Source organism: Tenrec ecaudatus, chromosome 2 (assembly GCF_050624435.1).
Source record: "Tenrec ecaudatus isolate mTenEca1 chromosome 2, mTenEca1.hap1, whole genome shotgun sequence".
Classification (NCBI taxonomy): Eukaryota; Metazoa; Chordata; class Mammalia; order Afrosoricida; family Tenrecidae; genus Tenrec; species Tenrec ecaudatus.
Genome location: NC_134531.1, coordinates 98334422 through 98406510, shown reverse-complemented (window position 1 = coordinate 98406510; position 72089 = coordinate 98334422). Strand labels below are relative to the sequence as shown.

The following is a 72089-nucleotide window of genomic DNA, read 5'->3' as shown; positions in this document are numbered from 1 at the left end:
AGTAGGGGCTCTCCCAATAAAATCCAGTTTAGTGCTCACTTGAAGGGAGGCTTGTAGAATAAGCTGCTAACCTGAGTTTAGTATCCCCAGGCTAATTCTGCCTACTCTTCTGAATTGAGTGCCATCCTGCTGTGCTGAGCAAAGAGAGGGTTTTGCAGGCAATCCTCATACTTGCGCTAATTAAGACCATTACCCAAACCAGTTCTTGTCTCATTTCTCCAAGTCCTAAGGTATGGATTTTACACATTTTATGCAATAAATACACAGGGATAAAATGCAGTGCTTAAACAAAAAGGCTCTCTCTTTTTAAAAGAGAACAATAAAACAAGATGCTCTATTGTAGTTAAACATTTCCTGGCCAGCATTTTCTTTTGACTTGACGCTTCCAAGCTTGTAAGGATACAATCACAGTTTTGCACCAGCCTAAAAAGAATAGAACAGAAAAGGAATGGAAACCGAACCAAGATCCCCTCTTAGCTCATCCACACTGCTCCCATGCCCAGGTCTCCAGCACCATTGTTTCGAAACCACCAGCCACCAGTGACTGTGCTGTAGGAGAAGATGCTTGTTTTCATACAGATTTCCATGTCAATGCCAATGGCTGTATTCATTGTGTTCATCCACACAGCCTTATACTTCCTCTAAGCATTTCGTAATACTTAACCAGACGCTATTACTACTACTGGACAGAATGAATGAATACTACTCATTTCTAGGTGCTGCTTGTGGTGAAATAGATTACTTCCATTTTATAGGCTGACTAATTGGTTCTGGTTTTTCTGAGGTTCTTTAGGTTTTAAAGCTGAAATTTCCATCGGATAAAACCTCCTTCAGTTCCAAGGCATCTAGGATGCTCGGTCACCTTAGTGATGAATGCCTTTCATTCTAGTATCTAACACTTTTCACTGGGAAACAGTTTAAGTATATTGCTGTTGTTAATTGTGGTTGAATTAGTTCCACATCTCTACAAGCTTTAATAGATAGGAGTCCTTTATTGAGGCTGCTGAGTCAGTTCATCTTGTTCAAGTCCACTCTCTACTTTAGCAAACATTTTCTTGAGATTTGTCTTCCCAATGGTGTCCAAAATAAGTAAGATTACAGCCAATGAAACTCTAATTTATAAATTATCAAGGGTTCATGAGGGAGTGGGGAGTGGGGAAAGAGGAGGAAAAATGAGAGCTGATGCCAGGGGCTTAAGTGGAGAGCAAAAGTTTTTGAGAATGATGAGGGCAATGAATGTACAAATGTGCTTTACACAATTGATGTAGGTATGGATTATGATAAGAGTTGTATGAGCCCCTAATAAAATGATTAAAAAGAAAATAAACTGGAAACCACGGTGGGGGGGTGGGTAGGGGCGGGGGAACAAAAAACCCTCTATGGAGCAGTTCTATTTTGTATCATGTAGGGTCCCGATGAGTTGGAATTGACTCTGGGGCAATGAGTTTGATTTTTGGTTTGGTAAATTAAACTAAAAGAGCTATATGTGTTAAGTGATTTATTAATTAAAAATTGCTATCTGTGGCTAGTGGCTAAAACCCATGAACTGATTAAAGCTATTTTAATATTGATTATAAAAATCATACTACTAATTGTCTCATTGGCCAGAAGTACACCTGTCAACTTGTCAGCTACTACATGACCAGATGTCAAGGGAAAGAGAGAGTCATGAAAAAGAAATTGTGCTGGAAAAAGACATTCCCATCTCCTATATGCCTCCTGGAGACACATTTTAAAAAGGATGATTATTAGAACAAACTAAATGGCTAGTTATCCATTTAAGATTTTTTCCAGGCTTCTAATTTTGCCATATATCTGTAGTCTTGAAAATAATGCTCCCAGGGAAGCCATATTCTGATGTCAACCCTTTGGGAGCAGGTGTGGGTCCTTTCTTGGGCAGCTGGTGAACCTTTGCTCTTGGCCATTACCAGAGCTTGGTCTCGCTCCAGAGCCCAGCTGAATTTACCTCGCTGGCCAAATCTCCCTTTGCTGCAGAAAAAAATATTCTCAAAAGCCCCAGTGTGAGTTGTCATGGACTTTTAGCTCATCTGTGAGTCACATGCAGCCATCAATCCCTCTTCTCTCATTTCAGTTATCCACCCAGCAGTAATGATGTCGGTGAGAGTTGCCACATACAATAGAAGCTATTTCTTTAAATCCGAATTTATGGTAAACAGACTATTTTTCATTAGAATTGTTGCGTGCTAAATATTGCATGAAACATGTCTATCCTAAAAATATATTATATACTAAAATATATTAGTTTTGTCTGAAATGGAATTTTAACCAGTTATCCTGCTAAATTTGGCAAATATGAGGGCTTCTCTTTCAAACCTAAAGTGTGAGGAAATTGCTGATGCAATAGAAACTTTGGGGGGAAACACCGCAAATCATTTGAATTCCGCGGTTTAACTGGAGTGAATGAGACCTTGATAAGAGTCTGATTGTACCATTTGGGTGTAATCTCTGACAGAGCCATGAGGCTAGTACTAATGATTTAGTGACTGGCTTTGGCTGAATGTTCCACGGAGCGTCACTTAATCACCACAGAACAATTTCAACTGCAGAAGCAGGTCAATGACTAACTCAGCGTCAAGGCCTCTATTTTGTTCCTTATGGAAGTATGCAATGCAGAACTACATGAAGTGGTTTCTGTTCTAGACATTGTTTAGATGCAAGGATAGGACACGCTATTATTGATCATTTCCAGTGGAACTGTCTCTGTAGCTTACTAAGGCCATAGAACATATTGTGTTGTATTTCAAAGCGCAGAAACAGACATTTTCTGATGGTTCATATATAGTGCTCAGTTCAGGCTAGGAGAAAGGCGAAGAGAATCCAGGCTTCATATAATAACATCATTTCATATTAAACAATCAGTGACATAGACAACAATGCCATTGTCTAATGACAAAGGGGACAGAATCAGCACATCATAGACATGACTTTGTAACTACCTAGCAGCTTCTTCCTTCACTGGAGATAACTTTAAATTTCAGAAAAGCCATAGCGCTGAGTACTGAACAGAGCTCTCTTTTTAGCTGGCTGAATTTGTTTCATCTACCTCCTCCTTTTTTTCTAGGATTAGTGGCTTTAAAATGGAAGTGGTGGATTCATTTCAGTTATTAGGCTGATGCAAGCATTGTAATTCTCTCTTTTGCATTCTTAAATGTGTTGGTTGCACTCTGGGAATTTTATGGTTCTTTCAAAAATACCGAAAGTGCTTTGCTCCACTCTTCTGCTGTAATTACTTGTACCATTTAATTCCCAACTCTATTATATTTGAACTTTTATAGGGAAATCAAAGAGATACAAAAGGCATTCCAAGTGATAAACTTCTCTTCCTCCCCTCCCACCCCCCACAATACAAATAAAGCTAGTTTGAAAGTAATTGGGAAATAAAATTGTTTTAACACAGTCCTTACTCTGCAGCTGGAAGGCTTTTGTTTTTCTATAAGGACACACTCTATAGTGACCACAACAAATGATTGGGTGAGGTGGTGACACAGTAATAATTGACAGCCTCTGGTGCCAAAGCCATTTGCTTGCATTATTAATGTTTCAAAACTGACAGGAATTTCATGAGAGCAAATCAGGCAAGTCCAGGGGGTGTCATTTACATGATGCAATCACACATCTGATTGACTGAAGGTCTCATCTGCCAGAGCTGAAGCTTTAAAAACCCAAGGGAAGAGTTTATTTCAAGACAGTCACAAGCCCATCAATGCTTGATTAGTCCTTCACCAGCTTGATTCCATTTATTGTCAAAAGCAGGTTGACACAAAGAGGAACATTCTTCTACTTTTGTTTGCTTTAAAATAGCTCAGTAGCAGATATTGCCATTGGCCCACCTCATTAGACTTTGAAATGAATTTTCCCTTAAAATGAAATTACCCAAGGAAAAAAATCATTGAGACTGACTGAATTAAAATGTGCAGTCATGTTAGATGTGGCTGGTATAGTCTGGCAAACCTTCTAGGAGAGGTTTTTCAACTGTTTTGGGACCCAGATGGCCCTGATTTCTCTCCCTGTCCTTTATTAACTAGATATTCTTCCTGTGTTGTGCCCTTCTGGCGAGGCTGATGGAGATGGGATATGAAACTTCATCACAGAACAGTGAATGAGCAAAATGAAGACAATTTGATAGTCTTCTTTACAACTGATGCGTAGATCTTCCGCCCAGTTTCAAATTGATTTAGGGGGAATGTTTGTGGAGTCTATGATCCTTAAAATTGAACTTTAGTCTACAAATTTTAATTTTTTTTAATTTTAGGGGAACAATTTATTTCTAATATTCTTGTTGGGTTTAGTGTTCCTTTTTTGGTCTTAAACATTAGAACATACTTTGAGATTAAATGAAAATACTCTTAAGATTTATATTTTATAGGACATAGTGCATTATAAAGTTTGTTCACGGAAACTCTGTGAAATAATAAAGAAAGTGAATTGTTCAGAGAATCACAGCCATTGCTCACCAGTAAATTGCTCAAGCTATTTTCATACCAACTTATAGGACCATTTTCTTCCATTGGCCAGCCAACCCCCAAACAACTGCTGAGCGAGAATCCTGATGCATGTCCACTCTGCAGGGCAGAGTGTAATGGCTTCGTAGCGTTCTGGAAACGCTTTATTGGCATATACTTCACACATCATATGAATTTATTTGCTCGATCGTCTTAAGAGTTGCGCATTTAGGAACTAGGGGAAAGTTGTATGTTTCATCCTTGCTACATCGCACCATGACTAGCTTATCTCCTCCCGGAGACCCTTCTGTAAGGGGATGTCTACTGGTCTACAAATGAGTTTGGGGTCTCCACTCCGCACTCCCACCTCATCGACTATGGTAAGATATTTTTGTTCTGAGATCTGATCCCTTTGACACCATGTGATCGCACAGGCTGGTGTGCTTCTTCCAGGTGGGCTTTGTTGCTTCTGAGCTAGATGGCCGTTCGTTTACCTTCAAGTCTTTAAGACCCCAGATGCTATATCTATTTATAACTGGGCACCATCAGCTTTCTTCGCCACATTTGCTTATGCACCCATTTGTCTACAGCGATCCTATCATGAAGGTGAACACACAATGATATGATTTTTTGTTCTTTGATTCCTGATAACTGATCCCTTCGGCACCTTGTGATCACACACGCTGGTGTGCTTTTGCCATGTGGGCTTTGTTGCTTCTGAGCTAGATGGCCACTTGTTTACCTTCATGTCTTTAAGACCCCAAAGAATAATAAAAAAGAAATGGGTAGCAGGGGCATAGGGCACTATATCTCCACAGGGAAAGACAGACCAGACTTCAACCCAGTGGTCCAAGATGTGAATGCAACATGCTGGCATGTAGTTGGGAACCAGTGGAGGGGTCTGACGGGCCGACCCCAATCCCAACTACTAAGTGGACACCTGCCCCTCCCCCCAGAAGAATTTATTTCAAAGGACGACGTTGAATTTGCAACTCCAGGAGAGGGACATATCTGATCAGAACACACGAGAGCAGATGAAGGGGGAGGAGGAGAGAGTAGAGCACATCCTGGCCCACCAGCCCTGAGGACAATGACCCCAATTAGAGAAGCCAGTCCACAGATAGGACGACATGGCCAGCCTCACTATGAGACAGGACTTCCCTCACTGGCCCATAGTCCTACAGGAGACGACACTGGATAAACAGTGTGGGAATTGCACCCGACCTCAACCGCCACACTGAGGCAAAATACTAATGGCGTGCAACAGAAGAGCAAGGGAAAGGAGCTATGAGGTCCCCAGGGAATGCTGAAGGTGGACTTTGGGGCCAGGGCCTGGTGCCCCAACAGACTGGACTGGAAAACACTCCTAAAGGCCAACAAACAGTCCTTGAACTAACTAAAAGCTTTTCTTTCTTGTTGTGTGTGTGTGTGTGTGTGTTGTTTTTTTTGGGAATTGGTTTGTTGTTATTGTTTTGTTGTATCTTGTTGCTTGGTTTTGCTGTTTTGTTTGTGTGCATGTCATTATCTCTGCAGGTCTGTCTAAATAAGATAGGCTGGATAAACAATCTGGAGGAGAAAACAACGGGACCGACAGTCCTGGGGTGATATGAGAGAGGGGGAGGTGGTGGGAAAGGTAGTGGTGTTAACAAACCCAGGGACAACAGAACAACAAGTGATCCAAATTGGTGGTGTGGAGGGTGTAGGAGGCTTGATAATGCGTGATCAAGGGTAATGTAACCAAGAGGAATTACTGAAACCCAAATGAAGACTGAGCACGATAGTGTGATAAGAAGAAAGTCAAAGGAAATAGAGGAAAGAGCTAGGAGGCAAAGGGAATCTATAGAGGTCTAAATAAAGGCATGTACGTATGCAAATATATTTATATATGATGATGGGGAAATAGATCTATGTGCATATATTTAAAGGTTTAGTATTAAGGTAGCAGAAGGACATTGGGCCTCCACTCAAGTACTTCCTCAATGCAAGAATACTTTCTTCTATTAAATTGGTATTCTATGATGTTCACCTTCCCAACACAAGTGCTGAAGACAAAGTAGGTGAACAAGCAAATGGGGTGAATAAAACTGATGGTGCCTGGCTCTCAAAAGATATAGCTTCTCTGTTCCTTCTACTTAATCTTTCTTGTCTATGGTTAGAAATTTCTTCTCTAGGATGCTGTACACAAACGTATTTCTTTTTATATGTAAACTTAGGTGTTAAAGACAATTGTGCTAACTGTAGATAGCAAAGGGGGCATTTAGCTTTCTTTAAACTGATTATCTTCTCATTGGTACCTAGCTTCTCCACAGGGCCCTGTACTTGTTTCTCCAACTTGCTAGAGAAATTGTTTCTCCTGTCACCTCCGACTACAGCCACCTTAAATTCTGTCATCTTAGTGCAAGAGGGAAATAATCCCACAAATAATGGTGGGGTTCTTAGACTTTTTAGGATTACTTTGGTCTAAGCATATGTGAAAAGGTGTTTAAGGCACATGCTAAAGTGATGCAAATATCATGACTCAGTAAATGTACTGTATTCATCTCTAATGCCAGTGTTTACAGAGATGTCCTGGCCAGCTGGTAAAGCAGCTAAATCTCACTCAACACTTGACATTAAATTTAACCTCATCTTAAGGGGAAAAGCACTTAAAATCTACCATGTCATCCGATTTCACTCATCTTCCTATGAGAACCACAGTGGTGTTCTTGGATACATTCCTTCCTGGGGAGAGCTCACAGATAGAAAATATCGATCCCTTTTCCTCCTGCTCCACCTGAGCTTTTGAAATCTGGCTCCTTCTTGAAAACAAAGGGAGACACTGGGACTTCGAGGAGTCATTCTTGTAAACACCCTCCTTTTCTCCTCTACTCTCCAGTGTCCCTCCGACAAGCTCATTTCCCTGTCTTGTTCAGAGAAAAGTAAGAGATGACACTGTGGTCATGCTCAGGTTAAAGAAAGGAGCAGAGGAAATGGTGGGACTGCTTTTACCCAAAGGAGCCCTGGTGGAATTGTTGGGTAAGCACTGGATGGCTCTAACGCCAAGGTTGCCTGTTCCATTCACTGTAGGGAAGAGATGACTTTGACTGTTCCCATAAAGATTTGTAGTCCCAGAAAGCCTAACTAGGGTCACGATGAGGTGGGGATAATTGTGTGGCAGGGGCTGAGAGAAATTATAGCCAAATATCAGGCAGATGTTACTGTTCTTTTAAGCTGCAGGACATTTTGATTCATGAAAGATTTATCCAGGAAAACCTTTAATTGCGCTGTGTTTAGTAAATCAATCAGTGAGCCCTGTCTAAGAAATGTGTTAATAAAAGAGGACTCGGGAGATTGGACATGATCTCTGACACCAAATCATGTATAATGCAAAACTATAATAAATAAAAAACACCCAGTGGAGATACATGCATGTAGAAAACATATCTATAAAGCAGGTAGAAACTTTCCTGTTGAGGCAGAATGTTGATGTTAATAAGGAAAAGCTTGCAAGAATAGCTTTGATACAAGAATGAATATTAATGAGCTTAAAACGACAGGAGAGAGTTATGAATATTCAGAATTTATCCCTCTCTGAACTAAGCCCAACAGAAATAAACATTGCATCACTACCTTACATTTTTGTGTGTGTGTGAGTGACTGATGCATCAGAAAATTGAAAGATTTTTCAGTATAGAGAAAATGCACTTCTCCTCTAGAGGAATTGTAGTATATCCACTGCCACACAAGCTGATTCCGACACACAGCGATTCTATGTGGAATTTTGGAAAGGGTGAATTGCCATAGGCACAGGCTACTTTATCTTTCTCTCATGGCCTCTGGTGGGTTGGAATCACTGGCCTTGAGGTTGGCAGCTCAACCCTCATTCCGCAGCGCCACCACGGTGGCAAGAGAGCCTACTTTCATCCTTGCAATATTGTGCAGAGAAGAGAAGCAATACCCCCAAGCCTGTATTTTCCTCTTACTACTTGTCTGTATCTCATTCAGGGAAATGTGGAAAAAATGGTGTGGCTGGATTGCCAACTGAGGTACTGCTACACAGATATTTAACATAAATTCCTGTTAACAGAAATGAAGTCAATTGATTAAGAGAATTTTATCCCTTGGTGGAGGGGTCATTTTGCCATTAAAGGCAAAATTGAATTCCTTTTTATGCTTAGGAGTTCAAGTGTAGTTAAACCTCAGAAGAATATAATTGAAGATTATGTAGGAAGAATCCAGATGTCTTAAGGGCGATATGTTAATTGTGGTTACTATGGGTTTTGAGAAAATTTTTGTTCCTATGTTACAGGAGGTAGGACAGATTTAAAGTTTCAATTGAATATTATTTCAAGATATTAGCTTAAACCATGGGACAGGATTGATTTAGTAGTAGTAGTAATTAGATTTTTTGGTACCCTTTGTTAAATTCCATAGATTGATTTTGCTGTAAAATTTCTTAGATTTATGTTTATAATCATTTATTTCTAATGTCATCTTGTGTGAAGCAGCTAATGAATAAGTGTTATTGAGACAGCGTTCTCTCTTCACCTGGTACGTACGATGGTGTATTCACTAATGAATGTAGACAAACCATGCATTTTTTTCTCTTTAGATGAAATTCACATGGAGCTGTAAATCAGAATAATACAAACTATCATTTCAGATGAGTATTCTCAGACTGAGAAAGGCAAAACTTCTTCCCTAAAACCCACAGTCAATGCAGGTTAAGAGTTAGCTTAAAATGCACCAGCAAGGCCAATAAAAAGAGTTCATAGCTCAGGTTTGTCCCAATTCCCTCATTAATGGCCCTAATTGTTTGGGATTTTATTTTAAGGTCTGTGATTCACCTTGAGTTTATTCTTGTGCATGGAGTGAGATAAGGGTTTTGCTTGCTTCATTTTTCTGCAGGTAGATATCCATTTTTTTCCCAGCACAACTTGTTGCATAGGGCATCTGTTTCCCATTTGATATTTTTTGGCCCTTATCAAAGATCAGTTGCCTGTATGCTGATGTTTTTATTTCTGGGTCTTCAGCTCTTTTCCATTGGTCTGTATATCTGTCATTGTACCAGTACCACACTGTTTTGGCAACTGTGGTCATATAATACTTGCTAAAGTCAGGCAGAGCAAGCCCTCTCACTATGTCCTTCTTCTTGAGGAGTTCTCGGCTAATTCTGGGATTTTTCCCCCTCCATATAAAGTTGGTAATCAGTTTTTACAATTCTTTGAAGAAGGATAGTGGTATTCGTATAGGGATAGCTTTGAACTTATATAGTGCCTTGGCCAGAACTGACATCTTTACTATATTGAGTTCCCCAATCCATGAGCATGGGATGTTCTTCCATTTGTGGTCTTGTCTGATGTGTAGACAAGTCCGATAGACTTCTGTGTTTTGATCTTGTGTCCTGCCACTCTGCCATATTCCTCTATTGCTTCCAACACTCCACTTGTGGAACTTAGGGGATTTTCTATGTATAGAATCATATCGTCTGTGAATAATGATAATTTTGCCCCTTCCTTCCCCAGATGAATACTTTTGATGTATTTTCTTTGTCTTATGTTGTTAGCTAGGACCTCAAGTACAATATTAAATAGGAGGGGGGACAAGGAGCATTCCTCGTCTGGGGTCATAAAGGCTTAAAGATAAACAAACGGCCATCTAGCTCAGAAGCAATAAAGCCCACATGGAAGAAGCACACCAGCCTGTGTAACCATGAGGTGTCGAAGGAATCAGGTATCAGATATTAAAGAACAAAAAATACTATTATTGTAAATGAGGGTGAGTGCAGAGTGGAGACCTAAAGCCCATCTATGGGCAACAGGACACCTCCTTACTGAAGGGTTGCGGGGAGGAGATGAGCCAGGCAGGGTGCAGGGTAGCAACAATGAAACATACAACTTTCCTCTAGTCCTTACATGCTTCCTCCCCACACTATCATGATCCCAATTCTACCTTACAAATCTGTCTAGATCAGAGGATGTACATTGGTACAGATATGAACTAGAAACACAGGGAATCCAGGACAGAAGATCTATCCAGGACCAGTGGTGAGAGTGGCTATACCACCGGGAAGGTGGAGGGAAGGTGGGGTGGAAAGGGGGAACTAATTACAAGGATCTACATGTGACCTCCTCCCTGGGGAATGGACAACAGAAAAATGGGTGAAGGGAGACATCGGACAGTGTAAAATATGACAAAAATAATAATTTAAAAATAATCAAGGGTTCATGAGGGAGGGGGATGAGGGAGGGAGGGGGGAAAGGAGGAGCTGATATCAAAGGCTGAAGCAGAAACCAAATGTTTTGAGAATGATGATGGCAACAAATGTACAAATGTGCTTTACACAATGGATGTACGTATGGATTGTGATAAGAATTGTATGAGCCCCCAATAAAATGATTTTTAAAAAGAAAGGGTTCATAACATTCTTTTAGGATTATGCAAAGTTTTCCATAGCATTCCCCTACCTAATTTTCATGCACATTATTTCACTATCTACAGTAGTCTTGAGGAAGAAATTGTCATTACTGCTGTGTATTAAATAGGAAAATTGATGGGTTTTTGTATGAACTCACTAATAAAGCAACTTTCCTAAAACTAGTTTGCTGGAAGTTGGTTTTTCCCAGGCCAATTCACTACAGTACCAACTCTGTAACAACTAATTTGAATATCAGATGAATATAATAAGAATAATTAGTTTGTAGTCATTGACTACATTAAAGAATTTTCTTTAAAACATTATTTTAAATTAATAAATTTGATGAATAGGTCAATTGGCAAATTGGTCCTTTATTCAATTGCCTTTTCCCAACCTGACAAATTCCAAGATTCATTCATTCAATATTAAAAGAACACATTTGATGAGCACATACTATGTTCCAGGGTTTGCATGTTTAATAATGATGCAATCCTTTCTGTTAATGAAATTATAGCTTAGTGTAAGAGGGCCTCAAGAGCATCACAGAAGGAGCTACAAGAGTACTGCAGTGGCAACTCAGTGGAAGACCAAAGAGAAGCAGCCAGTTCTCCTTGGTTCACAGGAATTTTTGAAGAGGTATCAATCCTTGCGACTTGGAAGCTGAAAGTGATTGACCTTGTGAAGTGTGCAAATAAAGGTTATTTTAAATCAAGGAACCAAAATACACTTGGACAGCATTTTCCCTTAAAAAAACCCAAAATACTTTTTTATTCTAAACTAGATGAAGGTCTACAGAAGCCATCATAGTTCTGCTTTAAAGAATTTATATACATTCTGATTCAACTCATCTATCCATTGTACCAACAACTTATCGCCCTTTCTCCCTGTGCTTTCCTGTTCCCTCTTCTATTTGTTCCTAACTCTCTGAATATTTTGCTTGGGTAAATGATACCCCCTCACTTTGTAAAAACATCTTAAGTGTTTTATTATTCCCATGCAGAGGAGAGTTCAGTCCCAGGTCTGAAGGATACATAGGGCTATGGTTTTGAGGACCCTCCCTGTTTCTCCCCAATCAGGAAGCCAGCTATCTTGTATCTTTTATGATTTTAATTTCTGTTTCCATAATTTTCTCCCACTCTATTTAGGACCTTCTAAGGTAATCTTAGAGCTTTTATCTGAAGTTAGTGACCATTAATGGTGTGTTCACTCAGTGTCAAATAAAGACAAAATCAAGATGAATGTTTTAAAAGGTCGAATAGAATGGAACAAAAAATACCAGAAAGTACTGAATATGGGAAGATTATCGATTTGTGAGTTTGTATGTGTACATAAAATCCCTGATTTATAATGGGATCCCATTAGAGAAACTCTGTCGTAAGTCAGTTCTGATGTTTCATACCTACTTTTATTTTGTTAAAATTTTAATAGTCTGCTGTATGGCAGTGCTTTGAATAGTATATAATAACACTGAATATCTACGAGTGAGCATCTGCCAATGGTGACATTATCAAATTACACACTGCAACATTTTGTGCAGAACATGTTGCTAATGATGTACAAAAATGAAAAATAAGAGCTAATACCTTGCTTACCTCAAATCAGTTCAATGTCTTGTTTAATCTGTGGCTTTACCTACATTCTTTAAGACAAGAGATGGACATATATTTTGAGTACTGCATGAATTTGATCTGAAAATCTTCACATTGGCTTCTAAAGCAGTTGCAGTGGGAACTTTACAAAGAACTTTTACATGTGTTTCTAATTTGATACTTCTAATAAGCTTGAGGATAAGTAGTCAGGCATTATTCTAATTGGTAATGCCCAGCCCAGAGAAGAGACCTGTTCCAGGCTGCCTGGAGAGCACGTGATGGTCTGCTAACACTGGCAATTCTAATAACAACTAACATTACTTAGAAGCTCACTACATTGCCAGTAGTGTTGCATTATCACAGTTATGCCATTATAAACACTGTGCCTTGGGAATTTGAAGCTCTCCAAATTTGAGTTCCTTGCCTAAAAAATAGGATAATCGCAGTGCTTTATCTTTTACCTTGAAAGTTGAAGGAACTAAGGTTGGCAAAAACCAATACTTAGCACAGTTGCTTGGAACATGTGTAGCTGTCAATGAATGGTAGCAATGATCACTGTTATTCACACTGTTTGACTACAGCCACCATTTCTTAAGTATGGTAGGTCGTTTAACCTTGGCGAGCTTCACTGCCTCGTTAATAAAATAGAAAAACTATGTCTTAGAGAGTTCAAGGATCTAACCCAAAGCCACAGACACATCAGAAGTGGCATATTTAATACTTAACCTCTGTTCCTAGGACATGCACATAACCAGTAGATGGCAAGCTATGTTGTATCAAGCCCTATCCAATAAACTTTGTGTTTAGAATTCTTGTAGGGTCACTAACGATAGTTGTTTAGAATGTTATTAGCATTTATGTTTACTAGACTTTATTGTTTGACCACACTGACAAATTTCTTACCAATCTGGGCACATCATTTAATTTATAATCAATAATTAGAATTTAAAAGTGAAACTTTCCCCCTAATTTCTCTTAAGTAATTTCCTCAATGAATTAAACCAATGGTCACTGATGAGTTACTCTGACTGTGGGGATAGCTTTGAGTTCAGATTCAAATTCTGCTTATTTGTTTGAATTTGGGGGTAATAATTTTATGTGTGAGAAAGGTGATACAAAAGTGGAGACTTGTTTTCCAACCTCAGAAAACAAAGAAAAACAATCTAATAAAGAATAATTGCGTGCAATTGAGTATAAGTTAAAAAGCATTATTGCCAGGAGGTGTAGTACATACATGCACTGTTTATTCCAAATGAAACATGTTAAATTTGTATATGTGATCAACTCTTTGAAGTCTCCATGATACACTTTTGGGCCTAAAGCTTAGGCCAAAATGTCCCTCCATAATTGAAAATGCTAAACAATGTGAGATCTACCCTTCAGTAGCTAGCTACTGCATCAATTGTAACTCTGCCTTTTTCCTCTACCAGGCTGGACTTCATCAAGTTTCTTCCTTCTTCAAGGTTCATCTTTTCCCTTTCGTGACTCATCTTTCAGTTCCTCCTGATCTTGGTTAAAATGCTCGCCCAATTGAAAAACTGTTGTTTTATAATGGTTGCACAAAATGAAGAATAAAATTAATGGCACTGAATTATACATGCAGAAGTTGTTGAACTGAAGAATGTTATGTATATTTTTGCCACAATTAAAAAATTGTCAATATCAATAAGTACAGGAAGAAGAAAATGTTCTAAAATTGATTATGGTAATGATTATATAACTCTTCTTGATATGATCGACCCATTTAATTTTATGATATGTGGATGAAGTGCCAATAAAACTGTTAAAAATAAATTATGACACAAATGCCTAGAGAAAGTAAATAAAAACTGTAGCTTTGCATAGGGAAACTCCCATAACCGTGTCGCAAAGTTTTGATGATTTCAGGTGATTTCCATTTGATTTTGTTAAAGATTTGATATCAGCCCTGACCTGAAAATAATCTTTTCTTTGCAGTACAAAAAGTGTCTTTAAAAAAAAAAAGTATCTTTTTCTCTAAAGGTAAGATAACAAGACATGTGTTGCGAGAACAGCCATCTACTGCTCATAATTGCTATTAAGTGCCATTAAGTTGTTTCCAAGTCATAGGAACTTTAGACAAAACAGAATGAACCATCACTACTTAGTCCTCTACCATCTTCAAAATATTTTCTGTGTTTGAGTCCATTGCTGAAACCGCTGAGCCAGTCTACGTCACGGAGGCTATTCCTCGTTTTGTTGGCCCTCCATTTTGCCAAGCATGATGGTCTCCAGCGATCACATGTCCAAAGTGTGTGAGACGGAATCTCACCATCTCAATTCTAGGAAACATTCTGACTGTGTGTCTTCCAAGAGTGATTATTCATTCAGCCAGCTATCTACAGGAAATTTACTATTCTTTAGCAACATCGTACTTCAAAGCATCATGTCTTCCTTATTCATTGTCAAACTTCCACAAGCATAGGAAGCCATGGACATACCCTGCGTTGGGTCAAGCACACCTTGGGACTCAAAGTGACATTCTTCTGGATGAACGTTTTCGAAAGGTCTTTTATAACAGATGTGTCCAATGCAATATGTCACTTGATGTGCTGACGGCTGCACCCATGGGTGGTGATTGAGGATTTAAGTGGAATGAAATAATTAACACTGTCAGTTTTATTCTCTGTTTATCAGGATGTTGTCTGCTGGCCCATGTGTGAAGATCTTTGTTTACTCTCCACTGAGGTCGATCACACTGAAGATGTCTTTGATTTCATCACCGGGTATTTCAAGTTCTCATCATCTGCAGCAAGCAAGGTGGTGTCATCTGTATATCGCAGGCTACAAACCAGCTTTCCTCCAATCCGGATGCCACAGTTTTCTTCATATGCTCTATAGAGTCGCGCATAAGCCGAGTTTTTCAGCACGTTTTTAATGCAGTTTCTGTAGTAAAATTAGGCGCCTTGGCTGATATTCGGGCCGGCTTATGCTCCAGTATATAGGTACTCCTTTCTGATATGATTTCTCAGCATACCGATTGAATAACTATGACGAAAAACACAACCCGATGCACACCATTCCTGACTTTAAACCACTCAGTGTCCCCTTGTTCTGTTCATCCAACACCCTCTTTTTTTCTAGGTTTTGCATAAACACAATTAAGTATTCTGAATTCCCATTCTTTCCAATACTATCCATGATTTCTTATGATTAACACAGTGGAATACATTTGAATACTCAATAAAACATAGCTAAGCATCTTTCCTGATATCCTCTGTTTTTAATCAAGATCCTTATGCATTAGCATTGATGTTCCTTGTTCCATGTCCTCCATTGGATCTGGCTTGAATTTCTGGCAGGTCCCTGTTGATGTACTATTACTACAATTTTTGAATTGTCTTCAGCAAAATTCAATTTATGTGTTATATTAATGACATATTTTGATAATTTCCACATTTTGTTTGGTCAATATTCTGTAAAATTGGTTCAAACATAGCTCTCTTCCAGTTGAGCAGGTAACTGTCTGCCAAATATCTTGCCCAGGGAGATGAGTTGGAGGACATTATTAATATCATACTTCATGAAAGCAAAATGCCACTGAAAATACAAAAGGGAAACAAAAGTCCAACATGTATGTCAGAAAAGATTCTAAAAATCTCTCTGGATATCAAAATCCCAACTCATTGCCACTGAGTGACAGTGACCCTAGATGCCAGGGTAGAACTGCCCCTGTGGGTTTCTGAGACTGTAACTGTTTCGCGGAGGAGGGAGTCTCATCTTGCTTTCTTAGAGCAGCTGATGGTTTTTGAACTGCTGACCTTGCAGTTAGCAGTCAAACCCATAGCCTCTGCTCCAGCCGGGTTCCTCTCCAGGACACAGAGAAGCTCAAACACAGGAAGAAATGATGAAGCAAAAGAACAGAATAGAGAGTTTCAAAGGACAGCCTGAGAAGATAAAGTACACGATGGAAATGAAAAGTGCAAACACTTTGCATTAGAAAAGTAAAAGGCAGAACATGGTCAGCAGTTTTCAAGCTGAGAGAGCTGAAAAAAAAAAAAGAACGCAAGCCTCACTGTGCAACAAATGAGCCAAAGACTAAACAACGAAGGAAGCATCGGTAGATCATGGAAGACTTGGTTCATGCTCAGCCATTTTAGGAGGGACTTTGCTGATAGTATTGAAATAAATGCTTCAGGGGGCAGAATTGAGGTTCTGTAATTGTTAGGAGTAATTCATATTTGTATGTATGCATCAAATATTTTTGTTTTGTCCACTTATCAAATATAAGATGAAAATGGGGTTAGTGAATTTTTGGTCATACACATATAAGTTGTATCAAGTTAAGCACAAATATTATTATTTGTGTTAAGCAGAAATTTTATTATTTTCTTTGGTGATTACCCATGGTTAAGGAGTTGTATACAGGTGTCAAGTTGACAGGGGGTAGTTTATGATGGTTAGGGATTATATTAGCTAGCGACTCCTAGTAAGAGTAGGGGTGGAACTCAACCTATCAATTATATCACAGCTTCATGAACATCCTTGGTGTCATAACCTTTTTGCATAATAGAGAGACCAAGCAGGTGTGGTAGTTACAGAATCTGGTGTCAATTTGGGACTCGAGAAGATTAAGAGTGAAGAGGTGGAGTCTAGTCTGTCAATCAGGTCATGGCCAATGAGGTCTCGGCGTGGGCATGGCCTTTTCCTGAGGATTCTGGGAATTCCTGTTTTCCTCCTTGGAGGGTGGGAGACACTCTGAGGGCTCACTCACTCTACAACAAGACACATGGCACTGTGCTGATAGACCAAGCATCCTAGGAACTGGAGGAGCCACGTGGAGACCCCTGCCAGCGCTGAGATGCTTCTACCACCACTGGATCCACAAGTCTTTGCACACACTGGCCTGTGATGTTTCTGCATTCAGCATCATTGCATGTTTTGTGAGTCAGAAGAGGACTTTATAGATTGGTATCGGACATGTGGGCTACTATCGGACTTGATGGAGATTGGGCTGGGATGTTTTCTCAAGATTCAATTGCTCTTATGTATAAAACTCTTTCTTATTGACATAGTAGTGCCTATGAATTTGTTTCATGAATCTACCCAGACTAACACAGCAGGGTTGAATTCACTTTGTGCCTTAGCCTTATGCCTTAGCAGGATCTTGTTTCTGGTTATTCCATTTTCTCTTGTGCCACCTGCTGATCCTGGGAGCTGTCATCAGGTTACTGAGATGGATTCATTCAGCTGACTTTGGACCTCTGCGTTCATTATCCTGTGCCCCTGCTGCCTTGCTGTGTCATTCGGCTTCCCATTCATCAGCTTCTATGGGTCAGGAGAAGTCTGACATGGTCCGGACAGGGTTTGCCCATTTCTAAATTTTGTAAGCCAGTTCTTGATTCAAATCTCTTTCTCACACATACACACACACGCACACACATGAAATAAATGGTCCAAGTTGCCCTGAAGGCATTAGCAAAAAAACAAAAACAAACAAGGCATAATGATAAAATACCTAGTAAAATTCAGTGCTGGAGGCACTCATTTCTCAATGACCAGTAATTCTGGGAATGAGTAAAGAATATTAGTAAAGAAATACATTTTCCGAAGTATATAGACCTAGATGGAGAGTATATCAAGAAGTATTAGCTTCACAATATGATAGTTGTTGTTTAAGGATGGTGTGTTTGTCTGGATAAACTAGAGAAATAAATCCACGGACACACATATGTAAGAAATAAATTTATATACAAGAGCAATTGAGCACTGAGAAAACATCCCAGCCCACTCCAAATCAAGTCTATAAGTCTGATATTATCCCAGATGTCCTATATCAATCCATAAATTCCTCCTCAGACTCACAAAACACATGCAATGGTGCCAAATCTAGAAGATCACAGGCCAGTGGGTAGACAGTCTTTGGATCCAGTGTCATTGGAAACATCTCAGCATTGGCAAGGGTCTCTGCATGGCTCCCCAGGGCTGCATTAGTTGGGAGGGGGGTGTTCATGTGGCTTGTAAGCTGCTATGACTCCCAGGGTGTGAGTAGAGAGAAAGAAGTGTCTCCTGCCCCCAAGGAGGAAGAACCGGATTTTTCAGAATCCTTAGGGGAGGGCTATGTCCACACAGATGCCTCATTGGCTATGAACCAATTGACAGAGTAGATTCTACCTCTTTACTCTTAATCCTCCTATTGACAAATGATTATATATCTACCACAGATGGTTTCTCTGGTTTTGCAGCAGTACTTTTTAAACAATCATTTTATGGCTGGGTGAGGCTCGCCTTTCTAGTTCTCAGGTCTCTTGCTTTCTGGACCAGGGTGCAGCTGCCTTAGCCAGTTTCCAACTTCAGCTAGCAAGGCTCACTTCCTGTGAGACATCCCTGAGGTGAAGCCACATGGACTTACCCAGATGCAGTCCTCTGCTGAAGCAGCCATGGAGAAGCCTGCCAGTGTTGAGATACTTACATGCTGACTGATTTGGCTTTCCTCCTGCAGTCTGCATCATTGAGTGTGTTTTGTGAGATGGAGGAGGACTTTGTGGATTGGTGTCAGACATACGGGCTAATGTGGAACTTGTGGACTTGAACAGCACTGGGTTAGGATGCTTTCATAGTGTACACTTACCCTTTATATTAAATTCTCTCTTATACATATGAGTTTCTGTGGATTTCTTTCCCTAGTTTACTCAGACCAACATAAGCTCTTATCACAATACATATATACATCCATTCTATCAAGCACATGTGTACATTTGTTGCCATCATCATTTTCAAAACATTTTCTTTCTACTTTAGCCCTTGGTACCACCTCATTTTTACCTCTTCCCCCACATTCCCTCTCTCATGAACCTTTGATAATTTATAAATTATTAATATTATTTTCATGTCTGAAACTGACCACTGTCTTCCTTCACCCACTTTTCTGTTGTTCATTCCCCTGGGTGGGAGGTTATATGTCAATCATTGTGATTGGTTCCACCTTCTTTCCCCAACCTTCCCCCTTCCCTCCTGGTATCTCTACTCTCATTATTGGCCCTGAGGGGATTATCTTTCTTGTATTCCCTGTGTTTCAGACTCTTATCTGTACCACTGTGCATGCTCTGGTCAAGCTGGATTTGTAAGGTAGAATTGGGATCATGAGAGTGGGTGGTGGTGGTGGGGTAGAGGAAGCACTAAAGAACTAGGGGAAAAGTTGACCGTTTCATCTGTGCTATACTCCACCCTGACTGGCTCATCTCTTCCTTGTGACCTTTTATGAGAGGATGTCCATTGTCTACAGATGGGTTTGGGTCTCCACTCCGCACACCCCTCATTCACAGTGATATGATTTTTTGTTCTGGGTCTTTGATACCTGATACCAGATCATATCAACACTTTGTGATCACACAGGCTGGTGTGCTTCTTCCATGTGTATGGCTTTTATTGCTTCTCAGCTAGACTTTAAGACCCCAGACACTATATATTTTGATAGCCTGGCACCATCAGCTTTCTTCACCACATTAGCTTAAGAACCCATTTTGTCTTCAGCGATTGTGCATGGAGGGTGAGTATCACAGAATGCCAGGTTACCAGAACAAAGTGTTCTTTCATTGAAGGTGTACTTGAGTACAGGCTCAATGTCTATATGTTACCTTAATACTTAATATATAAATATATGCACATAGATCTATTTCCTTATCGTTATATATATAAATATATAGATGCCTGTATTTAGATCTTTATAAATGTTCTTTGCCTCCTAGTTCTTTTCTCTAATTCGTTTTACTTTCCTCTTGTCCCACTATCATGCTCAACCTTCATTCGGCTTTACTTTTTCACTTTTCTGTGAGTTCTACATAAACCACCTTGGCTGCTAACCAAAAGGTTGATGGTTCAATTCACAACTAAGAAAATTATATGGGCCAGTTCAACTCTATCATGTGAGGTAGTTATGAGACTGAATTGACTCAGTGGAACACAGCAAAAAATATTCATATATAATCTATGTCCATATTTTACTTCTAAGTAGCGATGACAAACATTTCTAGGGCAACAGGTTTTAAATATAGGTCAACTCATCCTTCACTGATACATAGCCCTATGAGGGACAACATTGGAAACACAGTGTGGGAATTGCGCCTGATCTGAACCCCCCACACTGAGGCAAAACACTAAGGGCATGCAACTGCAAGAGGAGCAGAAAAAGAAAGTGTGGAGGGAATACCAAAAATAGACTTTGGGGCTAGGGCATGGCACCCCATCAGACGTAACTGGAAAACACTCCTAAAGATCAACAGACAGACATTGAACTATTTACAGGTTTTCTTTTTTTGGTCATTGTTGGGGTTATTGTTGTTGTTTTCTTTGTTGCTTTGTTTTGCTTTGTCTTGTTTTTTGAGCATATTATCTCTGCAAACCTATCTATATAAGATACGCAGGACAAACAATCTGGAAGAGAAAACAACAGGAGGCATGGGAGAGGGAGAGGTGGAGGAAAGGAAGTGGGTGTTAACAAACCCAGGGACAAGGGAACAACAAGTGACCCAAAATCTATGGCAAGGAGGGTGTAGGAGGCCTGGTAGGGCTTGATCAAGGGCAATATAACCGAGAGGAATTACTGAAACCCTAATGAAGGCTGAACATGATAGTGGGACAAGAGGAAAGTAAAAGAAAATAGAGGAAAGAACTAGGAGGCAAAGAGCATTTGTAGAGGTCTAAATATAGGCATGTACATATGTAAATATATTTATATATGATGATGGAAAAAATGATCTATGTGCATATATTCATAAGTTTAGTATTAAGGTAGCAGATGGCCACTGGACCTCTACTCAAGTACTCCCTCAATGCAAGAACACTTTGCTCTATTAAACTGGCATTCCATGATGCTCACCTTTTCAACACGATCATTGAAGATAAAGCGGGTGAATAAGCAAATGTGGTGAAGAAAACTGATGGTGCCAGGCTATCAAAAGATATAGTGTCTTAAAGGCTTGAAGATAAACAAGCAGCCATGTAGCTGAGAAGCAACAAAGCTCACTTGGAAGAAGCCCACCAACCTGTGTAATCACAAAGTGTTGATGAGATCAGGTATCAGGCATCAAAAAACAAAAAAGTCATATCACTGTGATAGACGGGGAGTGGGGAGAGGAGACCAAAAGCCCATCTGTAGGCAACAGGATATCCCCTAACAGAAGGGTGGCAGGGAGGAGATGAGCCAGTCAGGGTGCAGTAGGCAATGATGAAACATACAAATTTCCTCTAGTTCTTTAATGCTTCCTCCCCATCCCCCACTCTCATGATCCCAATTCTACCTTACAAATCTGGCTAGATCAGAGGATGTTCACTAAAAACACAGGGAATCCAGGACAGATAAGAGCTGAAAACACAGGGAATCCAGGACAGATAAACTCCTCAGGACCAATAATGAGAGTAGTGATACTAGCAGGGGAAGAGGAAGGTCGGGAAGAAAGGGAGAACTGATGACAATGATCTACATATAACCTCCATCCTGGGGGACAGACAACAGAAAAGTGGGTGAAGGGGGATGTTGGACAGTGTAAGACATGAAAAAAATATAATAATTTATAAATTATCAAGGGTTCATGAGGGAGGGGAAATGAAGAGCTCAAGTAGAAACAAATGTTTTGAGAATGATGATGGCAAAAAATGTACAAATGTGCTTGATACAATGGATGTATGTATGGATTATGATAAGAGTTGTAAAAACCCCCAATAAAAATGTTAAAAATAAAAATAATAGTTCACCTTGCAAAAGTTGATTACAAACTACTTAGTGTGTTAGTCCAGTAGACTAGACAAATAAATCCAGGGAGACTCATATATGTGTAGAAAAAAAATTTATATCAACAAGTAATTTTATATTGAGGAAACATCCCAGCCTAGTCCAGATCAGTTCTGTACGTCTGATATTAGCCCATATGTCAGATACCTGTCTATATATTCACACTCATGCAGCCTTGTAATAATTTGAAATGCAGGAAGATCACAGGCCAGTGGGTGGAAAAGTCTAGTGGATCCAGTGGTGGTGGAAGCATCTGCGCTGGTGTGGGTCTCCATGTTGCTCCTCTAGCTCCCGGGCCCTGGCTGCCATCAGTGTATTTCCATGTGGCTTGTCAACAGGAATGTGTCGCAATGAGAGTGTGTGCCCCACTTCCAGGGAGGAAGACAGGAGTTCCCAGAATCCTCAGGAAAAGGCCTTGGCCCATGCCCATGCAGAGGCCTCATTGGCTATGGGCTGCTTGACAGGCTAGACTCAACCCCTTCCCCGGTTGACAGGAAATTATGTAATTGCCACACCTAGTTTCATCATTAAAACATTTATTACCCTGTTTCCTTGCTTATAAGATTTGGATAAAATTTTAATTAAGAACTGAACTTTATGTTTATGTTTGTATATACTTATGTGTGTGTTATCCCTATAGAGGAATTGAAGTTGACTGGATGGCATGTAACAGCAATGACAGGATATATTTTTAGTCTTACATACTTTAGACATCTTCTTAGGAGAGATCAATCTCTAAAAGGGGACATCATACTTGGTAAAACAGAAGGCCATTGAAACAGAGGAAGACCTATGAGGAAATGGATTCATACAGTGACTTCAACAATGGGTTCAAAGCTAACAGATGTGAGGAGCGCACAAGACTGGGGAGTGTTTCCTTCTGCTGTACATTGGGTTACTATAAGCTAAAAACCGACAAGATAGCATCTAACAGAGTAACTGGAAACCCTTATCATTGCATCTTCGTATAACACTGACTATTCAGTTTGGTAAGAGTTCAGTACGATATTAATCACGTGAAGTCATTGCTCCTCTATCCATCTGATGAATTAGTACTAGATCTTGAATTGTATAAAACTCAACCTCAGAATATAACTTATAGCAGTGTTTCTGACAAATAGACATATAATATGTTATCGTTAGGTGCCATCGAGCCAGTTGCTAGCCATAGCAACCTTATGCACAACAGAAGGAAACACTGCCCAGTGCTACACCGTCCTCACAATTCTTCCTAAGCTTGAGCCCATTGTTGCAGCCACTCTGTCAATCAATCAATTGGAGGCCCTTCCTCTTTCTCACTGCCCCTTTTCTTTAACAAGCATAATGTCCTTCTCCAGGGACTGGTCTCTCCTGACAACATGTCCGAAGTATGTAAGAAAAAGCCCTGGCATCCTAGCCTCTCATGAACGCTCTAGCCATATTTCTTCCCAGACTGATTTGTTTGTCCTTTTAATACTTTCAGCACTCTTCACCGGCATCACAATTCAAATGAAGCAATTCTTCTTCAGTCTTTTTTGTATATAAGGCAGTTGAATATACATACCATGGCTTGGTTTAGACACACCTTAATCCTCAAAGTAACATCCTTCCCTTTCAACGCTCTAAATAGGTCTTGTGCAGCAGATTAACCCAATGCAATGCATCTTCTGATCTCTTGACTGCTGATTCCATGAGCATTGATTGTGGAGTCAAGCAAGAAAAACTCCTTGACAACTTTGACCTTATACCCATCTGGTCCATTTGTGAAGATTTTAGTTTTCACATTGAATTGTAATCCAAATCGAAGGCTGCAATCTGTGACTTTCATCAGCAAGGGCTTCAAGTCCTAGTCCTCTACACTTTCATCAAGCAAGGAAGATCTGCTTATCACAGTCTGTTAATAAGTCTTTCTCCAATTCTGATTCCATGTTTTTCTTCATAGAAGACAGCTTCTCTGGTTATTTGTTCAGTGTACAGAGTGAATACATATGGTGAGAGGAGGTAATCCTGACACACACCTTTTCTGATCTGAAATCATACAGTAGTTCCTGTTCCATTTGCACAACCGCCTCCTGACCCATGTACAAGTTCTGCATGCGCACATTAAAGTGTTCTGGAATTCTCATTCTTCTCAGGGCTATTTATAGCTTCTAATGACCCATGCAGTCAAATGCCTTGGCATATAGTAAATATCTTTGGTAGTCTCTGCTTTCAACCAAGATCCATGAGATATCAACAATGATATCCCTTGTTCCATGTCTTCTTCTGAATCTGGCTTTAACTTCTGACAGTTCCCTGTCAATGTATTGCTGTATCCATTGTTGGATGATCTTAAGCAAGATTTTACTTCCATGTTATATTAATGATATTGTTCTATAATTTTACCATTGTGTTGTGTAACTTTTCTTTGGAATGGATACAAATAAAGAGCTCTTCCAGGCAGTTGGCCAAGTAGTTGTCTTCCAAATTTCCTGGCATAGATGAGTGCTTCCACTGTTTCATTAGCTTGTTGAAACATTTCAATTGGTATTCCATCAATTCCTAGAACCTTATTTGTAGTGAATGCTTTCTATTTGACTTTAACTCATTTCTTCAGCACCACTGGCTCTTGCTCATATGCTACTGAAATGGCAGAAATGACAGGTTCTTTTTGGTAGTCTGTGTTCTTTCCATCTTTTCTTGATTCTTACTGAATCATTCAATATTTTGTCCATAGACTCTGAATATTGTGACTAATGGCTTGATTTTTTTCTTTAGTTCTTTTAGTTTCAGATATGCTGAGCATGTTATTCACTTTCAGTTTTCTAATTCTAGGTCCTTGTGCCTTTCATGATAATATTTGGCTTTGTCTTCTTGACCTGCCCGTTGAAATTTTCTATTCAATTCTTTGACTTCATCCTTCCCTATATTTGCTTTAGCTACTCTATGATTAAGAACAAGTTTCATGTCTCTTCCGACATCTACTTCGATCTTTTTTTTTCTTTCCTGTGTGTGTGCACATAGGGTGTTTCATTCTCCACAGAGTGATACATGCTTAGGTGGGTTCGGCTTGAGCAGAGGTCCCCAAAGGTACAGAACTGAATAAAGCGAGTCTCTGAGAAGAAGCTTTGATTTGCCTTGATGTGGAAAGGGAGATGGAGCAGAAGGAGATGGACATCAGAACCAGTGATGTGTTTGTTCAGCCGTGACCTGGAAAGCAGGGCCCGAAAGGCAGCTCTCAGTGTCGTCGTCACTTCCAGGCTGGGGCCATCTGCCAGGCTTTGAGAGCCTTCTGTACCACATCTTCCTACTGAGCGTCTGAGATCTCGGGGCTCAGGAGGGAACCCGCCCTTTCCCTTCCGGCCCAGTACCTCTTTCCTGTCTTTTTCAAGATCTTTTGCTTTCTTCATGAACAATGGTCTTGATGTCCTCCCACAGCTCATCAGGCCCGTCATCAGTGTTATATACATTAAATCTGTTCTTGCGATTCTCAAAATTCAGGTGGGATAGACTCAGCGTCATAATTTGGTTCTGGCGCACTTGTTTTTGTCTTCTTCAGCTGTATCCGAACTTGCATATGAGCAATTGAGGGTCTGTTCCACAGTCAGCCCCTATCCTGGTTTCAGCTGCTGATATGAGTGTCTCCATTGTCTCATTCAACAGATATAGTCAATGTGATTTCTGTGTATTAAATCTGAAGAAGTCTTTGTCTAAAGTCACCTTTTTGTTATTGAAAAAAGTTATTGCTGTGACCAAGTCATGGGTCTTTCAAAATTATATACACAATCTTCAGCTTTGTTTCTATCACCAGGATCATATTTTAAAACTTTTTAAAATAAATCATTTTATTGGGGCTCATGCAACTCTTATTACAATCCATACATACATCAATTGAGTAAAGCACCCTTATACATTCGTTGTCTTCATCATTCTCAAAATTCACCTTTCACTTGGGTTCGTGGAATCAGCTCATTTTCCTTCCCCCCCTCCACACTACACCTCCCTCATGACTCTTAATAATTTATAAATTATTATTTTATCTTATCTTACACTGCCCGGCGTCTCCCCTCACCCACTTTCCTGTTGCCCATTCCCCAGAGAGGAGGTTACATGTAGATCCCTGAGATCGGTTCGCCCTTTCTACACCCTCTTCCCTCCCGGTGTCTCCACTCTTACCGCTGGTCCTGAGTGGTTCATCCACCCTAGATTCCCTGTGTTTCCAGATCCCTACTGTACCACTGTGCATCCTCTGGTATAACCAGGTCTGCAAGGTAGAATTGGGGTCATGATAATTGGGGGGAGGCAGTGTTCAAGAACTAGAGGAAGGTTTTGAGTTTCATTGTTGCTACACTGAACCCCGAGTGACCCATCTCCTCCCCACTACCCCTCTGCAAGGTATGTACAGCTGTCTACAGATGGGCATTGGGTCCCCATCACGCACTCCCCTCATTCATGGCGTTATGATTCCTCCCCCGCCCCGCCTTTGTTGTTTGAAACCTGGTCCTCTCGGCCCTTTATGATCACACATGTTGGTGTGCTGCTTCCATGTGGTCTTTGTTGCTTCTGGGCTAGATGGCCGATTGTTTACTTTCAAGCCTTTAAGTCCCCAGACGCTATATCTCTCAATAGCTGGGCACCATCAGCCTTCTTCACCACCCTTACTTATGCACACCTTCATCTTCAGCGTTTATGTGAGGGAGGTGATCACACAATGATGGTTTTTGTTCTTTGGTGTCTGCTACCTGGTCCCTTCAAGAGGACCATATTTTAAAACTTCTTTTCTCTTTGTTTCAAACGTGTGTATTCTAATTACCAATAATTATTAATGCATATTGAGTGTATACTTGATTAATTTCTGAATGATGATGTTGGTAGAATTCTTGAATTTCTTTATAAGTAGCATTTGTGGTTGGTGCATAAATCTGAATAATAGTTGTATTGGTTAGATTTCCTTGAAGACGCGTAGATATAATTCTATGCAACTGCATTGTACTTCATATTGGATTTTAAAGTGCTCTTTTTCACAACAAAGTCCACACCATTCCCTTTATAGTATTATTCTATAGTATGATTTTCTTATTCAAACTGGCCAGTGCTACTCCATTTCAGCTCACTAGTGTCCAGAATATGTCTTTATAGATTCAAGTTTCCCTCTTTTTAATCACAAACCTATTCATTTTTTCATCAAAGAGATGACCCTAATCAAAGAAACACTTTGAAATGTTGCATGTAAAGTATGTGTGATAGAAATAATAGAATATAAAAAAAAGAAATAATGGATTATAAGAATGAAAAAATAATACAATACAGAGATTTGCTCATCGAACTGAGCTTGTTCATGCTCACCACTAATTCTTGTCTAAATGATAATCGAATGTTTATTCTACTTTTTCATAGGTCTGAGTCCAGGTGCCATTGTTCATAACACATTCCATCACTCATTTCCCCCCTTCTACTGTTCTTGTTGCTGTGCGCTCCTTCCCATCCCATTCCTGGGGTTGGACCAAAGCCCCATCTGTGAAGCGGCAGACAGTCTGAGTTTTTCTGCCATCAGTTGTAGTTTCTTCAAACTTTCCTCCCAGGTCACAAGAAAACTGTTGTTTTCAAAATGCTGCCATCAGTAAAGATGACCCAGTCAGGCTTGGCCATTGCTCCCATTTTTCGAAGAACCATTCCCACTCCCAGTTCCTTCATGTCTTCCTCAAAACTTTTGCTTTCTATCAGGCACCATCTTCCTACGAGCTGCTGAACAGTGGTGAGGACCGGTGGACAAGCAGATAAGGCAGAGGAAAGTCCAGCAGGAGAGCCTCCAGTTCATTTGTGACCACTTCCAATTTTCCTAGATCCATACTCCACACATTCCAAGTTCTTATTATTAGTAAAATTTTTTTTAGCTATTCCTCTTTACCTTGACTAGTGCCCATCAGCAGATAAAGACTGAGCTCCACTCCCAAAAGCTTTACTGACTCATGTCACCATGACTGACTCCACTCAGAGAAATCAGCTCGGTCACACCTGGATTGCCCTTGTATTGGATGGGTTCATTTTCTGGCACCATCTCCAACCTATTGTATCTGCTTTCTCAGTCAAAGCACAGGAGCACTTGTGTGGGTGCAGAACAAAAAGTAAATGAAGCAGTTATTAAATTGAGTTAAAATACTAGTGGTAACACTAACTAATAATACAATCATATTACCTCTTTGGAACTCAGCTTATTCTTTAATAACTGAGAGGAGTTTGGGCTATATAAAGCTTCAGATATGCTTTATTTTAAGATCCCAACTCTAGATTTTCCTGGTTTTAATATCTGTAGAAGAATAAAAAATATTGTAATGAATCCCTGATTTCTTAGTTTCAAATCCTTTGAAAATTGTAGCAATGATAAGGAGAAAGGTTATCTATCATCTGCTTTGATGATATTAGGCAAAAAAAGAGACAGAAATTTTTACTCTGAGAACACATCCAGTTTTAAATTGGAAAATCCTTGGGACAGCCTTTGTCAGCATAAACACAGCTATAATTACTCATTGTCGTGAAGCGCCTGCTATGTAGAGTCCCGGAAGTACAATGCAAATCTCCTCCAGGGGCTTTCCAAGGCTGTACTCTTTATGGAAGATGCCACAGCTTTCTACTGTGGAGTAGCTAGTGAGTTCAAACTTTACAAAGTCTAAATGATTTAAAATACTATAGTCCCTTTTGAGCGACCCGAAATCGTGCAAACAGCTAAGTGTTTCACTCCTAGTGGAAAGATTGGCAGTGAGGACCCATGCAGAGATGCGCCAGAAGACAGGCTTGGCACGTTGCTTTGGAAAGGCCACAGCCTTGAGAGCCCTATAAAGCGGTCTTACCTAGCACACATGCAATCACCATGAATCAGAATCAACTGGACTTCACTTATCAGCAACATAATCCCTATGAACGAAGCAATGATTCAGAAATGGTGGAAACTAAAAGGTAAATAGCATCATTCATGTCTTTTGGAAAACCAAACCAAATATATATTGTTCTGCGGAAGAAGAGAAAAAAGTACTTATTTAATTTTACTACATCTAAAAAAAAAGAAAATTAAATTATTTTTCAAAAAGCAATTTTCAAAGACATCTGTATTATTATTTTGAAAGAGTTCCTTCAAAATACACATTTAGATGTTTTATTTTTTCAGTTAGACAATGGAAGTACATTGATAACATGCACATCTCTTCACTGCCAATATTTTTTTTGAGACTAAACGGATGCTGGGTATATACATGTATCTTTTTCTTTGGATTTAGAAGATTGAATGTATTCATAACTGTGACAATCCATTTGGTTTTTTAGGTTTAATGAGCTAAATAAGACTATCACATTTTTCTGAGACCTACCGAGTTTATTGTTGTTCTAAAAGAGGTCACTTGCAATGCTTGATTTCCGTTACTCTTCAGCTTCCTCTTTCAGTTGTGCTTACTTTTCGGTCCTCCTGGCCCCCTCAAGATAAAATACTTCATTTTATCTTTATAACTTTTGGATTAGTTTGCAGCTTTTCTAGTATTTTTCATGCAAAGTTTAGTCCTGTTATTTCTCTCTTGTTATCTCACATATAGACTTACACCCATGCATTTTCCTCTCTGTTCTTTGGCCATATCTCATTATCTTTGACATATAGCATTATTATATTCACTTCTGAAGACATTGCTAATTTGATTTCCAACGTAGTCCGGTTTATTTCAAAGTGATTCCCGAGGGAAAACAGCTCAGAATATGGGCAGTGTACTGGGGAAGAAGGAAAATTCAAGAGTGGGATTTTACAAGATGGACAGCAGGTTTTCAGTCAATTGGAACTTCCTGAGGAGTCTTCTGCAATGTGTCTTAGAACTACCTACCTTGTGAGGAAGTGGGTTTATACTCACTGCCAGCTACCAACCTTCAGTTGATCAAAGGAGTCTCACTGGTGTTAATCCCTGTGCATTTCAGAATTGAGTAGGCCGAAATATAGAATAGTTTCCTACGAGCATCTCTTCTATTCTACTCCTGCGAGCACCACGGAGAAGTCTCAAGACCTGATGAGAAAGGTATAAGGTCTGACGTAAAGCCAAGTATTTTTAACTGCATGTATATGAATACAATCAAAACTTCGGAGGCACGGGCGGCCCCAGACGCGGCTGCAGTGAGAGAGGGCGCAGAGGGGGCAGACATGGTGTCTGACACAATTTTCTTTTTATGTGAATAATACAAGTAGGTGTGTATTTCTCAATGTCCACAACACATGGATTTATTTTTGTGTTGTCCTTTGCCCTTCATTTCACATTTTTGTCTATCACCCTGTAGGATGAATTTTATATTATTGGCAGATCATTTTGCTTCCAAAATTCAAACTATTCTTAACACCAAGGGATGTTTTCTTGAGAAACATAAGTCTACTAGAAGCAAACACAAAACCAACATTTTATTTGTATGAAGATCTAGTCAGAGGGGACATACCTCATAATGTATTTCTCACAGTGTTCCCAGTTTCATTTGACAGGTTAGATACATAAACCAGTACTCGGAGGGCCACAGAGAAGTATACAAAGGTAATGGGAGAACAGAATTAAAAAATAGCTTGTGGCTCCATATCTGTATGCGTGGCTGTTATGAACGGGCAAACACTTGCTGGCATAGGACGTAGTACAAGCAGACCACAGAGAGGGCAATGCACTCTGCATGTGCAGAGGACGGATGAGTACAACATCAGTCAGTAAGCGAACCAGGTCATTTATTCTACTCATTCAGGGCCTCCAAAGTCCTCCTATCATTTCCAGAAGGGACCTACTGAGTCAAATTGTTTACCCATAATGATACCTAAAATGAATTTAAAACATGTAACTTATTAACGTAAAGAGGATTAATAGAAGCAATTAAGAAAATTAGGGAACGAGAATAATCTGTAGTTTATTATATAGTTCAGCTCATACATGATATTGGCATTAGCTTTCAATGTATCTTTTTTTTTTTTAAACAAAAGGAAAGAAATCTACTGGAGCCCATATGGGAAACCCTTCGGGGGCCCAGCATACCCTACTGTGTAGGCATGCCCAGCAAAGAGTCATACCATTCACTGTACCCCCAAGTCCCAGAGGGACTCAATGTATCTTTTTTAGAGAATTAGCAAAAGCCTTAGCCAGGTGAGGCCTCTTCTATTCCAATCTGTACCCAATTGGTTTAGACTACTTTGCTCTTGGGCTAGTTAATGGGTTCCAAATTTTTGTGCTCTGAATTAGCTGTTTCTTTGTATTGGTGTCTTTTTGTGGAGTTCAATAGCTAGAGAGTGCATAAAATTTGAATATAGTACAATAGTTTTATCAGCTGTATTTTTTTTTTGTTTTTAAAATCATTTTATTATGGACTCATACAACTCTTATTACAATCCATACATACATCAATTGTGTACAGCACATTTGTACATTCATTGCTCTCATTTTTCAAAACATTTGCTCTCCACTTAAGCCCCTGACATCAGCTCCTCAGTTTTCTCCTCCCTCCCCACTCCCCCTCCTTCATGAACCCTTAATAATTTATAAATTATTATTTTGTCATATCTTGCATTGTCCAAGGTCTCCCTTCACCCACTTTTCTGTTGCCTGTCACCCAGGGAGGAGGTTATATATAGATCCTTGTAATCAGTTCCCTCTTTCTACCCCACCTTCCCTGCACCTTCCCAGTATTGCCACTCTCCTGACTGGTCCTGAAGGGATCATCCACACTGGATTCCCTGTGTTTCCAGTTTTTGTGTACAAGTGTACATCCTCTGGTCTAGCCAGATTTGTAAGGTAGAATTGGGATCATGATAGTGGGGTGGGGGGGAAGGAAGCATTTGGGAACTAGAGGAAAGTTGTATGTTTCATCGTTGCTACGCTGCACATTGACTGGCTCATATCATCCCTGAGACACTTCCATAAGGGGATGTCCAATTGCCTAAAGACGGGATTTGGGTCTCCACTCCACATTTCCCCTCATTCACAATGATATGATTTTTTTTCCTGATGATACGTGATACCTGATCACTTCGACACCTTGTGATCACAAAGGCTGGTGTGCTTCTTCCATGTGGGCTTTGCAGCTTCTGAGCTAGATGGCCGCTTGTTTACCTTCAAGCCTTTAAGACCCCAGATACTTAATATTTTGATAGCCAGGTATCATCAGCTTTCTTCACCACATTTGCTTATGCACCCATCTTGTCTTCAGTGATGTTGGGAAGGTGAGCATTATGGAATACCAGTTTAATAGTACAAAGTATTCTTGCATTGAGGGAGTACTTGAGTAGAGGCCCAATGTTCATCTGCTACCTTAGTACTAAATCTATACATACATGCACATAGATCTATTTCCCCAGCCTCATATATAAATATTTTTACATATGTACATGCCTTTATTCAGACCTCTATAAATGCCCTTTACCTCCTAGCTCTTTCCTCTATTTCCTTTGACTTTCTTCTTGTCCCACTATCATGTTCAGCCTTCATTAGGGTTTCAGTACTTCCTCTCGCTTACATTACCCTTGGTTACACCCTACCAGGTCTCCTACACCCTCCTCACCACCAATTTGGATCATTTGTTGTTCCCTTGTCCCTGGGTTTGTTAACACCACTACCTTTCCCCCCCATCTCTCCCTCTCCCATGTCCCCCCAGAACTGTTGGTCCCATTGTTTTCTCCTTCAGATTATTCATCCAGCCTCTTTTATTTAGACAGACCTGTGGAGATAATAACATGCACAAAAACAAGACAGAGCAAAACCAAGCAACAAAATAAAACAGAGCAAAAGCAACAAATCAATGACAAAAACAAACAAACAAACAAACAAAAAACCCACAACAACAAGAAAGAAAAGCTTTTAGTTAGTTCAAGGACTGTTTGTTGGCCTTTAGGAGTGTTTTCCAGTCGTGTCTCGTGGGGCGCCAAGCCCTGGCCCCAAAGTCTATTTTTGGCATTCCCTGCAGACTTTTATATATGGAAAATCCCAAAAGCTCCACAAGGGGAGTACTGGAAGCAATAGAGGAATTTGGCAGAGTGGCAGGATACAAGATCAACAAACAGAAATCCATCGGACTGTTATACACATTGGATAAGACCACAGAAGAGGAGATAAAAAAAGTTGGTACCTTTCACAATAGCCAAGAAAAAATTGAAATATTTAGGGATATACCTGACTATAAGAACTAAAGATCTGCATGAGGAAAACTACAGAACACTATTACAAGAAACCAAGAGTGACCTCCACAAATGGAAGAATGTCTCATGCTTGTGGATTGGAAGACTCAATGTAGTAAAGATGTCAGTTCTGTCTAAGACTCTATATAAGTTTAATGCAATACCAATACAATTACCCTCATATTTCTTCAAATAAATGGAAAAACCTGATCACCAACTTCATATGGAGAGGGAAAAAGCCCAGAATAAGCAGAGAACACCTCAAGAAGGACACCGTGGGAGGGTTTGCTTTACCTGACTTTAGCACATCCACAGTTGTCTAAACCACATGATATTGGTACAATGACAGATACTCAGACCAATGGAAAAGAACTGAAAACCCAGAAATGAAATCATCAGCATACAGACAACTGATCTTTGATAAAGGCCCCCAAAATATCCAATGGGAAGCAGATGCCCTCTTTAACAAGTTGTGCTGGAAAACATGAATATCTACCTACAGAAAAATGAAGCAAGACCCTTATCTCACTCCATGCACAAGAATAAACTCAAGGTGGATCACAGACCTTGAAGTTAAACCCCAAACTATTAGGGTCAGCAATGAAGGAATTGGGACCAACTTGAGAAATTTGGCACAGGGAATACATAGGCTATCAGAAAAAAAAGGAAGGACACAAACACAGAGGATACACAAATTGACAAATGGGATATATTGAAGATAAAACAATTATGTACATTGATAGAATTCACCAAGAGGGTAATAAGAGAGTCCACGGACTGGGAAAACATATTTAGCAATGACACATCAGACAAAGACCTTATTACTAAATCTACAATACTCTGCTAGGTTCCCAAAAGAAAAAAAAAACTAACTGCCCACTGAGGAGGTAGGCAAAGGACCTGAACAGAAGTTTCACAGGGGCAGAAATCTGAATGACCAAGAAACATATGAAAAATGTTCCCGATCTTTAGCCATAAGAAAAATGCAAATTAAAACAACAATGAGGTACCACCTGAAACCCTCAAAGGTAGCCCAATTCAAAAAATCAGAAAGCAACAAGTGTTGAAAAGGCTGTGGGGAGACAGGAACTCTCATCCACTGCTGGTGGGCCTGTAAGTATGTACAGCCACTATGGAAATCAATCTGGCAATATCTAAAACAGATGGAAGTAGAGTTACCATATGACCCAGCAATCCCCCTACTGGGCATATACCCAGAAGAGACAAGGATCAAACCAAGGCCAGACGTCTGTGCTCCAATATTCATTGTGGCATAGTTCACAATCTCAAGGAGTTGGAAACAAACCAAATTTCCATCAACTGATGAGTGGATTAAAAAACTGTGGTACATACATACAATGGAGTTCTACGCATTGCAAGAAAGCAGTGATGAACGCATGAAGCACATCGCTGCATGGGAAGAACTGGATGAAATCATGCTAAGCGAAGTAAGCCAAGCACAAAATGACAAATATAACATGAGTCTGCTGAGGTAAGCTTTTTTTTTTTTTTAAAGCAAAGTAGCATAGGGAAAATGCTACTGTATACAAACATTCCCAGGGTAAGGACCAGGTAGTATGGCAGGGGCCAGACCAAATCCACGAATACTTATGATAGCCAACTAAAAAGAAGGGGGGGGGATAAAAACAGAAAAAAAGAAATGAGTGGCGGGGGTAGAGGCCACTAACCTACCAAAGGGAAGGGAATTGTTTATATCTCCACAAGGAAAGAGGGACCTGACTTCAACCCACTGCTCCAAGATGTGAATGCAACATGCCGGCATGGAGAAGAGAACCAGTGGAGAGGTCTGAGGGTCACTCCAATCCCAACTATATGGACAACTTGCCTCCCCCATCCCCCAAAAGAATTTATTTCAGAGTATAGCGCTGAATTTGCAGCTCCGGAAGAGGGACATGTCTGATCAGAGCACACGGGAGCAAATGAAGGGGGAGGAAGAGATAGCGGAGCTCATCCTGGCCCATCAAGCCTTGAGGACAATATTCCCCCTCAGAACAGCCAATTCACAGGAAGACCAGATGGCTGGCCCCACTATGATTCACGAAATCCTTTACTGCCCCATAGCCCAACAGAGGACAACACTGGAGATACAGTGTGGGAATTCTGCCTGATCTGATCCCACCACACCGAGGCAAAACACTAAGGGCATGGAACAGTATATCAGCTATATTTCTAAGAAGCCTTTGCTAGCCCCCAGCAGAATTAATAAAATATGCCCCAAGTTACTTATACCCGGAAAAAGCGCTTCTCCCTTTGTTTCGTGGTTCTATCGCTCTACATTTCTGTTCTTTTCATTTGAGCAGTGTCCTATTGCCATTTTTAGTGTGTTGAGTCAGTGGAAACAATTTTTTTTAATCTTTTGCTTTTTGGAATGTGAGACATCAAGTTAAAAAGGCTTTCTGCATTTGGGAAAATATGTACTTGGCGATTCTATGTATCATAAGAGGATGTACCTTCTGACTCAGCATTATTTTATTTCATGTGCTTAATGTCTTACCATTTCACACCCATTGACACACAGTGACATGTTGTTTAAGAGACATTGTCAGTTTCTAGAGAGTTGTCATCGCCAGTCGGAAGACTGCTCTGGTGGTAGCAAAGAGGTGGCACAGAGAAAGGCCGGAGGCGGGAGAGTCAGATAGCAGTTATCCTCCAGTCACGCGAGAGCTGCTGATGGTGCCCAAGATATTCTAAGAGAAGACAGGAGAAAAGAATAAATCCAAGAGCTATTCAGAGTGTAAGATTTGCAGATTTGGGAACACGGGTGATTTTGGGGAAAATAACTCTGGGAATATTTTCTATTACTTGAAACAAGTTAATTCACCTACAGAGGCTCTTTCATCATTCAGTTTAAAATGTAAATCATGTCAGTGATTCTGGGAGTTGCTTACATTTTAGAATTTTAAATGAGAAGAAAAATAGACACTTGAAGGTATGCATAATGGAGAATAGATTTTTACAAATAAGATATAGCAAACCAAAGTGATCCCTTGTAGGCTTACTATTTTCGTCTGGACATGGGAGGAGGTGGTGTGATGAGGGAGGTTTATTTAGAGAGGCGGATACTCATCAGTTTGTTCAAAGTCAGTGAGACTTACCCGAAACTACATAACGGGGAGAGCAGACCAGTTAGCCTTGACTAGATTCTGACTCCTGGTGACTCGCTGTGTGTTAGAGTAGAATTGAACTCTGTGAAGTTCTCAATGGTGGGTGTTTGGGAAATAGATCCCCAGCCTTTCTTGTGAGGCCCCTCTGGACGGACATATGCGTTCAAGGTTCCCATGAGCAGCAGAGTGAGTGAGTGGTTTACATCAGCCAGGCAGGCCTCAGAACGGCACGATCGTGCAGTGCTGCGAGTACAGAGACGTTGACTGCTTAGGGACAGCAGCCAAGTCTTTCTTAGCATTCTCATTTACATACTAATGGTGAGTGATGAAAGGTAACTTTTCCAGAATAAGAAAACATTTTCCTATCTACCAAGACAAAAGAATTGAGAAACGGGGGTGTTAGGATTTCGTGTTGAATGGCCACTGAAACTGCTATGAATTAATATGATCTTTTCCCGTTGCAATACTACAAGGGAGGTTAAAGGGATGCTCAGGAAAGAATGCTGTGGGTTAGATTTTGGGCTGGTAACTACAAGATCAGAAGTTCAAGCCCAGCAGTCAATTCAAAGGAGAAAGTTGAGGTTGTTTGCTCCTGTAACTATGTACAGTTTTTGAAACACTGTATAGATTTCTGAGAGTCAGATTTGATATGCTGGCAGTGGGTTTTAAAAGAATCATATTTCACATTCCAAAAGACACTGATGTATGTCCCATGTTTTCTAGTATTATGCCTCTTTTCTAGGCACCCTATTAGGCCTGTGGGATAGCCTCCAGGCCAATAGTTGAAACCCACCAGCGATTCCAGGAGAGAAAGACGAATCATTTGCCCCCATCAAGATACACAGTCTCAGAAATCCTGTATAGGGTGCTGTGAGTTGGAATCAACTCATGGCGCTGTGTTGTTTTTTTAATGAGTCAGAAATGATTGGACAGAAGTGGATTTGAGATGCCTGCACCATTTTCTCACAACTGAAGTCTATAGAGAAAAGTTACACTAGGTTTCATAATAAACGCTACACAGAAAAAAAGGAAATAAAGTGAACTACCCGGAAGAGATCTGCTCCTCATCACGAAGATGCTCAAAGAGATGAAATCATCTTGAAATGGTGCCATTTTCTTGGAAAAAACACTACTTAATGTATATTGCCTTTTTTGGTGCAGAATATGTATGTTCTGGGTGGAAATTGAATGCTAACTGGCATGTCTAACTCAATACGAGACCATCTCCACAAAACTGATTCACACAGTTTCAAAATCCCGGTGTTTTTCATTTTCAGTCACAAAAAGCCATCAAATTTGTGTTTGTGATTTTTCATCTTGCAATTAAATGTGCGATGACCCTCAGAGGCAATGCAGCCATAAGATTACTTTCTCTAATAAGTGCCTTAGGATCCCTGCACGCCCGTAACTTTGGCTTTGGAGAGATTTTTGTACTAGAAGTTGTCAGAGCCTGGGGTAAGAAGACAATTGTTTTTAATATGGCAGAGAGGACATTTTCTGGTGAAGAGCACTCTAGACATTGAGAACTGAAGCAACTCTCTGGTTCCACAGGAAAAATGATCTTTTCTTTGGCCAACATCTGGCTAATTTAAAATATATACTTAAAAAAAAACAAAACAAAAAATTTACTTTTGGTTCTAAACTCTCCAAGTCTGTAATTACTTTACTTTTCTTCTGAGTTTTTTGTGTGTGATTCTACTATCCTAGTGACCCTAGTACACATAGATAAATAAATTCTACCTGCATTACTAAATCTCCTCTCTATGGAAATATTCAATTTACCATGTAATTTGTTAAAAAACAAAGCATCACCCTAAAAATCCTTGTTACTCTACATATGGTTTCCTCTGAGTTAAGACAAAAGAACTACCAATTTTGAAAATATTATCGAGGCTTTCTTTCCTACATGTGTCACAAAGCCTGTCCCCACGCCACTGACTGTCATCCTCACGAGGAAAATTAGACATTCTTTTTAAAAAGTAACGGTGAATTTACCTCTTCTCCTTCTGTTCCTCTTTATCCTGTTTAGGCAAGTCAGTCTTAACACCACGAGGTGGGGCGGAGCAGGGTAGGGTCCTTCACGGGAGCAGGATGGAGGTGGGAGCGGGCTCAGAGCAACGTGAGGGGCATGGTGTGTGGGGTGAGCACTTGCGTGACAGGTCGCACAATGTAGCTGTCAGCAATCGTCAAAAAGGACATGCAACATGAGGTCAGCATGGCCCCAGATAGTGAGGTCTAATCAGGAAAAGCAGGACAGCACACGTGGAAGTAGAGCAGGGTAGGCTAAGGGTAAGGACTTCCATGTGGGTGGGATGGTGGCCATTTGATGAACAAGTGTTTACACCAATCAAATAAATATATTATAAATTACATGAAGAATGTTTCTCATTTTACATCTTCACTAATGTGTAGTCTTTGCAAATATGGATAGAAGAGAACGTAAGATCTATATTCCTTGTCCTTCCTCACCTAAAAATTATAGTAACGATGAATTTGAAATTAAATATGTTTTAAAAATATCCCATGAAGCAAAATTCCATGGAAGACAGAACAGTCCGGGCTATTAAGACAAATGTAAGTCTTTAAGAGGATGATACCTTAGTCACTGTGGCAGTTGTATTTTATGTCAACTTGAATTTGTGTGACTGTGTCGGGGCAGTGGAAGCCTGATGTCACCTCCCTGAGGGTGTGGCTTTTTGTATAAAGTGAGAGACACTGGAAACTACTCCCTCTTGCTATTTGCCATTGTCCTTCCTGGGACTGGCTGTCTGGCTCCAACGTGCACCTCTTGACCCCGAGAGGTGTCAGCACCCTGCCATGTTTCCGTTGACCTTGGATCCATGTGACCTGCACCCAGTGGCCCGTGCTCTCCCTCCTTCTCACTTCAATTTTTGGTGTCATTGCCTGCAGTTCTCTGCATCTGAAGAGAGCCCTGGCTAACAGCAGACCTACGGATTTGAGTTGGACTGGCCAGGTGCTCTCTAGATGTAAAGTTGCTTCTTGATATAAATTTCTTTCTCATACATAGATCAACATCACTGGTTTTGTTTCTTTAGACCAACCAATCTGACAAAGTAATGTTTATAATGTTATGATAACTACAATTTCTGAATAGAGCTAGTCCGGTTCTATATACAGCTGCCTCATTTTTGTGTAGACTGCACACAATATTGCTTCATTGAATGTCCATAAAATTATATCATTTTTTATACAATTGTTTTTAGTTTTGGTCAGCATGGTTTAGAATTGTTATTATAAAAGTTAACCAAAAAATCTCCAAGAGTATTTGTACACTGTGATTTCTGATGATACACATGTAAAACAAATCAACTAATTAAAAAATATGTCACCAACATATATTTATAAAACATTTTGGTTTACCTGAAACTATTTAGATTCTTAGTTTTATATTATGGAATATAAAACCAATTCCTTATATATTACATTTTATTTATTGGATACTGATCATTTGCTAGATGGTATGTGACTAGGTAGTTGGTATTTTCAATGCTTGTATGAAGTTTACATGCCCACCTCTCAAAGAAACCACACATTTTCCTCTTTATTATAAAATTAATTATCATATAAATTAATTTAGTGAAATAACTAAATTAGTTGAACTAGAAGATTCTCAGTCTCATAGGCAAAGATCAGTGATCACTATTGATTGGTTGAAAATTGTGAAGTCATTTTTGAACATCACCTAATTTTAATTTTTAGTGTTCTATTCTAGAGGTCAGAGAAATTAGCTTTGAAGAATGATGTTATTATCTTGCTTACTTGCTGGAATTCTGAGAAAGATAAGAATATATTGATCTAGAAGAGGATGGTTGCTTTATTTGAATAGAATAGGAATTTAACTTCCTGTATTTTTATTGTATCATTTTTACTGTCTGCTTTCCATGCTTTGATACGAAGATTCTAAAAGTTTATCTAATTCCTATTCCCATGTTATCTTCCTACAGTAACTTTTTAAATCTTAACCATGGCAGCATCAGCAGAGGATCTTTAGAGGTTTTACAACTACTGCTGCCAGGAGAGACAAAAGATCCCTAAGCTCAGATTCAGGGAAAGTCTGGGTTACCATTAAAGTATTAGATAGTTAGTTTATTGTGCTAACCTGTCCTATAAACACATGTGGGGTTAATTGAAGGGCGGAGGGATAACTGGCTTTCTGATGGTCAGACTAGGGTGCAGCTACCTTAGTCAGTTCCCTGCTTCAGTTGGCAAGGCTCACTTCCTGCAAGATATCCCTGAGGAGAAGCCACATGGACCTATCCCAATGCAGCCTGGGTGCTGGAGCAACCGTGTGGAGACCCCTACCAGCCCTGAGATGCTTACACATTCACTGACTCGGCTTTCCTCCTGCAGTCGGCATCATAGTGTGTGTTTGTGAGATGGAGGAGGACTTTGTGGATTGGTGTCAGGCATATGGACTAATGTTGGACTTGTGGGCTTGAACAGCACTGGGTTTGGATGTTTTCTTGATATGCACTGAACCTTTATATAAAACTCTCTCTTACACACGCGTTTCTGTGGATTTGCTTCTCTAAAATACCAATACTAACACAAAGTACATGCTCAGTTATCATGCAGTCCTTTAGCAAATGAAAAACCTGCTCTTATATCAAGGCTGAGCAAGGAGAGTCCCCAGTGTTGTCACATAACCCAATATTGTCATAGCTAAAGCAGAGAGGCATAAGTTCTTTCATGCACTAACAATGTCACACACATGAGTTGGACAAGGTTCTGCCCTCAGGAAACTTAATGTCTGGTAGTAAAAATGGAGTATAAATAAAAACCAAGCAAGCATAAAGTAGATATTTTGATAAGTGAGGTGAAAAGTGACAAAGAAGAGAGCTACAGATGGATAGAACATATTAACAATAAAAAGGATAAAGGATAAATCTCAAGAATGTGCTCTGGATGGTAGCTGGAGTAAGGAGTGTTTCCTTGGGAACAGGCTATCAGTTCCTTACAGGGAAGGTGGAAGAAGGTTCACTGCAAGAAAGCAGGGAAGTAGCACACAGCGCAGTGGGGCAAATGTGCTCTGTTTACTCCATGTTGACATGGAAGTGTTGAAGAGCCTTTCTTAACGTAGTTGAGATAGTTAGTTTATTGTGCCAGCCTGGCCGATAAACACATGTGGGATTAATTGAAGGGCGGAGAGATAAATGGCTCGGCGAGCCTCGCCTTTCTTGTCTCATGCTCTTTGATCATCAGACCAGTGTGTGGCGGCCTTGCTTGTTCTGTGCCTCAATTTGCAAGTTACACTACCTGTGGGGCACCTAACCTGTGAACTGTGTCGTTGTAATTTGAGGTCCCTTTAAGACTTGCCTCACCAGAGAATTGGAACGTACATCTCTGGAGTTGGGGACTGACAGTTGGTGACATGGCTGACGGTTGGTGACCTGCCTTGCTGTTTGCTGCCTGTGCTGGGATAGCCTAACTCTCTCTACAGAGGACTACCTGGTGGTCCTCAAGACTTGAAGGACTGCCAGTGTCTAACAATTCTCTCATGGGAGTGAGTTGCACTGAGCCATTTGTACTGCTTTATAATTTAACTGTTCACTATCTGTATATAATTTAACAGTTCATTTCTTGTGTTAATGATCTATCTTAATAAATATATATATATATGTATATATATATAATTATCAGCAATCTGGTTCTGTCTCTCTAGAGAACCCTAACATAGTAGTCCTTATTCTATGTGAACATTTAAAAATGTATAAGTCACTGTTATTTGTAACTCTCAGTTGCCTACCATCTTGTCAGAGGCCTTCCTCTTTATCAGTCCCCCTCTACTTTGTTAAGCATGATGTCCTTTGACAGGGATGAATCTTTCTTGCCAACAGGTCCAAAGTTTGTAATACTAAGTCTCACCATCCTTGCCTCTAAGGAGCACGCTGGATGGATTCCTTCTAACATAGACTTGTTTGTCCTTTTGGCATTACGTGGTATTTTCAATATGCTTCTCCAGCACCACAATTCAAATTTATCCATTTTTCTTCAGTCTTGCTTATTAAATGTCCAACTTTCACATGCATATGGATTGTAATAAGAGCTGTAAGAGCGTCTGATAAAATGATTTATTTAAAAAAACCCAAAAAACATAAAACACCATGACTTGGGCCAGGTGCTCCTTAGTCCTCATAGTAACAACCTTTCCTTTCAACAGTCTAACGAGATCTGGTGCAGCAGATTTCCCTAGTGCAAAGCATCTTTCCATCTCTTGGCTGCTGCTTCCATATACATTGACTGTGGATCCAAGCAACACAAAATCCTTGATATCAATCTTTTCTCCATTTATCATTATATCACCTATTGGTCCATTTGTGAGGATTTACAGAGTTGTAATCTGTACTGAAATCCTTGCTCTTTAAGGCCTCATCACTTTCAGCTAGCAAGGCTGTGTCATTTGCATATGGAAGGTTGTTGATAAGGCTTCCTCCAATCCTGATGCCAAATTCTTCATTTAATCCACATTTTCTGATTATTTAGTGAACAACTGAGTATATTAACAGTTTGTAACACCCAGGGATTCCTTGCGTATTCAAGTTTCTCATTTACCCATGTTTAGCTGAGGGTAAATATATTAGGCTGGATTGTCTAAAGAAACAAATCCAGTGATACTCATATATGTATAAGGAAGAACTTTACATCAAGAAGTATTTATATTTATAAAGAAGGTGCCCCAGCCCAGTCCAACTCAAGTCCACACGTCTGATGCTGGTCTCTAAGTCCCTTGTCAGACTCACAGTTAGTGACTCAGTACGGTGATCTGAGAAGCCAAACATCACAGGCTGGAGAGTGCAGGGTGAAATGGGTCCGAAGGTAAGTGGAAGCATGGCAGGGCACTGACAGTGCTCAGGATCGGCATAGCCCCCCCCCCCCCCCCGATAGCCCCCCTGGGGCCACCGCTGGAAGCAGACAGGGCTTCTCAGTAGAGTCCCAGCAAGGAGGAGGCAAAGAGGCAGAGAAATAGGCAGAACCCAGAGTCCCTCGCTCTCACACAAAGGGCCACAACCTCCAGGAGATGTCATCCAGCCACCACTTGATTGACAAATTTGACTCCACTCCTACCAAGGATTGTCGAGTTGACCTAAAATTATACAACAACCACAGTAAAATAATGGGAAAAAAGAATATTAATATTCCTCTCTGAGGAAATTCAGTTCAATTTTTTTTATATCAGGAAGCATTTGGACAAAGAAAAAGAAAGGCTGTAAGAATAAAAGGCCCCCCAGAAAGGAAAGATTCCACAGTCATATTAATTATAGCGGAGAGGCTCCTAGGGGTGAGTGAGGAAGAAGAAGACCATACGTGGTGGCCAGTTACCCTTTTGGATATCATTTATAGTGTGCTTACATTTTAATAGGAACATTTTTCTTCTTAAGTGCAAAGGTACACATATTTACTAATCCAATAGGAATTTTTAGTCTAAGCAAAATGATAAATGGGGTGTTGAAACTACAAAGGAACACAATCGTTACAATTTTTATCTAAAACTTACCATTGAAGTGTACATTCTTCTACACTCAATGCAACATTAAGGACAGAAATGAGCTGTTTTGTTTGTCTGCAATACCAGCTAGGAAGTTGGAGCTTTAAAGAAAAGGAAGTAATAGACTTTCAGTTGAATTTTTACTGTTAGAGAATAGCCCAATAGAATGTTTCCTGTATTTTAAGCACAAAGAACGGAGGTTTAACTGCATTATAAACTATTTAATCAACATACTCACGAAATAACAAGCATCCTTTTCTTTTATTCTTCTAACGGTAATTTGTCAGGGAGTCAGTGGAAACAAAAGAAAACCATTTTGAGACGAAGTAGGAACCAGTAAGTTAATATTTTTAGAGAAGTACAAAAAGACAATTATAAATAAAATCAGGGCTCTTTCTTCCTTTTTGCATTTGTTCTCAGAGGGAGGACGTGCTCCAGACATGAGATGGGCTCTTTTGTGAGATCTTCAACAGACTCTAAAGGGATACATAGGGCAATGGTGCTAATCCTCCCACGGCTCAACCTAAAGCCAGTGAATTAGAGGCAGCAAAGAAGAAGTTCATTCAGATGATCAGGTATTCAGAGTCTGATTCTGGCCTAAGCAGATGGCACAGAGGGGAGAAACTGAGGCCTGAATCTCTTTCTAAGTCACCTCAGGATGGAAACGGCAAAAGAAAATTCTCTTTCTGTGATTACTAAAGCAGAAGCAGGTAGAGTTCTTCTATGTCACAATCTCCATCGAGTTTTTTTTCATGTTCAATGGGTAATGTGCCGAAGTCGTAACAAGGTTTATGAGAGACTCATATGCGTGCAAATCCAATCATCGTGCTCAGGAACCAGAAGAGGAGCCGTTAGAAGTTTTGTATAGCAGATTCTTATAGAGTCACGCGAGACAATGTAAGAGCAAAATCCATATAATACACCAATCCTTGTCTTTGTTCCTATGAATTTTCATTATTGAGCTAGGATACAATATAATTAAAAGCTCAAGTTCTACTGCAAGGTCTTTCTAGAGTTGGGTACATCTACCGATGACTCCATTCAGCATCCACGTACCTTACTTCTGTGACTAGCATCCTGGTGACCACAGGAGAACAGCCCCTTACCTTCATTCAAAGGGGTCTATGCTGCTACTGGCTCCAGGTTTAGCCATTTAATGCACGATCTTGCACAAACCACAAGAATTCTTTCAGTCTGTGACCTAATTACAATAAGGGGGTGCAGTGAGGCTTTCTCTGGGCTGCTGAAGAAGAGACTATTTTGTTTTCCTGCTGGTCTTGGGGAAGCGTGGCTGTATGGCTGGTGCTACCGGAGACGCCCTGATATCACAAGGGGGACCGGAAGCTACCCAAAGACAGCTGCTAAGGTCATCGCATGTCGATGGCATGGTTTCACTTGCTTGGTAAGTTCCTTCCGAAGCCAGCTGTGGCCTACCTACCAGACTTTTGAGTTGCGGAAACTCATAAATTCTCTTTCTTCTTTATCTGATTTTGGCTGGGATTTTTCCATTTGCCAAAGAATGAGGACTAAAATATATGTAACTATATCCCCATTTCAGACCAGTCACTTCTTATTCTGAGATGTGGGTCAATCACTTGGCTTGTCTAACGAAATCTCCTCGTGACTGGTATCTGTATTCGAGCATTCCTTAGGCGCTAAAGCCCAAACCTACTGCCATCCAGCCGATGCCACTTTGCAGTTATCCTAGAGGACAGAGGACTATTCCTTAAGGTTTCCAAGACTGTAAATCTTCATGGAAGCAGACAAGAACAACTATCCATTGATTTTGCACACCTTGCCCCTGGCCCCATACCCACAGTTATCATGAGAGTCAACAACACTGACTGAGGGTTTTGGTGTACCCAGCACACTCGTAATCACCCTACATATCGTCTTTCTCTTTGGAATATTTCATTGTATTTTAGGTGATATTTTACACAGTGAATTAGGTTCCCATTCAGCAATGCATATACACATTGTTCTGTGCGTTAGTGTTAACCCCTGCAATATGTCCGCACTCTCACCGTTTCTTGCCTCACTGGCTCCATTTCCAGCTGTCCAGTTTCTCTGCTTCTCTTTGCTTTTTTTGCCAAACATTGACCATTTGATCTGAAACTGTTGTTTATCTACCAGAGAACATTCCTCACAAATGTTATTGTTTTTTTTTTATATTTCCATTTTGTGTTTTTTAAAAAACATTTTATTAGGGGCTCATACAACTCTTATCACAGTCCATACATATACATACATCAATTGTATAAAGCACATCTGTACATTCTTTGCCCTAATCATTTTCTTTGTTTTTTCTCCTCTTTTCTTTTTTTACATTTTATTAGGGGCTCATAAAACTCTTATCACAATCCATACATATACATATATCAATTGTATAAAGCACATCTGCATATTCCCTGCCCCAATCATTCTCAGAGCATTTGCTCTCCACTTAAGCCCTTTGGATCAGGTCCTCTTTCAAATGTTATTGTTTTTAATCTTATAGACAATGCATTAATTTCCTGAAAGGTGGCCATTGGGAGTGTCTACAGTTCCAGGTTTAACTGATATTTTAACTGATATTTTAACTGATATTTAATGCCATAGAACACTCTTAGTTCCTTTAGTTTCTATTATCTAGTAAATCTGTTTTTTATAGTTTTATGGACTTGAGTTTTGTTCTATATTTTTCCCTCTCTAATCAGGACCTTCGATTGTGTCTCCAGTCCGAACTGTTGGTGTTGGCAGCCAGGTACTTCTGGTTCTTCTGCTCTTAGGCTTAGAATCTAATTATATCTTGATTTCTTTATTTGTAAAGCAAGCTCTATTTAAATGACATGTCTGATAACTCTGTGTGTGTGTGTGTGTGTGTGTGTGGATATTGAGTGAGATTGTGCATATCAAGTGCCTAGGTCTGCGCCACCCTCACAATTGTTTCTAGGCTTCAATAGAAGCCACTGTGTTCGTCCATCTCCATAAGGGCCTTCCTCTTGTCCACCGCCTTTCAATTTACAACACAGTATGATCCTTCTCCAGAGACTTGTCACTTCTGACAGCATGTCCAAAGTGCTTGGGGCAAAGTCTCTCCATCCTGGCCTCTCAGGAGAACTCTGGCCATGCTTCTTCCAAGATAGTTTTGTCTGCCCTTTTATCAGCCCATGTCCTTTCCATACTCGTCACCAGCTCCACAATTCCAATGCATCAGTTCTTCTTCAATCTTCCTTATTCACTGTCCAACTTTCACATGCATGTGTGGCAATTGAAGACACCACGGCTCGAGTCAGGTGCTCCTTCATGCTCAAAGTAACGTCCTTTCTTTTCGACACTCTAAAGAAATCTTGTGCCATAGATTTACCCAATGCAACATGTCTTTTGGAGCCAAGCAAGACAAAATCATTGACACGTTCAATCTTCACTCAAGTGTTTAGACCGTACTAAATCTCAGTAATAGCACTGCGATAGTATGAACACATCTGTCTCGGCAGAAGTAAAGCTAGAATGGTACTTAGAAGCAAGCACGGGGTTTATGCTCCTGTGGACATGTGATCAGGAGGGACCAGTCCCTGGAGAAGGATATTGTGTTTGGCAAACAGAGAGTCAGTGGAAAAGAGGAAGACTCAATGAGATGGTTTGACACAGTAACTGCAGCAATGGGCTTAAACATGGCAATGATTATTCACATGGTGCAAATCAGGCATTGCTTCATTCTCTTGTACACACGAGTCATAGGTGACTTGATGTTAACTAACAATTAAGAATTATGCAAAATAATAACTTTGATCGCAACTCAAATCTTGTTAATTTATGACAAAAGAGTATCTGCAAAGAACTGTAGAACCCGAATGTCCTTTGCCAATGTTACACAGCTTTGAATGTTGCTCAAATGTCATCCTACTTCATGTGTCTTTCCTTTTCTCGCCTTATTACATTTGACGGAAAGTCTTGAATCCCTTAGGCTGTTTCATTACTTCTCAGCTCACCCCAATTTGATGTGCTGCTGATCTTAGTGAAGTCTGTGGCAACAGAGAAATGTACTAACAGAAATAATTTTGAGAAATAATGAGATTTTTACCCCTTACACAATATCATTAGAGATAGGCAAATAAAAAATGGTTATACTAGATTCAGAGTTCACAAATCAGGCTTTCTTCAGAAAAGATGAAAATCACCCCATCCCTGCCAACAGGAAGCTACTACACGAATGAAAAGAAGTCAGGGGTAGAGGTGGTCTCCACCCAGAGCTTGGCCTTGCACCCTTTTCCCTCTCTGACACATTGCTCTCACTCTCAACTCACTGTCTCTGAGTCGATTATGAATCATAGAGACCCTATAGAACAGGGCAAAACTGCCCCTCTGAGTTTCCTGAGACTGTACCTCTTTTACAGGAGTAGAAAGCCTCGCCTTTCTCCTACGGCAGGTGGTTTAGAACAGTGGGCCTTGTGGTTTGCAGCCCATGGCGTTACCACTATGCCACCAGGGCTGCTTTGACATTGCTGTGTGATACAAATAGTTACCACACTTGGCTGCTAACTGGAAGATGTGATAGAGAAATTTATATTTGAAAGAGAAATCATTGAAACCCATGTGGAGTTTAGTTTGATCCTCACACCCATGGGGTTGCCATGCATCAGAGTCAACTTGTTGGCACCTGTTTCTGTTGCCCTCTGCTCATTCCTAAGAAGCCATGTTTGTCATTTGCCGACACTGAGCATCGAGCATTCACAACCCCTGGAGCTTCTCTCTTGCACCCACTGCTTTCTCTTCATCTCTTTGTCAACGTCTTAGGTCAGGTTCCATCGGCTTCTTACCAGAGACTTCTAAGCACCTCTCAGATACCCAGCCCCAGTCGGTTTCACTTCCTTTCATCTGTCCTCCCTTCCCCTGTTTCTTTTTTGGCATGCTGCTTTCAAAATGATGCTTCCTAAAGAATAATTCTCATGACATCAGTCCCCATCCAATGGTCCATATTATCTTTGACAGGGGTCCCTAAATTTGAGATTTCAGGTAACATACAACTACATTAGGGAGCCCAGTACAGAGTTGCTTGCAGTTATTTTGTCAAGTGAGAACATTAGTATTCCCACTAAAACGATTATCTACACTTACCATTTCATGAAAGACGTGACATTTGATTCTAAATATACAAAAGATATAAAATCAGAATAAAGAAAACTATTTCAATCAAATACATTTTGTTTCATGTAAAAAAGCGTGAAGTTTACAAGTGGTTCTTTTTTTACATTTAGATTTATCTGCCACTGACTTTTGGAAACCATTGGTCTACAAAATAAAGAGTATAACACTTGATACCAAATCCATTTGGCACAAAAATAACTTTGTTCATGGAGGTAAAGGCAATTTTCTAGAAAGAATTAAAAAATTTCTTCTGTAGGTTATGCTCATTCTCTGTTTTATGACAGGTATAGATCCCTTGACATAAACCTCTGTCTCTATCCCTCTCCATCTTCTACTTCTCCTATCTCACATGCCTCCCAACTTCCCATAATGAATATCCTGCCATTCATAACTAATCGCTCATTTTGTTATCCGCTCTGTAACGCCGCAAACTTTTAAGCCTTTTGTATTCTACTTGCCATGTATTATAGTATCATTACTTATGCACAATTTACTTTATGGGTAAGAAATCTATTTTTTATCTTGTAATATGTTTATGAGAGTACCTTACATAAAGCAAGTGCAAACTAATTATTGGTGGTATGGGAATTATGGGTTTTATGGGCAATAAACTTTTCAGAAGATATAAAAATAAGATCACTGGTAGAATATCTTTCAGTATCAACTGTTTAGAGACTGAAGGCATTTCATATCCAAAGGAAGGAGGAGAAGGGAGACACCTGTTCCCCATCATAAATGGATGTGCAGTTGAATAGTGGTCCTTCAAATCCCGGCATCGTGTGGTTGTTTTTGTCTGGTTGATTCTAAATAGTGTGAATTGCTGTTAAATGAAGGAGCCCATGAGGAAGGCAGGTCACCAAGTTTGTTTTAACTGACTTGTAGACTGATATTCCTATGGAGCACTGCTTGCTGATTAGGAGCAATGCCAAAGTGAGTGTAGAAGGTTGACAGGAAGACAAACAGAAGTCAAGCCATGTGGAATGGGATTAAAACAGAACAAAACACGAAAACCTGTTCTGGCAATTCATTTGTTTCTAGCATGTTTATTCTGAAAGGAAAGGTGCCTTTTCAGTTCAACTTGGAAAGGATTAACCAATTAGAGGTGTGTGAATGATTTTTCTCCCATAAATATAATATTCTTCATCTTTTTGCTCTAGTTTATGAGTGTAATGGGATAAGGAAGTATGTGACTAATCAAACGGAGTGTCCCCAAAGGAAATAGATTTAGATAGAAGACTATTTCTTCTCAGGCACAAAAATGTCTATCTTTCTAAATATCTGTCTTTTTAGAACTGGAAGCTTGATAGAGTAGCAAAAAAGCTTATCTATCTATGTGTCATCAGTCAATCAATCACTCTCTCTAGCGTCTATGTGTATATGCTCATTCCCGTGGACTGCATGTGAAGTGTGCAAAGTACTGCAAAGCGGTAGCTTTAAAGAATATAAATTGATTTTCTTATATCTTTGGAGAGTAAAAATCCAAACTAAGATCTTGGCTGTGTTGATTCCTTCTAGTGAGAGATGGTAGATAAGTAGCTTGATAGATAGAGCTGTGGATTCCATTGCATCTCCCATAAAGATGTGTTGGTTTTATCCTCTGTGCTTGTACATATGACCCTGTTTAGACACAGGGATTACACAAATGAAAACCACCATTTGGTGTTCCTTCCCTGCTATTGATGCGTATTCCTCTACTGTCTCAGGATGTCTTTCTTTGTCTCTTCACTCCTGATTCGAGGGATTTACTTTCTGCCAAGGATTGTGAGCCATACTAATGTAATTGTTTGTCATACAGTGATGGCTTGTGAGTGGCTGTGATGCTGGATACTAGGCTACTATTATTTCAAACACCAGCTGTGTCAATCTTGGTGAACAGGTGTCAGTGGAGCTTCCAGTCTAAGACAGTAGGAATAATGACCTGGCTTGCTACTTCTAATACAATTAGAAGTAGTGCTAATCTTTTGAATAACAACAGAACAACAATCTGATAGAGTGCTGGAGGAAGATGAGTCAGGTTGGAAGGCCCTCCACATATGACCAGGGAAGAGTTGTCTCTTCATATTACAACCCTGAGACGAACATTCCCTTTTCTACCTCACCTTGCCCCTTCACCCTTACCTCCACCCCCATTTACTCTGTGCCAACCCCTCTGCTTTCTGAGTCTTCTCTTATTGAAGCATTCCATCCCAAGAGTTTTTGGGAAAAAAAGTGTTCTCGCAGTATGCTTTAGATCTGCGAGCATGCAGAGTCATATACCAGTATCTGTCAACTCACCTCAGTCTCAAGGGTTATCAAGAGGAGCTATAATGATACGACCCACTGTTCTACCTAAGTACACTGTATATTGATCACCTAAGAGGTTTATATAAGTCTTAGACTCTCACAGGACATCTGGGAGAATATGACTTACCAACTGGACCTCTGTTGATGGACAGAAATGGGTTAGAAGGGCGAGAATGGCAGGAAGGAATCGGAGGCTATAAGGCACTCAGGTGCTCTAATTCACGGTGCAAATGGTATTTTGGTCAAGAGACCACATGCTGCTTTGTATCTGCACCGACAATGAAATCCCTTTTGTTTCTTTTGCTCATAGTGTCTGATTTATTTCAGTTGGATAATAAATTGGACAAGGACTCACAGGTTTAGGCAACAACAAAAATAGTCAATATTAATAATAAGATGAAGCAAAACTTTCAGGATGTTCATTGGCCAACCACTAGTAAAAATCCATATATGTGCCATCCTAAATAGAAGTGACCCAATAGAATATGGAGAAAGTTCTAGTAAAAATCCATATATGTGCCATCCTAAATAGAAGTGACCCAATAGAATATGGAGAAAGTTCTAGTAAAAATCCATATATGTGCCATCCTAAATAGAAGTGACCCAATAGAATATGGAGAAAGTTCTAGTAAAAATCCATATATGTGCCATCCTAAATAGAAGTGACCCAATAGAATATGGAGAAAGTTCTAGTAAAAATCCATATATGTGCCATCCTAAATAGAAGTGACCCAATAGAATATGGAGAAAGTTCTAGTAAAAATCCATATATGTGCCATCCTAAATAGAAGTGACCCAATAGAATATGGAGAAAGTTCTAGTAAAAATCCATATATGTGCCATCCTAAATAGAAGTGACCCAATAGAATATGGAGAAAGTTCTAGTAAAAATCCATATATGTGCCATCCTAAATAGAAGTGACCCAATAGAATATGGAGAAAGTTCTAGTAAAAATCCATATATGTGCCATCCTAAATAGAAGTGACCCAATAGAATATGGAGAAAGTTCTAGTAAAAATCCATATATGTGCCATCCTAAATAGAAGTGACCCAATAGAATATGGAGAAAGTTCTAGTAAAAATCCATATATGTGCCATCCTAAATAGAAGTGACCCAATAGAATATGGAGAAAGTTCTAGTAAAAATCCATATATGTGCCATCCTAAATAGAAGTGACCCAATAGAATATGGAGAAAGTTCTAGTAAAAATCCATATATGTGCCATCCTAAATAGAAGTGACCCAATAGAATATGGAGAAAGTTCTAGTAAAAATCCATATATGTGCCATCCTAAATAGAAGTGACCCAATAGAATATGGAGAAAGTTCTAGTAAAAATCCATATATGTGCCATCCTAAATAGAAGTGACCCAATAGAATATGGAGAAAGTTCTAGTAAAAATCCATATATGTGCCATCCTAAATAGAAGTGACCCAATAGAATATGGAGAAAGTTCTAGTAAAAATCCATATATGTGCCATCCTAAATAGAAGTGACCCAATAGAATATGGAGAAAGTTCTAGTAAAAATCCATATATGTGCCATCCTAAATAGAAGTGACCCAATAGAATATGGAGAAAGTTCTAGTAAAAATCCATATATGTGCCATCCTAAATAGAAGTGACCCAATAGAATATGGAGAAAGTTCTAGTAAAAATCCATATATGTGCCATCCTAAATAGAAGTGACCCAATAGAATATGGAGAAAGTTCTAGTAAAAATCCATATATGTGCCATCCTAAATAGAAGTGACCCAATAGAATATGGAGAAAGTTCTAGTAAAAATTTGCTGAAGATGACTCACAATATAAGTTGTAATAATACACCAACAGGGAATTGTCAGAAATTCAAGCTGGATTGAAAAGAGGATGGGGTATAACTGATTTCAAATGAAGTTTGAAAACGTCCCTGTATTTTATTGATTATGCAAAGGTTTTCTACTGTATAGATCGTAACATGCTGAAGAATGAGAATTTCAGAAGACTTAATTGTGTTCATGCAGAACCTGGACGTGGACCAAGAGGGAGTTGTTTGATAGCACAGGGATGTACTGAATGGTATAAAGTAAGTAAAAGCATGTGACAGGGTTGCATCTTTTCACCAAATCCATTCAATCTGGATATGGAGTAAATAACCTGAGAAGCTGGGATGTGTGAAGAAGAATGTAGCATCAGGACTGGAGATGACACCACTTTGCTTGTTGAAAGCCAAGAGGACTTGATGAGCACTTACTAATGAAAATCCAAGACTATAGACTTCAGTATGGTTTTTAGCTCAGTGTAAAGAAAAACTAAATCTTTACAACTGTATCAATAAGTAACAACATAATAAATGGAGAAAAATTTGAAGTCAAGAATTTCATTTTACTTGGATTCACATCAATGCTCTTGAAAGCAAGAGTCAAGAAGTCAAATCCTGTATCACACTGGATCAATTCGCTGCACAAAATTTCCTCAAGCGTTAAGCTCTAAGGTGCCTGACCCAAGTCAAGGTATTTGTAACCACCTTACATGTAGGTGACAGCTGTACCGTGAAAATGGAAATCTAGAGAAGAAGCTTCAGGATTCATTGAGTCATTTGAATTATGATATTGGTAGAGTATTGAACATGTCATGTCCTGCTAGAAGAACAAACAAATATGCGTTGGAGAGAGTACAGCCCCAATATCCTTAGAAAAAAAGGAGGTTTCATATATTTTAGACATGGTATCAAGACGGATCAGTCTAGAGAAGAGCCGATGAAAATAAGGAAGATACTCAGTGAGATGGATTGCTTTAGGGACTGCAATAATGGGCTCAAACATAGCAGTGATTCTGATGATGGCACAGAGACATGCGGTGTTTTGTTCTGTTGTACATCATGAGTCACTGTGAGTTAGAGCTGACATGATGGTACCTAAGAACAACAATAATCAAGTACTTTGAAGTCTTCTCTAATTGTAACAACAAATGTGTGTTTATATGTGTGTGTGTGTGTGTGTGTGAGAGAGAGAGAGAGAGAGAGAGAGAGAGAGAGAGAGAGAGAGAGAGAGAGAGAGAGAGAGAGAGAGAGAGAGAGAGAGACTCACAATGTTATTAGTTTGTAGTTTCTGGAACTAATGAAATCAAGATCAATAGGAATACCATTGGCTGATATCAGGCTGCAGACACAGATGAATCCTAGGTTAGCAGGTCAAATGACAAGCTCCTGAGGGCTCTAAGGATTGGCAGATAGTATGGTAGGCTGTTGTTTTAAGTTCAAAGCACCAGAAATCAAGAGCCAGATACAAGGTCCACACTCAACACAAAACAGGCAAGCTTTCCCACAGTGTCCATTTATATAGGAAATATACCAGACCCCTAAGGAAACCTTTCAATTGCATCAGGACTGGGATCTGAATAAAGTGGTTGTGCTCTAACATAATCTTACAACTGCTTGGCAGCTCACAGAAGAAGCCATAACGAGGTCATATCATGGGTTATCATTGGACTTAACTGTCAAACCAATGAGAATCCTGGCCCAGCTAAGCAGCCACAAAACCTAGCTGTTCATGCTTAACTTTGGTTATTATCCTTTATTAACACTAGTCTCTTTCTTCCACCCACCCCACCCCCATCTAAAGCCTTTGTTAGTTGTTTTTTATTTAGCACTTAAGTCATGTAAAACATGTCACCCATTTTGAATAGTGGCTGGCTCATGTTGTTTTTATATTGCTAGGTGGCGTTGAGTTGTGTTGAGTTGGCGTTGAGTTGAGTCAACCAATAGTGACTCTATGCACAATGGAACAAAACATCACACCATCATGCACCATCCTCACAATTGTTCCTATGCTTTAAGCCCTTTGTTGCAGCCACTATGCCAATTTATCTCCTCTTCTTCTTTTTCAGCATCTCTCCACTTTACCAAACATGACCTCCTTCTTCAGGGACTTGCCTCTTCTGACAATATGTCCAGAGTATGTAAGACCAAGTCTTGTAATCCTTGCTTCTAAGAAGTACTCTGGCCTTACTTATTTCAACACAGAATGGTTTGTCCTTTTAGAAGTCCATAGTACGTTCAATATTCTTCTCTAGCACCACAATTCAAATACACCAATTCTTCCACAGTATTCCTTATTCAATGTCCAACTTTCATATGCACACGATGCAAGAAAGTATACCATGGCTTGGGTTAGGTACAATTCATTCCTCAAAGTAACATCCTTGCTCTTCAACACTAAAGAGATCTTGCGCAGCAGATTTACCAAAGGCAACACATCTTCTGATCTCCTGACTGCTATTTCTATGAGTACTGATTTTCCAGCTACCGTTCCTTCCGTTTTGTTTCCAACTTTTGCTCTCCAAGCACCAATGAGTATCAATGCATTTTGATTTCATGTTTGATCAATTTCCTACTGGAGTCATTGATAGACTTCTTCAATTTCTTCATCACAAGTTTTTGTGGTTTGTGTCTGGCTCATAGGAAGCACGTGAAGATTGCCGTATATTATTAGTATCATCATCACTGTTGTAAATTTGGATTAATTTCTTTGCTTCTCTCAAAGCTAACTCTCTTACCACTCAAATCTACTTCCTCTATAGAGCATTGAAAGTCAGTTTGCCCTTGGCCAGAGAGACAGAGTCAAGTTAAGCTAGGAATGATGCAACATGTTTCAAGAGAACAGTTAAGCATTGTTTGGGTTTTTATACTTTTAAGAAAGTATTTTCTTATCCCTCAGTTTCAAGAAGATTGATAATGAGACCATTTGTTCACTCATGCACTGCAAACACATTCGCTGAACGCCTTCTAAGCTCTACTTGAGTGCAAATCATTTATATTCATGAGTCATCTATATTCTTCCCCTGACAGAGTGCCACAAGGCAAAAGTCAGACATACCTCTAACCACACCACACCGCACCCTCCATCATTCTTTACCTATTCTGACATCTCTTCCCACAACCTTCTCCTTTTCTACTGGATTCCATAATCCACTGCAATGGCCACCCAGAATTCAGACAATACTCACAATTAAAGGAGCTTACTAGGGAAGCTCGCAGGTCAACACATGCCAGGATCATAAATCACAAGGAATATGGTCTTTTGTCCACATCAGTGCCTTTCCTCAGTTAGCAGCCAAGTCTCTGTCAGCATCTAAATCTCTCTGGTCATCAGGCTCCAGGTCACGTTGTTCCATCATCTCTGGTGTCCGTAGGCCACGAAGGCCGTCCTCTGCTCTGCCTGGCAGTCTCATAGTCCCAGGGTTGCTCCCCTTTTGGCTTAGTGATCACCTTGCCTCAGTCTCTGCTTGCAGAGCAGCATAATCTTTGATGCCGCTGTCACTTCAGGCAAGGATCTCAAATGGGCTCTGTTTGTAGTTCTTTTTCTTGATTATCTCATGAATTATCTGGGTCTGCTTCCAGGACTGCTCTTATGCACAGAGGAATGGCGTTGATGGAGGCATGGTGTTTGTCTTTTTGTGTTCAGCGGATCATATCCCCAAGGAAACACAAAATGTAGGGCTTGGTTTATACCAGCGGTTCTCAACCTGTGGGGACCCCCTTTGGGGTTTGAACGACCCTTTCATAGGGGTCGCCCGAGTCATAATGGTAGTAAAACGACAGTGATGAAGCAGCAATGAAAATAATTACATTGTTAGGGGGTCATCACAACACGAGGAACTGTAATAAAGGGCCGCAGCATTAGGAAGGTTGAGAACCACTGGTTTATACCCTCTAGTAAGATGGAGACTCAGAATATATTTCACTTTAATCCTGTTCATTGGCATAATTGAGATCTGCCTACAAAATGGGATTACACTTACAGGCACAGAGAGTAGGATTTATAATATATCACATGTGCGATTATAGCTAGAAGGGCCATATTAATTGATGACATCTCAGATAAGATTATTCTCACCCCGTCTCCTTCATGCCCTCAACAAATATAGACATAAGTACACCTCATGGAAGAATTCTATCTTCCAGGTAGGATGAAGCGAATAGCAGAGCTGTCGGATGGGTTTATCAGGAATTTAATCAGAATTGTCTTCCCAATGTCTCAAGCAAGGGTTCATTGTTTTTAGCAGAATATATCTATATCATATCTATATCATCTATATCATATGTATATCATCTATACTATCTATCCTACTTTGGTTCTTCAATTCAGAAACCTGTTTGTTCTGCAGTAGTTATTTGGTATTCTTCTGAATGAAAATTAGGTTTCCTGTTGGAACTTTATAGGTTGTAGGATATTTCATTTATCTGGATCTTCTTCTCTTTGTGGTGTACCAAAATGATTTTCTCAAGTAGTTCATAGCCAGTGTTAGATACTTACCATTTCATTCCTCATTCTGAAGAACAATGATTTGTTCAGGAACATTCTCCCAATCTGGGGCCACACAGTAAATGTGGAAGTGTCTGGGGGATGAGTTCCAGTTTATTCAAAACCCTTAGAACAGTTGATGCTGCCTTGATGAACAATGAGATTAGAAGGGGTGGGAGTGGGGGGGGGGCGTCTTCCATCAAGAAGACAATATGTAACTCTGCAAAAATGCCAACAACACAGGTTTACCTCGTGCTGTGTGGAAGTCAATATCGTCTGAGTCAGTGAGAAAGAGAAGCACCCTTGGCAGAGAGATGGATTTGCACAGTGACTGTAATAGTGGGCTCAAATGTAACACTTATGAGGATTACACAGGGCTGGGTAGTGTTTTGTTCTGCTGTACATAGGACCATTATGGGTTGGAACTGATTTGACAGCATCTAACACCACCAACAACAGATGAAACTGAGTGAGTTCAGAGTAGTATTGCCATAGATAACAAAAGTATATTTAGACTTTTGAAGGAATGGCTCTGTATTGGAGCTTAAATTCCAAGCTCTTGGTTTATGGAAGGCTTCAGTTTAGAGTGGAAGCCATGACTCTATTATGAGTCTTCACTCAATTCATTCATTTATTCTCAATTTAAATTCTTTTTTGCTGGTAGGGTAAAAGGTTTTGGCCATAGACAGTGTGTTTAAAAGCGGATTGCAACTCACCTGTCCAGTGCAGGGAGGGGCAGTCTTGCCCTCACAGGACTTGCCTGGGTGTGTCCTTGGTAGAAATTGAGGTACCAAGGATGGAGCCTTCAGTATGGATTATGACTCAAGGTAAAGGAGACCGAACTCCTCACAACTGGACCAATAAGTAACATCATGAAAAACGAGGAAAGGTTGAAGCTGTCAAGCTTTCGTCTTGCATGGGTCCACAAGCAATGCTCAAGGAGGCAGCAGGCAAGAGCTCAAAGGACACATGGATTAAATTTGCTTCACAAGACTTCTTCATCGTATTGAAAAACAAGGATATTACTTTAAGGACTAATGTGAACTTGACCCAAGCCATGGCATTTTCAATTGCCTCGTATTCATGTGAAATTACACATTGAATAAGGAAGACTAAACAATAATTGATGCATTTGACTTGTGGTTCTGGGGAAGAATATAGAAAGTACCATAGAACGCTAAAGGGGGCTGTCTGGGAAGATGTGTGGTCAGAGTGCTCTTTAGAGGACTAACTGCCAGGAGAGACCGGTCCGAAGAAGGACACCGTGCTGGGTAAAGTGGAGAGGTAGTAAAAAAGGAAGGCCCTCAGTGAAATGGATTGACACATTGTCTGCTACAGTGGCTCACACACAGGAACACTTGTGAGGGTGGTGCAGTGTCGAGCAGTGCCTTGTTCTATTGTGCATCGGACTGCTAGGGGTCAGAACAGAGTTAATGGCACCTAACAACAATAGGTCTGGGGGGGGGGAGGGTGGGTATGAGTCAGGTTCTGCCCCATCATCAAGTAGCCAGTGGTAGGTGAGCCCAGTACCAATCCTGTGAGTTTTTCTAATCTGAAGTCGTGTGCCTATGTCAATTATTGCTTTTGCTCTTGTGCTTAGTTCTAGCTAGGACAATGATGAATGGATATGCTGCCAATCATGTTTTTGTGATTTACTTTTTTTTCTTAACTCTATTATTAACCACATGACTGGAAATCCTTTGGACACCCTTATGGTCTTAGGTTGATGTTTTCCCTCACCTGGATGATTTGCCTTTGTCTTGTTTAAGACTTAATAAAGAGGTTTCCATATAATTGTGTTAGACTGGGTTTTCTGGAGAAATCAAACTAGTGACATTCATATATCTATAATAAAAATGTTTATGTCAATTAAGAAATCTTATTGAGAAAGCAGCTTACACAGTTGCAGAATAGCAGGCTCAGGTCAGCTCAAGCCTAAGGGCGAGATGCCCATCCTGACTTACATAGCTGCCAGCTCTGGGAAATCAGGAAGTTGGGAGATGAACCAGGAGGCAGGATGATGAAGTCTGGGAAGACCACAGGCTGGTGGAGGCACAGTCCACTGGATCCAAGACCATCCATATAGCAGACTGCCGACAGTTCCCAGGGTCAGTAGGCCACATTTCTGGCCCCCATTCCCGAGTTCCAAGAAACCAATTGCAGGATGTGCTAGTCTGGCTAGACTAGAGAAACAAATTCTTATATACTCATATGTGTATAGAAAGAACTTTATATATAAGAACAATTTAATATTGAGAAAACATCCTAGCCCAGTTCAGATCAAGTTCATAAGTCTAATATTAGCCCATATGTCTGATACCAATCTATAAATTCCTCTTTAGACTAATGAAACACATGCAATGATGCCAAATGCAGGAAGATACAGGCCAGTGGGTGGGAAGTCTTGTGGATCCAGTGGCATTGTAAGTATCTCAGGGGTCTCCATGGCTCCTTCAGCTCCACGGCTCTAGTGTAGCTAGCTCCGTGTCTTCTCCACAGGAATGTCTTGCAGAGTAAGTGTGTGTCCCACCTCCGATGAGTTATTTTTCTTCTTAGTGCCTCCCAACGAGGTCATCAAGCTGCGACCTGATTGACAGGCTAAACTCCACCCCTTCACTCTTAGTGCTCAAGTTGACAACAGGTTATGTAACTACCACACAGGAATTAGGCCAGCAGAAAGAAGACAAGGAAGAAGAACCAGATCACAACATTGATTTATAGATTTGAAATAGGGCACACTTCCAAGGAGATGTCATCAGTTTGTGACCTTCATCAGTTTGTGACCTGCAATTTATCGACAATATCTTACTGCCAAACTATGGAGGATTCTGGCCCAGGTATGTTAACATAAAATCTGTCACAATAATATATTCAGGAGCTCTGGTGGCACTGTTGGATAAGCTTTGGACTGCTAGTCAAAAAGCAGCAGTTCAAACCCAGCAGATGCTGTGTAAGAGAAATATTTGGCTGTCTGCTACTTTAAAGATCCTCAGAAATCCTACATAGTCGAGTTGCTATAAGTTCCATCCACTCAATGACTCAAAAGCCAAAAAAATCAAACTCACTGCCAACAAGTTAATTCTGATTCAAAGAGACGCTATAGGACAGAGTGGAACTGCCTCTCTGGGTCTCTGAAACTGTGAGTCTTTATGGAGTGGAAAGCCTCATCTGTCTTGCAAGGAGCAGCTGGTGGTTTAGAGGTGCTGGCCTTGGTAGCCCAACTCTAATCCCACCCCACTACCAGCATTCCTCCTTTTCAATGGCAGCAGGATTTATATATTTACCTTGGGGGTTCTTTTACTCCTTATGACAGGTCTAACAAAATGTCTGATAGTTTGTGTATCTGGAAATGCAACTGTTTTGTTTCATCAGGTGGAAAATGATGTATTTAACGTAACATCTTCGTTATCGGGGAGCCATGGGAGTGCAGTGGGTTATAAATAGGGCTGCTGAACACAAGCCAGCAGTTCAAACCACCAGCTGATCCTCGGGAGAAGACGAGGCTTTCCACTCCTGTGAAGCATTACAGCCTGAGAGACCCACAACGACAAGTCTGCTGTTGCTAGGTGGCATCCGGTTGGTTCCGATTCTCAGTGACCGTGTTTCTACAAGGAGACATGGCTTTGTTCAGTGGCACCTTCACCAGCCACTGTGCCAATCCATTTAGCTTCGAGCCTCCCTTGTGTCCACTGCCTCTCTTCTTTACCAATTATGATGTCTTACTCCTGGCTCTGGTCTCTCTGACAATATAGTCTCTAGGGTAGCCATGAGTCACAATTGTCTCAAGGATACTGCATTTGGTTTTAAGTTTTTTCTTTGTTAGTGTCACTATTATAGAAATACAATAAGTGGACAGTTTTAATAAGCCAAAATTAATTTTGTCCCAAGCTAGGAGGCAAGCATCTGAATTTGGGAATTGACTCTAGGGAAAGACTTTGTCTCCACCAGGTCAGCAGGAAGACCTTTCCCTAGTTCCTTGGCGATCTCGATGTAGCGTGTGTCAGTCTCCCGTTATCTCTGCTGGGCTAGTTCATTTACTTGCTCCTATATCTCAAAAGGGTTGGACTCAACTATAAATTCTCACTCAACCCCCAATCAAGAAGGGAGAGAAAAAGAGATTGACTCAAATACACTGTACACTAATACCAACTCCACTAGCACAGCAAAGACAGAAACTCCCCCAGGGGGATGATAACCATTGGTCTAGAGTTTAGAATTTATAGCATAGGTTTTGGGGGGACAATACTTAATGCTAGTAAAGCTAAGAAGTGCAAGATTCCATCCCAAGAAAGGAAAAGAAAACTCAGAAAGTCTCCCAATCACAAAATAAGTTCCGGAATTCACAGGTGATGATGAATCTAACATCATAAAAATCAGTCTTTGGTCAAGGGAAGTGGTAGAGTTTGTGGTTGATGCCTGCCTTGGACTTGCGGAAATGTTTTTACACTATCTCATTAGAAAATGCCCTTTTCTTTGAAACAAATTAATCAAGGAAGAACCAGACAAATAAACTGCCATCCTGGAGATTGGAAAAGCCTGCAATGAGTGGCATTTCCTAAGTGAAGGTCTGGGCCCAGCCCAGAAGACTAATGAGTTATTTACTCTCTTCCACTCTGAAGACATGCACTTTGATTAGTGTCTGTGCTGTTGTGAAGAGACTAACAGTTTACAGCCTCTTTTCTTTCTCTGAGCCTTAAAAGCAGCAAGAAATATTGGTTGGTATTTCTCACAAAGCATCAACCCTTCAATTTTCACAAGTACAATTGAAACCAAGTGATTTAGAGGAGAAACAAATTTAACCTTCAGAATTTTCAAGGTTTTTCTTTTTAAAGGAAATCATGTAGATGTAGATAACACAATGATTGACAAAGTATTATCAGCATCACCATGGGAACTAGAAGTGTTTTACATAGTTGTAAAAGGATCTGACACCTTTTTTTCAAAAGACAAACCCCACTGATACCACCTGCTGTTGTGAGGTTTGCAGTTCTTTAGTGTTTGTTATCTCTGTAGCAGTCCTTGATCTTCATATTTTAGGATTTGCTTCACTGATGAGAGGAAAGTGATTCTTTTCTATTGTTCAATGCTATCACTCTTTGTCAGCCTAAGAACAGACAGCTGAGGGGAATGCCTTCTAATTTTCTTCTTGTATCACTTCGGTTCCTGATTGTGATAATACTAACAGCCTAGGTAAAGGCTGGGAGGACAGCCAGGGACACTTGGGGCAAGGTTTATCACCTCAGGGCAGGTTAAAATTGAAAGTCAGTCAGATTGTAAGCATTTGTTTCCTTCATGCAGAAACTTGGGCAGTTGAGACTTGTACTGTATTTGAAATCTTGTCCTCCAACCTTGTGGGTATAAAGCCAAAAGTCTATAGTTCCTGGAGGCCATGATTTAGGATTCCAAACGATATCATTTGTTTTGCCTCTACATTCACCCCCCCAGCTCAGCCCACTCCCCTAAATTTGCAGGATCAGTCATGTTCTCCTGTGAATTCAAAGAATCTTTTTGCAAAGGGCAAATATTTTCTTCCTTCCGGGTGAGTAAATAAACATAACAATTCTGAGCAAATATCAGTTCATCATTCCTTCAGTGCTAAATTCCTTGTGCTGCCCCTGGAGAAAGGTTAACCTTTTTGTTCAGGCATTTTTTAGAAAGCTGAATTAGGGCCATGAAGGTCTCTAGGCTGAAGTTTGATAAGGCGAAGTCATTGGTCTACAGGCACCCGGCCGCGACTTATGCTTTCTGACTTTCCAAATGCTGGTGATCAAACTGAGTGGTGAGCAGATGGTCACACATCCCTTCAATGGGGATCGACTGTAGAAGTAGGATTATGCAGACAATTTATTTCAATGGCACTGGTCTTTTTCTTTCTTTTGTTTCCCTAACCTTTCTTATTTGAAAAATTCCAAGTCTACAGCAATGCAATGTTGGACAGATGATAGTCCAATGGATATCCCCATACGGTTACCTACACTCACCAGTTGTTACTGCTGTATAACATTATAAGTATAGGCCGTCCCAGCTGGTCGGAAGTCTCTCTTTAAGGGGAATTTGCATGTATATCAGCACAGGTGGATAAGGTTCCTATCTAATGTCAGTTCGTCAAAAGTTTGTCTTAGAAAAAATAGTTTGTCTTAATATATGGTATATCTTTGAATATAAAAGCAAAACATATTAAAGAAACACTTTCATATACAGTGAAATACCTCAATGTAACAGTACCTTAATAATACTAAAAATGTCTGGATGTGCATCACTGAACTGAGGAAGGCTGGGTTCAAGCCAGGTGGTTGTGGAAGATCCAATATGGTGGTGACAGAGGCAGCTGAAGCAGAATGGTGCATCTGGGCCATTGGATTCCCAGCCCTCTGCTAGGCCTGACCCACTAAGAGCAGCAACCACCTTCAGCAAAGACGCGCGGGAGGGAAAAGCAGGTGGGAGAAAGAAGAGCAGGAGGATGAGCTGAAGTTAAGATAATAAACTCCCAGAACCTTGGGGGACAGGTTCTGGGGGCGCAGCTGGTTTACTTAGGATTTCCCCCAGGGGACTCTGGAGGCGCTGTCGACTCATTTATCTTCCCTAACTCATTTACTTCCCTTATACAACATAAACCTATTCTACCTTGTTTTACTCTAGCTCCATAAGCGGTTGCAGATCTGCCTGTTAAGCAGCTCAATGCTTAACCCACTCCACCACCACTGAAGTTGTCAAGGATTTCGTTTTCCTTGGACCCACAATTAAATCTCATGGAAATAGAAGTCAAGGGATCAAATGATGTATTGAGTTGAACTAATCACCGCATGTGATCTATTTAAAATGTGAAGGAGTAAAAAGATCGCCAGGACTGTGGTATCAGTGACCCCAGCCGGGCATTTTCAATTGCCTTGTAGGCATTTGAGAACTGGGCAATGAATAAAGAGGACCAAAGAAAACTTCGCGCAATTGAATGGTGATGCGGGTGAAGAAAACAGAAAGTACTGGGACCATCAGAAGGCCGAGCAGATCCGTCTTGGAGACACTACAACTAGATTGCTCCTTAGACGTGAAGGATGGAGACACATAGTCTCACATACTTTGGGCACGCTGTCAGGAGAGAGGTCTTCCTTGAGAAGACAGTGCTGGGTAAAGGATAGGCCATCACAGAAGAGGAAGATCCTTAACAAGATGGAGCGACACCGTGCCTGCAACAGCCGGCTCAAGCCCAACAGCCATGGAGGCGATGGCACAGCACCCAGTAGAGTTAGTTTTGTATGAGTGGGTGCCAAGCTGATGGCATCTGAAAACAACAAGATGCATTACACTGAACTCTTGCTTTGTGGGTCTATTTCATTTTCCTGCATCATTTTTATAAGCTTCTAAATACAAGGAGGTTTCAACCGTTTCATGGGAAACTTCTGCCATCTTTTAAATTCTGCAACAAGATACATTACACTGACCTCTGGATATGTTTCGTGGGTCTATTCAATTTTCCTGCATCATTTTTATAAGCTTCTAATACAGGGAGGTTTCAACCATCTCATGGGAAAATCCTGCCATCTTTTAACTTCTGATCTTCTTTGAACTTTCTGAAGCTTCCGTGTGTATTTTATAGGGTCCCTGTGGGGTACAAATGGTTTAATGCTGCTAACTTTCTCATTGGTAGTTCCAGCTCATCCAAAAGTACCTTGGGAGACAGGCTTGACAGTGTGCTTCCTAGACGTCTTTGCCTTGAAACTGCAGGAGCTGTGCTCTGCTGCACTCGTGGGCTTGCCACGAGTCAAACTGAGCTCCAAAGCAATCATCAATAACATACTGATATAGTCAACTAATGTGGTCTCGCTGGCCACAATCCCATATGTGATATAATATCTATTCTGGCCTCATGCCTGTGGTAATAATACCATTTTAGAAGGAGTTTTCTGCTATGTTAATGGTGAGATTAAGTCTCCACTTTAGTATAGAATTATAGATGCATTTGAATTTTCATGCTGGAGAAGAATAAGGAAAATATCATCGGCAGCTAAAAGGATAAACTAATCTGTTTTAGAGGAAGTATGGCCTCAGTACTCCTTAGAGTCCAGGATGGCAAGATTTTGCCTTCCATACTTTGGACATGTTGTCAGGAGAGAGCAGCCCTGGAGAAGGACTTTGTGCTTGGTAAAGTGTCAGGGTGGAACCGACTAGACGGCACTAACAACATGAAAGTCATGGATAAGAATATTCTGAGGAACCGAGAAGATAAGACCATAGGAAGAAGAGCCTCCAGTGAAGCATGTTTGAGATCTTGGTCTAAAATGGGGCAGGCTGAGACCAGAGGCAGAGGCCGTGGCATCAGGACCTCGGGGCAGCGCTGAGTGACCAGGATGAGACTACAGGCTGGGGGAAGGAGATGATGAGACCGAACAGATCAGGGCTAAGACTCCGAGGCGGAGCAACAGGCAGACACCCTGGCCCACAGACGCAGACGCTAAGGGTCCACATGGCGGAGGGACTGAGGACCAGCGAGAAACTGGGCTGCTGCCAAGGAGACATGTTGACGAGGACCAGTGACTGACTACATCCTATTGTTAACCGATCCGGACTGTGGGAACTTGTTACTTTACCTAATAAACCCTCTTAATTGTGCGGATTGTCTGTGAGTTCTGTGTGGCTGTTTATGGAACCCCGCAGAGAAGTCGAGTGCCATGCGAGGTATGGTTGGTGGCAGACTGGGTACAGAAGGAAGGAGGGCGGAGGCTTGGCTGACTTTTGTCTCATGCTGGAGGAGGTCAGGGAGAGGCCTCTCCTTGCCATTTTTCACAACTGTGTAATTTTATTTTCTTACTTAGTTCCTTTATCTTTTTCTTATTTTTTTGCCATTACTATGAAAATGTAAAGTTCATGAGAGCTGTTTCTGTTCATTCCTGAATATCAAGTTCTCGAGTGAAAGCCATTGCTGGAGAGCTGATGTGGAGTCAATGGTGACATTCCATAATATATGTTAAATGAAGAAACACAACATTTTGGAATAAAGATGTATAAAATATGAAATGTGTAGTTTTAAAAGTCAAATTCAAACCATGTATTTACAGAACATCTTTAAAACAAAAGTTAAACCTATGCCACTGAATCACTGCTAGCTCACGGTGATCCTTACACGTTCCAGAGTCGAACAGAGAGAGGGTCATACGATGCTCTTGGATGTATTTTTGTAAATAGTTTTACTGGCATAAAATCCACGTGTGGTGCAATTTAATAAAGATTAAATTGGCTATCAGTCCTTTCTTCCACGGCACTCCCAGGCGTGTCTGAACTCGCAAACTTTTGGTTAGTAGTCCATTGCACACTGTTGCGTCACAATCTGAAGGCCATTGTAAAACAATCTCAGGACTCATAAATACACTTTGAAATAAATTACTGAAAAGCTCCCACTTCCTCATCTTTCAAGCAGTTGAGAGTTACGTTTGAAATGCTTGAGTAAGGAAGAAAATAACCCCAAATGATTCGCATTTATTCAAACGGTTCTTTTGAACAAAAGATAGCACAAAACACACGCTTGCGACATACTCATGCTCCTTCCTGTCTGTTGCACTTAGTTTAAAATATAAATCAATGTTTAAAAAATCACTTTATTTCTTTGTCTAAATTAAATGTCAAGTTGCACCCCTTACAAATGAGCAGAATTGGTATATTTCTAAGCGTCACGTAAACTATCAGGACTGGAAGCTCCCTTGTTGGGAGCGGTCCTGTTAGCTGGGATGTTGTGAGAGCGCAATGGGAGGGAGGAAAAGCTGCTCCGCTCACATGGAAGACAAGGATTACGCCACCAAAACACTACTGCTCCGGGGGAAGGTCTTAGCAAGTATCAAATGTAAAGTCTTTCTTTTCCTGTGAGAAAATGGAATTCAAGAAGTTGTTTTGGACCCTCAGTCACCCAGCTGGTTAGTGGAAAAGAATTAAAACAAGGTTTTCTCTTAATCTTTAAATTTCAAACCTTAAACAGAACTATCCTTTGGTGCCATCTTTGAACTAAGAAAATAGTCTTTTAAAATTAGTAAAATAGATCCACTTTGAGCCTTGTGCTCTTTAAAAGGACTGGTCATGTGAGATAACAGTGCCAACAGCCCTAGAAAGATTGAATGGGAAGCCCAGTTGGCAGTAAGGTTACGGTAATGGAGGTTGAAGCATGGGAAGCAAGCAAGAACAGTAGTTTCACTTGAATGTCACTGAATTGAAGCTTTGGCTCGGACTCACAGTGGCCCCACACACAACAGAAGAACATTTCCTGATCCTGGATCATCCTCAGAATTGTTCTTATGTTGGAGCCCGTGTTGCAGGCACTCTCAGACCCAGCTCATCAATGTACTATCCTCCCTGAGGGACTGAAAGGTGTTGAACACGTGATCTCATAATATGTCCAGAGCAGGTGAGATCAAGTCTCGCCGTCCTGCGTCTTAGGACCATCCTTGCGTCTGGTTGCACTTCTTCTAAGATAGATTTGTTTGTTCTTTCGGCAGTCCATGGTACTCCTAATTCTCTTCACCAACGCCATAGTTCACATGCATAAGTTCTGATCTTCCTTGTTCAATGTCCAACTTTCACATGCTTATGTGGCAATAGAAAAAGGGATCAAGTATAAGGCAGAATCAGAAAAAAAAATCTTGCCTGGTGAATGAAGGGGGAAGTGCAGAGTGGAAAACCAAAGCCCATTTGTCGGCCGCTGGGGATCCCCTTGCAGAGGGGTCTAGGGGAGGAGATGAGTCAGTCAGGGTGTGATGTAGCACCCATGAAGAATACAGCTTTCCTCCAGTTCCTAAATGCTCCTCTCCCCCCCGCCCCCAACAACCATGATCTGAATTCTACCTTGCAAGTCTGGATAGAGCAGAGGATGTACACTGGTGCATATGGGAGCTGGAGGCACAGGGAATCCAGGGTGGATGATACCTCCAGGACCAGGGGTGTGAGGGGCGATACTGGGAGGGTAGAGGGTGTGTGGGTTGGAAAGAAGGAACCGATTACAAGGATCTACATGTGACCTCCTCCCTGGGAGACGGACAACAGAAAAGGGGGTGAAGGGAGATGTCAAACAGGGCAAGATATGACAAAATAATAATTTATACATTTTCAAGGGCTCATGAGGGAGTAGGGAGTGGGGAGGGAGAGAACCTGATGCAAAGGGCTTAAGTGGAAAGCAAATGCTTTGAAAGTGATGAGGGCAAAGAATGTACAGATGTGCTTTACACAAATGATGTATGTATGGATTGTGATAAGAGTTGTGTGAGTCCCTAATAAAATGTTAAAAAAAAAAGAAAATACCATGGCTTGGACAGATTCATCTTAGTCCTCAAAGTAATATCCTTGCTTTTCAACATTTTAAAGAGGTCTTGCCTGAACAAATGATTCATAAAATATGACACTCCAATGCTTAATAAACACATGAGGAAATGCTCCCGGTAATTAGCCAGCTCGGAAATGCAAGTCAAAACAACCATGAAATACCACCTAATGCCCATAACTGTAGCCCAACTTAAAAAAAAAATGAGAACAACAAATGTTGGAGAGGGTGTGGTAAGATAGGAACTCTTATCCACTGCTGGTGGACTTGAAAATACATACCGCCACTGTGGAAGGCAACATGGTGATAGTTAAGACAGATGGCAATTGAACTAGCAGATGATCCAGCAATACCATTACTGAACATAAACCCAAAAGAAATAAGAAGAGATCACGAACAGGCATTTTTCCCCCTATGTTCATCACAGAACAGTTCACAATAGCACAATGTTGGAAACGGCCTAGATTCCCATCAATAGTTAAGGGTGGATATCAATATACAATGGAAATACTATGCACCCCTGAAAAAGAGATGGACCCATGGAACCCCTCAAGAGGTGGAGGGATCTGGAAGACATTGTGCTGAGTGAAGTTAGTTAAGCACGAAGTGACTAACACTATCTGAGCCCACTGTGGTAGGAACAAGCAGCAGAACGGGTACTAGCTCAAGCTTGCAGGCCAGCCAGTCTCTTTTGGGGGTTAGGGGTGAGGTGGCGGTGATGGTATGAAACATCTTGATAAAGAGGTGGACCAGTTTCAATTAACCACACATCATCCACTCCGGGTCCGTAAGTATAGGTCACTTGACTGGAGGGCACTTCTTTACAGCTGGGATCAAATGGTGGTGTGTGTGGGTAGGGGGGTGATGCTGTCTGCTGAGTGGTAGCGATGTGGATCTGGGGTGAGGTCCCCCAGACAGGGAGACGACCCTCTCAAAGGGAGAGGGCACCGTCACATTTGGGGGAATATAGGTGCATGTCTGTTGGGGGGAGTGGAGGGAGGGTTGACCTCCAGGTGGGGGTGGAGTAACGGATGATACTTTGGGTGACATTAGGTAGGGAGTGTCTTTGGTAGTGTGCAGTGGCTGGGCAACATTGAACTTGGACATCTGTGTGTATCCCTGGAACCCAGACTGGGTGCTGTGGAATGGTGGGACACAGAATCCTGGAACTTTGGGGCACATGGCATGCTCCAGAAGCTGCATCAGTGAGACCCCATGCAGGAACTCCCCTGGGTGAACAGGGCTCTACCTCTGACACACTTGGAGCCTGAGGACTTAAGTCAGGAAACACATGTAGTCTGGGGAAGCATGAGACAGCTGCGCCAAGAGTGGTTGGAAAAGAAGGTTTTGCTACGTCAGTGCCCTGCATGCTGTATTCAGATACATATTATTCTGTCAATCCTGTGAGGGACATTCTGTTCTATTTTGCTTGTGCTTATTCATATTAGGGTATATCTCAGAGGTGCATTGCCAGTGGGGTCACCCCCTTGATGTTGTGTTGTTTTTCCCTTTTTAGGTAAATGAATCCAGAGGTCGTGCACAGCTGACTGAGTCAGTGCAAGGCATCTCTTGACTGCCGCTTTCAGGAGCATTGACTGTGGATCCAAGCAAGACAAAATCCTTGACAACTTCAATCTTCTCTCCATTTATCATTGGAACAGTGGTGAGGATTGGTGCTGTCTTGACACTGAGTTGTCATCCATACGGATGCTCTTTCTCAGCAAGGGCTTTCAGTCTTCCTCACTTTCAGAAAGCAAGGGCGCATCATCTGCATATCACAGGTTGTTAATAAGCCTCCCTCCAAACCCAGCACTCCATTCTTCTTCATAGGAGGCAGCTTCTCTATATATGTTCACAGAAAACAGAGTGAATACATATGAGAAGAGGATGCCACACTGACACACACCTTTGCTGATTTTGGACCATGCAGTGTTCCTCTGTTCTGTTCGCACAGCTGCCCTTGATCCACGCACAGGGTCCACACGAGCACAGGCAAGTGTTGTGGAATTCCCATTCTTCTGAAGGCTGTCCGTGGGCTGTTCAGACCCACACAGCTGCATTCTTCTGCATAGTCAATTACGCACACGTAGCCATCTTTCTAGTACTTTCTCCTTTGAGCCACGATTCTCTGACACCAGCAATGATAGCCCTTATTCCGTATCACCTTCTGAATTCAGCCTGAACTTCTGACAGCTTCCTGTTCTTCAGCAGAAATTTATCTGCATGTTATATTAATGATATTGTTCTAAAAGTTGAGCATGGTGTTGCATCACTTTTTCTTGGGAATGAATACAAATATGGACGATTTCAGTCTACTGACCAACGAGGCGTCTTCCAAATCGAGGAGTGACTGCTTCCAATGGCTCAGCAGCTCTTTGCAACATTTCACTTAGCGTTCTGTCAACTCCTGCGGCCTTGATTTTGGCCAATGCTTACCCAGCAGCTTGCACTCCTTCCTTAAGCACCATTGGTTCTTCCTCATATATTACCATTTGAAATGGTTGAATATTGGGTACAGTGACTCTGTGTATTCTTTTAATCTTCTGCATATGGTTGAAATGGTGTATCCTGGTTGCCTATATTTTTGCATACACATAAAAAAATCTAACTTGAAAAACAAATAAATAACATGCAAAATACAACCAAAAAAGGTCCTCTGGAGCTGAATTGCATTCTCTTTATTTAATACCTGCATATTATGACACGCTCTACTTAATATATATTTATTATTTAAAACTTTAATTAAAAGATTGTTTCATTGGAGGGTCTTACAACTCTTACAACAATCCATACATCAACCGTATCAAGCATATTTGTACATGTGTTGCCATCATTGTTTTCTAGACATTTACTTTCCATTGAGTCCTTGGTATCAGCTCCTCTTCCCTACCCTTGTGACCCCTTGATAAATTATAAATTATTATTATTTTTATATCTTATATTGACTGCTGTCTACCTTCCCCCATGGCTTCTGTTGTTCATCCCCTTGGAGGGTGTGTGTGTGTGTGTGTTCATGTGTTGATCATTGGGGTTGGTTCCCCCTTCCTCCCCTCCTCTCCCCACTTTCCCTTCTGGTATTGCTATTCCCATTCCCGTTCTTGGAGTCCGTGAGCTCTTATCTCTTATCTGTACCTGTGCACATGCTCC

At 40.6% G+C, this 72089-nt stretch overlaps 2 pseudogenes; both read right to left on the bottom strand.

Moving 5' to 3' along the window:
• Positions 1 to 27533: 27533 nt before the first annotated feature.
• On the bottom strand, positions 27534 to 28213 carry LOC142440042 (fatty acid-binding protein 5 pseudogene; annotated as a pseudogene).
• A 16491-nt stretch (positions 28214 to 44704) lies between these two features.
• LOC142441681 (small nucleolar RNA U13) lies at positions 44705 to 44799 on the bottom strand (annotated as a pseudogene).
• Positions 44800 to 72089: the final 27290 nt, after the last annotated feature.